Source organism: Oncorhynchus gorbuscha, linkage group LG19 (assembly GCF_021184085.1).
Source record: "Oncorhynchus gorbuscha isolate QuinsamMale2020 ecotype Even-year linkage group LG19, OgorEven_v1.0, whole genome shotgun sequence".
NCBI classification, from domain to species: Eukaryota; Metazoa; Chordata; class Actinopteri; order Salmoniformes; family Salmonidae; genus Oncorhynchus; species Oncorhynchus gorbuscha.
In genome coordinates, this window is record NC_060191.1 from 43,521,231 (window position 1) to 43,593,319 (window position 72,089).

General features: G+C 41.7%; 3 protein-coding genes across 3 annotated transcripts in view; 2 read left to right on the forward strand and 1 right to left on the reverse strand.

Annotated features, from left to right (window-relative positions):
* The window catches only part of LOC124004795 (ovostatin homolog), an 11,309-nt gene extending 9,113 nt beyond the window's left edge, over nt 1–2,196 (forward strand). Inside the window, exon 12 of the mRNA XM_046313592.1 lies at nt 1,936–2,196. Within this exon, the coding sequence (XP_046169548.1) occupies nt 1,936–2,044 (109 nt within the window). The 3' untranslated portion in view covers nt 2,045–2,196. The remainder of the gene's footprint in view (nt 1–1,935) is intronic.
* Nucleotides 2,197–4,750: 2,554 nt separating this feature from the next.
* On the reverse strand, nt 4,751–33,837 carry LOC124004784 (alpha-2-macroglobulin-like). Its single transcript, XM_046313578.1, has 36 exons — nt 33,645–33,837; nt 32,907–33,087; nt 32,432–32,588; nt 31,746–31,798; nt 30,788–30,808; nt 30,309–30,474; nt 30,106–30,190; nt 29,079–29,229; nt 28,838–28,958; nt 26,879–26,988; nt 26,562–26,732; nt 26,088–26,321; nt 25,818–25,884; nt 23,771–23,916; nt 23,004–23,153; nt 21,369–21,521; nt 21,072–21,159; nt 19,091–19,262; nt 16,782–17,007; nt 16,484–16,610; nt 16,234–16,355; nt 16,095–16,146; nt 15,932–16,015; nt 15,618–15,794; nt 14,625–14,700; nt 14,251–14,407; nt 14,018–14,092; nt 13,725–13,887; nt 10,402–10,592; nt 9,913–10,128; nt 9,598–9,722; nt 8,451–8,541; nt 8,243–8,311; nt 5,217–5,322; nt 5,058–5,111; nt 4,751–4,856 (listed from the first exon to the last, which is right to left on the reverse strand). Exons 1-35 carry the CDS (start codon nt 33,728–33,730, stop codon nt 5,071–5,073), a joined length of 4,410 nt encoding a protein of 1,469 aa, XP_046169534.1. The 5' UTR covers nt 33,731–33,837; the 3' UTR covers nt 4,751–4,856; nt 5,058–5,070.
* A 10,956-nt stretch (nt 33,838–44,793) lies between these two features.
* Nucleotides 44,794–46,697, forward strand: LOC124004893 (alpha-2-macroglobulin). Its single transcript, XM_046313715.1, has 4 exons — nt 44,794–44,969; nt 45,287–45,443; nt 45,916–45,968; nt 46,668–46,697. Exons 1-4 carry the CDS (start codon nt 44,796–44,798, stop codon nt 46,695–46,697), a joined length of 414 nt encoding a protein of 137 aa, XP_046169671.1. The 5' UTR covers nt 44,794–44,795.
* The last annotated feature ends 25,392 nt before the right edge of the window (nt 46,698–72,089 follow it).

Here is a 72,089-nt window from a genome sequence, read left to right on the forward strand (position 1 = left end):
CGTCTGAAGTTTGCTAGAGAGGATTTTGGATGATCCAGAAGAAGATTGGAAGAATGTCATATGGTCAGATGAAACCAAAATATAACTCTTTGGTGAAAACTCAACTCGTCATGTTTGGAGGACAAAGAATGCTGAGTTGCATCCAAAGAACACCATACCTATGTGAAGTATGGGGGTGGAAACATCATGCTTTGGGGCTGTTTTTCTGCAAAGGGACCAGGACGACTGATCCGTGTAAAGGAAAAAATGAATGGGGCCATGTATCGTGAGATTTTGAGTGAAACCTCCTTCCATCAGCAAGGGCATTGAAGATGAAACGTGGCTGGGTCTTTCAGCATGACAATGATCCCAAACACACCGCCCGGGAAACAATGGAATTTCAAGGTCCTGGAGTGGCCTAGCCAGTCTCCAGATCTCAACCCCATAGAAAATCTTTGGAGGGAGTTGAAAGTCCATGTTGCCCAGCAACAGCCCAAAACATCACTGATCTAAGAGGAGATCTGCATGGAGGAATGGGCCAAAATACCAGGAACAGTGTGTGAAAAACTTGTGAAGACTTACAGAAAATGTTTGACCTCTGTCATTGCCAACAAAGGGTATATAACAAATTATTCACTATGAGTCATCCATACATCAATTGTCTTAGTAATAAATAAATAATTTAACTAAGTAATTCACAGAAATGCATAAACAAACAGTAAATATGGTTACAAGAAATGATAGGAGAATGTGCCCTAGTGGGCTGAACCGGCATGGCAGCTTGTTAGACAAAGGGGCAATGGGGGGGTCGACTAAGAAGTCACTACAGAGTGATAATTATAACAATTGAAATGCTAATCCTTTGCACATGAACGCTCTCTTATTCGGGAACAATTGCAATCAATATATATATTTACGCTCAGTGTGTCGTCTAGGATCGCTGGGGAAAAGTTTGTTTCTGTAGGAGAGTTTTGTCCTCTGTCTGTCTTGGTTAGAGGGGATAGTTCAGAGTGACATTCATTCATTTGTTATAGAATGCATGTTTCGGCGGTTGTCGTTCTTCGCATTCAATAATACCGAATTCCTAGCTGCAGACTAGTAATTAATATCAAAGATTTGTTCTTATTCTGTCGGTATCGATAGTCTAAGAGTTTAACCACGTGGTATGGTTAAAAGATTCAGCAATGGTCTACAACCTTTGCCCTCTCCTATTGGAGAAAAACATGGTCTGGATGATAATTTCTCAAAGATGGGTTTTATTCGGAATTGCAGAAAAGGGCTGACCCAGGATGCCAGTGTAACGGATGTGAAACGCTAGCTTAGTTAGCGGTGGTTCGCGCTAAATAGTGTTTCAATCGGTGACGTCACTTGCTCTGAGACCTTGAAGTAGTAGTTCCCCTTGCTCTGCAAGGGCCGCGGCTTTTGTGGAGCGATGGGTAACGATGCTTCGAGGGTGACTGTTGATTTGTGCAGAGGGTCCCTGGTTTGCGCCCGGGTATGGGCGAAGGGACGGTCTAAAGTTATACTGTTACACCAGACCCTAACTGGGCTCAGGGGCGGTCCTCTGATTTAGTTCAAATCAAAAGGGAATTGTATTTTCCTTCATTAAACAGTCCAAAATCATATTACACAATTTTACAAACAGTATCATACTCACTCATTCATCTTATACAACAATTAGATGTAAACCTCATATCTGAGGCTATTATATAAACAGCGTTATGGTAATGTGGCCACACCGTCTCCCATGAGCTTCCCCAAGTTGTAACAAACAGACCAGTTCGTAGCTGGATTCTTCACCGATCTTTTATACTTTCTTCGGAACATGACATTTGTTCGTACCTCAAGTTCTGTGAGGTGGAAGAAATTCCTTTGTTCTCTATGAAAATTAGCTCTCTCTATACTGTGTGGCCATGAGGAGATCCTCAGGAATTTACGACGTCTCTCTGACCACAGCGGTCTGGCGGAGAGGTGCTGGGTACCGGTGGGGGACATTCTGGACCCTTCACTCCTGAGAGACTTCCACCGCCTCCACCGCCGTGGGTTATTCTGTCACGTTCGTTGAATGGAGGTGACCAAGGCGCAGCGTGATGTTACTTTTAATAAAGACGGACACTAAACAAACTATACAAAATAACAAAACGAACGTGAAGCTATCATACAAAAGTGCAGACACAGGCAACTAGACAGACAATAACCCACCAATTACCCAAAGAATATGGCAGCCTAAATATGGTTCCCAATCAGAGACAACGATAAACAGCTGCCTCTGATTGAGAACCAATCCAGGCAACATAGACATACAAAACACCTAGATAGTAAACAACCCCATAAACATACAAAACCCCTACAGTACAAAAACACATACATCACCCATGTCACACCCTGACCTAACCAAAATAATAAAGAAAACAAAGAATACTAAGGTCAAAGCGTGACACATCTCTCTCACTAACTTTAAGCATGAGCTGTCAGAGCAGCTTACCGATCATTTTACCGGTACACAGCCCATCTGTAAATAGCCCACCCAACTACCTCATCCCCATATTGTTATTTTTTTGTTGCTCTTTGCAACCCAGTATCTCTACTTGCTCATCATCTTCTGCACATCTATCACTCCAGTGTTAATGTTAAATTGAAATTATTTCACCAGTATGGCCTATTTATTGCCTTACCTCCCTAATCTTACTACATTTTACTTTTAGTTACTACAGATTTTTCTATTGTGTTTTTGACTCTACGTTAGTTTATCCCATGTGTAACTCTGTTGTTTGTGTCGCACTGCTTTGCTTTATCTTGGCCATGTTGCACTGGCCTACTTGGTTAAATAAAGGTGAATTAAAAAGTCTGTTTACTTTACTCACTCTTATCTCACATAGCCCTGAGCTATCCCACCCAGACCCAGCTACCTCACACACTCACACTTTAATATTTAAGCCCACACATACAAATGGTCTTACACAAACCAATACATACATATTTAAACTGAGTGTGTACTAGACAAATAATCACACACACACACATTTGTTTAGAATATACATATACAGTACATCAAACAACACTCACATTATTGAGTAAAGAAATATACTTTTCACCAAACGCATTCGCCTGCTCCTCTACCTCCACCGTACACGTGTACATATATATCTAGAACGTATATGTACGTACAGTTGAAGTCGGAAGTTTAAATGTATTTGGCTAAGGTGTATGTAAACTCAGTTTTTCACAATTCCTGACATTTAATCTTAGTAGAAATTCCCTGTCTTAGGTCAGTTAGGACCACTTTATTTTAAGAATGTGACATGTCAGAATAATAGTAGAGAGGATGATTTATTTCAGCTTTTATTTCTTTCATCACATTCCCACTGGGTCAGAATTTTACATACAGTGACACATGGACAGACAGTCATTAGGCCAATAGCTGCAAACAGTTTATATTGGACAAATTCAGGTATGTTTATCCCCTGTTTTGGTATGTTGATCCCAGTTTCGTTCCATTTGCTTTCGTTTAAAAAACGTTTTACAACAGAATCGGAGGAATGAATACACCCCTGGTCACGCGTGAACACAGTTTACATTCATAGCAGCCATGTTATATTCCTTCTTGCATCCTTGCGCTCTCCTCTCACCTTTTCCCTTAGTTTGTGGATTTCAATGCACAACACATTAGCTGTATGTGACCAGGTAAAAAACCTTTCCAAGCCAAACATTTACATTTACATTTAAGTCATTTAGCAGACAGCCTACATCGTTGTCCCCATATTAGCTAAAGTAACGTCATAGTCAACATAGCTAATAGAACTAATGTGTTCGTGAACCCGCTACAATCATGCAGTAACTTTACAGTGTATAGTCAGTTATCAGTTCAGTAGTTACAACTGTGCGCCCAGGTGGCAATAAATTCATAAAACCAAAAGCTTACCTCGACTTGGAAGAGTTCCAGTGTTGTGTTGGATAGTCATAGCCAGCTAGCTACCATAGCATCCCTCTGAGGGTGTTTTGAGTAGGCTATACTAGCTAGCTGCATTTACTTGCTAAGTAAGTGAAACCTACTTGCTTCTCCTTCATTTGATGAAGTTAATTTCTTCAAAACTGTTCAACTATTGTCTCTCTCTCTCTAAGTCTCTGATCCTTTGGTTGGGTCGACAACATGTCAGTTCCTGCTGCAAGAGCTCTGATAGGTTGGAGGACGTCCTCTGGAAGTTGTCATAATTACGGTGTAAGTCTATGGAAGGGGGTGAGAACAATGAGCCTCCAAGGTTTTGTATTGAAGTCAGTGTACCCAGAGGAGGACGGAAGCAAGCTGTCCTGTTGAGGCTACTGTGGACCTTCATTGCGGAACAGTGTTTTAATACCTTATTTGGTGACGTGAATATATTTCGTAATGTTTTATCTAAACAGGATAACTTTTGTAATGTTTTACCATTTTTATTTGTATGAAATTCCCCTTCCTCCTCTGGGGATTCTCCACTGGTGTACGTGACCTTTGACATCTAGGTCGTAAATCATGGTCATAAACCGTTCGTGTGTAGATTCTGTTACTACTACAGTGGTTCTAAACTTTTTTGTTTACTGTATCACCAATCACATATTGCACTGCCCGTGAATCTTCCCAAGTACCCCCTGTGGATAAGCCAGGTACCCCAGGATGAGACCCACTGTCTTACACAAAGCCTTTCACTATTCACCTTGTCTCCTGAGCCTGCACTTTGGAACTCATTGCTTGCCATAGTGTCACAAAACAGTCTGGAAAAAATGCTCAAGAATAGGGTTACAATGGAAAACTTTAATTCCAGTTACATATTTTACTTTAGATCTTGAAAGATATGTCAAGGTTTGCAGGTGTGACCTCTGTGAATGTCATGTTCTTCTTACATCTGCAGAGGAGTGAATATATACTGTACATGTAAGGAATGAATGCTTTAACAAACTGACCAACTTTTTGGTAGAAGGAATATCAACATAGTTAAACTAAATAATGTATAGTACATGTATACAGTATGCATGTATAGTATATGGATCAGTTATTTTAAATCTAATAATTCAACATCAATATTTTCACAATTAAAATAGCTCACCAGTTTGTAACCCCTACTTGCAAGGGAAGACATATTCTGTTTCTGCCTGGTCACCTGAATGAAACCATAAGACAGATAAGTCTCAGAAAATGAATACAAGTAACCAAATGTTAGTAAAAAGGAAAAATACATATTGGGGAAGGTTAGATTTAAACTTACTCGGCTGGTAGTAGTCGTAGATCTTGACCACCGCTGGCTTTAGATTCTGTACTGGGAGCTCCTGTATGATGTCCAGGGTGTGTTTGAAAGGCAATAGTGATGGTAACTGTCGGGAGATTCAATTATTTATTTTTTAAACACGAAAAAAAAACATTATTATTGAAATGCTCGAAGCAGAAGTTTCCGTTTCAGTAACACTCTACATGACACCCAGCGTGTTAATAGTATTACCCACAAAACCTACCATATATGGCAAAACATTCCATTACACTATAGCCTCCATGTCAACTGCATGTATATGTTATATACTTTTTAATTGACAGTATTATCGTAGTTGTAATTGCTCCGTTGCTGATAACTGGGATGAATGCAGGAGTAGGTTTCAAGAGCAAGTTATGTAAAATATGATGAAAGTGGCTGTAAAGAATTCATTACAACAACAAATGATTTAAGAAACAAACTTTAAAACGTAAGGGAACATCTTGGCAGGGAAAACACTAATGTGAATAAATGTGTAAATGTATTCAGACCCTTTACTTGTTGAAGCACCTTTGACAGCGACTACAGCCTTGAGTCTTCTTGGGTATGGCGCTACAAGCTCGGCACACCTGTATTTGGGGAGTTTCTCCCGTTCCTCTCTGCAGATCCTCTCAAGCTATGTCAGGTTGGATGGAGAGTGTGGCTGCACAGCTATTACCAAGTCTCTCCAGATATGTTTGATTGGATTCAAGTCCGGGCTCTGGCTGGGCAACTCAAGGACATTCAGAGACTTGTCCCAAAGCCACTTGTCATGACGTTGGCCTCTTTGGGAATAGCAACCCCATCCCCCTCTCCCTGCCTCCATCAACTAGGCTGCTGTGGTCAGAGGTCTTAAATTCCTGAGAGGATCTCCACATGGACACATAGTCGAGAGAGAGTAAACTTTCATAGAGGACGAAGGAAATCCTTCCACCTCACAGAACTTGAGGTACGAACAAATGTCATGTTCCGGAGAAAGTATAAAAGATCGGTGAAGAATCCAGCTACAAACGGGTCCGTTTGTTACAACTTGGGAAGCTCATCGGAGACGGTGTGGCCACATTACCATAACGCTGTTTATATAATAGCCTCAGATATGCGGTTTATATCTAATTGTTCTATAAGATGAATGAGTGAGTATGATACTGTTTGTATAATTGTGTTGTATGATTTTGGACTGTTTAAATTAAGTAAAATACAGTTCCCTTTTGATTTGAACTAAATCAGAGGACCGCCCCTGAGCCCAGTTAGGGTCAGACATCCTGGGACAGTCTTTTCTGCCATTCCCAATAAAAACCCCACTCGGGTTTTCGATCAGCAGACCGAGCTTACCTCAGTTACGAGATGGCTAAAGGTTGCAGACCATGTTTTTCTCCATTAGGAGGACAAAGGTTGTAGACCATTGCTGAATATTTTAACCATACCACGTGGTTAAACTCTTAGACTATCGATACCAACAGAATAAGAACAAGTCTTTGATATGAATTACTAGTCTGCAGCTAGGAATTCGGTATCATTGAACGTGAAGAACGACAACCGCCGAAACATCCATTCTATAACGAATGTCACTCTGAACAATACCCTCTAACCACAAACAAGAGAGAGAGGGAGAGAGATGGACAATTCTACAAAATAAATGAACTTGTCACCAGCGATCAAGACGACACACGTAGCGTAAATATATATATTGATTGCAATTGTTCCCGAATGAGTGAGCATTCATGTACAAAGGATTAGCATTTCAATTGTTATATTTATCACTTTGTAGTGACTTCTTAGTTGACCCCCACTTCCCACTTCCCACCGACTTCCTAGTTAATTAGTTACGTGATTAATCAGTTGATCACGTAGTAACAAATTTCAGAGAATCTTTGATAAAAGCTATCAGTCGTCAGTTAATGATGGTAAAGACACGACACACTCTTGCGTTGTCTTGGCTGTGTGCTTAGTGTCATTGTCCTGTTGGAAGGTGAACCTTCAACCCGGTCTGAGGTCCTGAGCAGGTTTTCATCTTTGCTCCGTTCATCTTTCCCTCGATCCTGACTAGTCTCCCAGTTCCTGGCGCTTAAAAACATCCCCACAGCATGATGCTGTCACCACCATGCTCCACTGTAGGGATGGTGCCAGGTGGAGTGGTTCTCCCATCTCCACAGAGGAACTCTGGCGTTCTTTCAGAGTCACCATCGGTTTCTTGGTCACCTCCCTAACCAAGGCCCTACTCCCCCGATTGCTCAGTTTGGCCAGGCGGCCAATTAAGAATGATGGAGGCCACTGTGTTCTTGGGGACCTTCAATGCGGCAGACATTTTTTGGTACCCTTCCCCAGATCGGTGCGTCAACACAATCCTGTCTCGGAGCTCTATGGACAAGTCCTTTGACCTCATGGCTTGGTTTTTGCTCTGACATGCACTGTCAACTGCAGAACCTACTATAGACAAGTGTGTGCCTTTCCAAATCATGTCCAATCAATTGAATTTACCACAAGTGGACTCCAATCAAGTTGTAGAAACATCAAGGATAATCAATAGAAACAGGATGCACCTGAGCTCAATTTCGAGTCTGAGCAAAGGGTCTGAATACTTATGTTAAGGTATTTCAGTTTTTAATAAATTTAGCAACATTTTCTAAAAACTTTTTTTCACTTTGTCATTATAGGGTAGGAAAAAAAGGCTGTAATAAACTGCGGAAAAAGTCAATACTTTCCAAATGCACTGTATGTCACCACAAGTACATCAAAATATATATACAGTCACTAGTGAAAGTCTACACACTCCTTGCACATTTTGCTGCCTTAAATTAGATTTTTTCATATCCTTGACAAATTTTCCAAGAGAGGGAACACACACTAAAACAAAAACGAATACATTAAACTTTTTGTGCAGGTTTAACCTCTTTCTTGCTCTGTAGTTTCTTGCTTGAGAATCTGCTATTTTCTAAGAAGCAATTATTTTATGTTGCCCTAAGATTTGTGCAAAGTTGATAGACTGGATATTTTGGTTTTGGTCTCACCTCTGTCAAGTACAATAACACATGGTCATCTTCAGTATCAACACGATCCACTTGAAATGACCTCCTCAGCTGTGAAGACAAGCCATACATTTTATTAATCTTCATTGACAACAAAGTTCATTTTCTTGTGAAAGAGGCAAGAGCTACAATACATGGAAAAGGGCCACAGGTAACACCATAAAAGTATGTTATGACAAAAAAAACTGACCCTCTCCAAAGAGTCTGGGTCTGGAGCAAATCCAGACAGCATTTTCAAATCCACAATAATCATATTGGTGGTCAGCTCCTTTCCAGAATATCTGTGAAAGAAAAGAGGCCCCTGACATCAAAGTTTGATTTTGACAAGTGCTTTTAAAAATCAAATGAATGGATACTTTGATTATTTTACCAATAAAAATACCAGGTTTCCTGATATGTTTTCTTACTGTTAGGTACAAACTAGAAATTAAATAACCTATACATATAGTGTCCTCTAATTATTGGAACAGTGAAGCATTTTTTAAACAAACAATGACTATGAGGTTAAAGTGCAGACTGTCATCTTTAATTTCAGTGTATTTGCATCCATACCAGGTGAACCGTTTGGAAATCACAGCACTTTTTCTACATAGTCCCCCCCATTTTAGGGGACCAAATATCAGCTATTAGGAAAAAGTTACATATGTGTATTAAAGTAGTATAAAGTTAAGTATTTGGTCCCATATTCAGAGCATATAATGACTACATCAACCTTGTCACAACAAATGTGTTGGATTCATTTGCTGTTTGTTTTGGTTATGTTCCAGATTATTTTGTGCCCAATAGAAATGTAGTGTGTCATTTTGGAGTAACTTTAATTGCAAATATTTTTCTAAACACGTCCATATTACAGACACAAAAGTTACAGATGCTAAATATATCACCCCCCCCCCCTCCCCCCAACGTCCCCAGTTATTGTAATGGTGAGAGGTTAGCATGTCTTGGGGGTATGATATTTGTGCGTCTGTAACAGTCTCACTCATCATCATTCACAATTCATTCAGGATTATCTGTAATCATGGTAGCATCCATGGTAGCATCCACATGAACATACACGTTTTTAGAAACATATTCTATTCTTATTTAGAATAAAAGTGACTCCAAAATGACAATACATTATTTACCATTCATTTCCATTGGGCACAAAGTAATCTGAAACATGTTTTTTTAGTCGCAATAATTACGAATAATTACGAAGGGCACTGTAGGTATAAAAACACCAATAGAATTGGGTCAAAAACATTTTTAGACATGCTCTATAATAACACTTTGGAGTGTCATCAATGACCTGATTGAAATAATGCTTCAGTAAACGCAAATGTGTCATTCATTCTTACTGAGACTCGAGGTTCAGCGTGACTCTGGGTCTCAAAGAGTTGCTGTTGCAGTCCACCTCTGTCTTCACCTGGATGCTGAGCGTTGTGCTGTCAGTAGGAGTAGGGATGTTGTAGTGGAGCGCCACCTGGGAAAGAGGGAAGAAGTGGTCAGGGGAACAAGGTTGTCTAAAAATATACATTTTACAAGCTTGATTTTTTTCAAACTTTTCATAAACTAGATATCAAGCCAGACAAAGCTTCTTAAATGTTTGGACTTCACAGTAATATATAAATCAGATCTTGCAACATAGGATTGGGAGGAGTGTCTTCACTGACCTGCACTGAGGCACAAGCACTGCCCTTCACTTCCACCGTGTACTTCCCTTCTGTGTCCTGCAGCGCCCTCTCCTGGTAGAGAAGCTTGTTGTTTTGGTTCACATTGAAGAGGTGCTGTCCCCCACTGGGAGACTGTACTGTCACTGTGCTGGTGCCCTCTCTACTGAACACCCTGGTGGAGTAGAGAGCTAGGGCCTGGAGGGCCACCACTGTGTCCTAAACACAAACAACAGACAAATGTGTTCAAAATGATTGGAGCTATCCCATTTTACAGAAAGGTTCAATTAACATTAGTTCAGTTCAAGAGTGGCTATTTCTCATATCCATTCATTATCATTTATTGCCTCCATTTCAGCGGAAGTTAGTTTCACCTGGTTTGACATGACAAGAAGCACATACATGCCTGTGGTGAAATCAAGGTAATAATGCCTCACTACTAGTGCACAGTACAGATTGCCATTTCAGACCAAATGTGTTTTGGAAGTATACCTGTGTGGAAGAGAAGCCTCCGTAGGCGTTCTGCTGTCTCACCAGCCACCTGACGATGTGGGAGGCATAGCCCAGGTCAGTGGTAGACAGAGGGGAGGCACTGAGGGAAGCCAGCAGCACGTAGGAGCTGATCTCCACTGCCAGGGAGGCTGAGGTCTCTGAGGAGGTCTGAGTCCAGTGCAGGAGACCCCCTGAGGGATGAGGAACACACAGAGACAGAGTGAGACACAGAGCCTAGCTCATTCATCATTATACATAATATGACAGACACCTGAGTTCTTTGAAATACTAATTTAATTGAGACTAATGTGCCAGATTTGCGGATGGTTTGCACTTTTGTAATTACTCCATTGCCCAGGTAAGATCAATCAAGGCAAGACAGCACAAACCTCTCTGGATTACAACCAAATTATGTGTACTATATTACATATTTCATCCCTAAAAAAATACAACTTTTACATTACTGGGTAGTTTACCAATAAAATGGTCTGACGATGATGTGGAACTCATTCTTCAGATCAACCTCCAGTAACCACTAAAAAACATATACTCGGTATACATATCCAGAAAGAAAGAAATTCTCACTCCAATAAATGTTTATAGAAAGTTTGCAAAAATAGATCAGATCTTGCTACCATGGAAAGGAAAATGCCTGTCTATTTGTGGAAAAATAACCCTGATTAACTCTTCAGTCATATCCCAGTTAACCTATTTGCTTATGGTCTTGCCTATACCTAATGACCTGTCTTTAAAATTATTAGCAAAATAAATGCAATATTATTTGAAATGGCAAGCCAGACTTTGGCTTCGGAAAGTATTCAGACCCCTTGACTTTTTCCAAATGTTGTTACAACTACAGCAATCTACACAAAATACCCCATAATGACAAAGCGAAAACAGGTTTAGACATTTTTGCAAATCTATTAAAAATTAACAGAAATACCTTATGTATGTATTCAGACCCTTTTCTATGAGACTCGAAATTGAGCTCAGATGCATCCTGTTTCCATTGACCGTCCTTGAGATGTTTCTACAACTTGATTGTATTCCACCAGTGGTAAATTCAATTGATTGGACATGATTTGGAAAGGCACACACACTTGTCTATAATAGGTTCCGCAGTTAACAGTGCATGTCAGAGCAAAAACCAAGCCATGATGTCGAAGGAATTGTCTGTAGAGCTCCAAAACATGATTGTCTTGAGGCACCGATCTGAGGAAGCGTACCAAAAAAATGTCTGCAGCATTGAAGGTCCCCAAGAACACAGTGGCCTCCATCATTCTTAAATGGAAGAAGCTTGGAACCACCAAGACCCTTCCTAGAGCTAGCTGCCCGGCCAAACTGAGCAATCGGGGAAGAAGGGCCTTGGTCAGGGAGGTGACCAAGAAACCGATGGTCACTGAAAGAACGCCAGAGTTCCTCTGTAGAGATGGGAGAACCTTCTAGAAGGACAACCATCTGTGCAGCATTGAATGTCCCCAAGAACACAGTGGTCTCCAACAATATTAAATGGAATAAGTTTGGAACCACCAAGACTCTTCCTAGAGCTGGCCACCTTCCAGACGGACAACCATCTCTGCAGCACTCCACCAATCAGGTTTTTATGGTAGAGTGGCCAGACGGAAGCCACTCCTCAGTAAAAGTCACATGACAGCCCACATGAAGTTTGCCAAAAGGCACCTAAAGACTCTCAGACCATGAGAAACAAGATTCTCTGGTCTGATGAAACCAAGATTGAACTCTTTGGCCTGAATGCCAAGCGTCACGTCTGGAGGAAACCTGGCACCATCCATACGGTGAAGCATGGTAGTGGCAGCATCATGCTTTGGGGATGTTTTTCAGCGGCAGGGATTGTGAGACTAGTCAGGATCGAGGCAAAGATGAACGGAGCAAAGTACAGAGATCCTTAATGAAAACCTGCTCCAGAGTGCTCACGACCTCAGACTGGGGTGAAGTTTCCCCTTCCAACAGGACAATGACCCTAAGCACGCAGGAGTGGCATCTGGACAAGTCTCTGAATGTCCTTGAGTGACCCAGCCAGAGCCCGGACTTAAACCCGATCTAACATCTCTAGAGAGACCTGAAAATAGCCATCCACCCTGACAAAGCTTGAGAGGATCTGCAGAGAAGAATGTTAGAAACTCCCCAAATACAGGTGTGCCAAGATTGTAACGTCATACCCAAGAATACTCTTGCCTGTACTCGCTGCCAAACATGCTTCAACAAAGTACCGATTAAAGGGTTTGACTACTTATGTAAATGTGATATTTAATTAATTTATATTTCTAATTTCAGTAAAAATATTTAAAAATGTGTTTTTGCTTTTTCATTATGGGGTATTCTGTGTAGATTGATGTGGGTGGGAATGATTTAATCAATTTTAGAATAAGGCTGTAACCTAACAAACTGTGGAGAAAGTCAAGGGGTCTGAATACTTCCCGAAGGCACTGTATATAATGAATATGAATTCGGAGGGCAGAAATGATTAAATATCAAAGCATCAAACCTCTCACTAAAGGCGTGAGTCACACAAAAGTTGTACTTTGTTCCGAACTGGTTCTCTATCAGATTAGTAAGGATGTCTCACCCCATGTTCAATAATGGCCTATTCCCTTTATTCAGATTACAACCGCTCACTTTCGGTTATTTGAAAATTAAATAATCTCCAAAATATCACAATTTTTAAAACAAGCCATAGAAAGTTGTTTGCAATTTCAGTTTAAACCACAGGAATAGACAGAACATATAATACAACAAATGCTGTGGTTAAACTCAAATATACTAATTGATTAAAAAAAACTACACATGAAGGAAAGAAATTCCACAAATGTACTTTAACAAGGCACACCTGTTAATTGAAATACATTCCAGGTGATTACCTCATGAAGCTGGTTGAGAGAATGCCAAATGTGCAAAGCTGTCATGAAGGCAAAGGGTGGCTACTTTGAAGAATCTCAAATATAAAATAGATTTAGATTTGTTTAACACTTTTTTTGGTTACTACATGATTCCATACGTGTTATGTCATAGTTTTGATGTCTTCACTATTATTCTACATTCTACCAACACGATCCACTAGAAGTGAACTCCTCAGCTTTGAAGACGTCTTCACTATTATTGTACAATGTAGAAAATAACAACAAAAAAGAAAACCCCTTGAATGAGTAGGTGTGTCCAAACTTTTGACTGGTACATTATATATTTACAAAACAATATATGGGGGATTGGAAATAATGCAGACAATTACATTGATGGAAGCTACAATCTATCTGTAAGCTGATCTACACCCCCCCCCCCCCCCCCCAAAAAAAGGATTGGCTCACTCTCTCGTATTGCAACCGTGTCCAGGTGCTGCAGAAGCTGGGCCCGGGTCTCCATGTCCCCTGCCAGGGTAAAGGTGTAGGCCAGCAGAGCAGTAGTGTAGGTGTTGGACAAATCACTGGTGGAGTTCTTCAGGCAAGACAAACTGCCATACAAAACAGGATCCTGGAGCACAAAATAACAGAGCAGCACATTAAGAGACTGGTCTCAGATCTGCTAACGGTAACACCTATTCTTATGCTTATTTCTTTGGCTATTTCCAGATAAAAAAATATTTTGTGGAGATGCTACTTACCGACACTGACATGTTGAGCTCCAGCATTGAAGCAGTGATGTAGGCCGTCAGTGTGACTTCATCTGTCACCCCACCCTACAAAACAATGTCAAAATACTACAATGTGTATTAAACTATAATTCTGTTGAAAGCATCATTCACAACGTCATGGCTGGTCTGATGAGACACACAACTACATCTTCTTCCATCTTCCTTCAGTTTATTATCATTATACATTTGATATCAATAAGTACCTTCATTCTGTTATTAAAGAGTTTCCCCAATTTGACAAAACACCCATGTTTGCCTTGCTGACTTTCCAACCAACTCGTGGACTCTTTCATTTGCTCCGGGTCAATATAAATGAAGGACTGTGCTTTGCCAAAGGATCGCAAGACAAAAGCAGTCAGCCTGAGGAAAGAGAACTTGATTTGAATGTCCCGTCATAATACCCACAGAAGGTTGTCAATAACATGATTTAGAGCTTGACATTACATGCAATGACAGCTTATTTTAACTTATGTCACATTCATGGTCTGTCAGAGACAATGCTATTTGATTGGTCAATACTTAATTGAAACAAACAGTTATAATGCGTTTACCAGTAGTTGAAAAACACTATACTCACCAAGTATTCCCCGAGCCTTGTCCAAATGTGCTGTATGCACCATCAAAATGCTTGTAGTTCAGCTGCCTTTGGTAACCTGTCGGTGTGTTTTTAGAGTGAACAATAAAGTGACCAAATGTTTTTTATAGTCACTGAGTGTATGCCCTAAGTAGCAGTCTATTCCGTATATAGTACACTACTTTTGCCAGGAAAAATAAGTGCACTATGTAGGGAATAGGCAGGGTAGATTACTTTCTAAAAGGTAATTCGTTACAGTTACTAGTTACCTGTCCATAATTGTCATCAGTAACGTAAATTGTGGATTACCCAAACTCAGTAACGTAATCTGATTACTTTGTTACTTTTGGATGACTTTCCCCTTAAGAAGCATAGAAGATAAAGTATCCATCAAACACATTTGGTGACTTGTGGTCAGACATGCTCAGGTGGAACAAACTCAAACTTAAACAGCCTTTTCAATGCTGAATTGAATGTCATTGAGGAAACAGAAAGGTGTCCATGTGTTTTTCGGCAAACATTCTTTCTGAATTTAAATTGGCAATAATCTAGATTTTGAAAAGTATCTGTAATCTGATTACAATATTTTAGCTGGTAGCTGATTACAGTGGCTCTTATTTTTGGTCATCAGATTACATGGAACAGATTATAGATGTAATCAGTTACTCCCCAACTCTGGGTGTGCCATTTGGGATGCTTCCTCAATGTTCTCTGATCAAATTATTTCAGCGGGAAAACATCCCGAAGTCCCTACATGTGCTGGGTCAGTGATGCACTGTCGATAAGACACTGTGATGTCATCTCTGCTGGAGCTCTATCATTTACATGATAGCAGGGTCACAGTCATTAGGGCACACTGTGGTGAAACGTGAAGAAAAAAATGTTATTCAATGAAATGAAAAAAAGGTTCTGATTGGACAAATCAAGCCCTGTTTCAGTCAGTTTTCTTCCGTTTGGTGTCTAATCAATACGATCTATATGTTGAGTGACTCTTACCGCTAGTGAGGAACTTGTTAGCCTTGTCTCGAATTGCTGGAGTGAGCTGCTCTGTGTTCCTCAGGTACTCGAGTATGTAGATATTGGGGGCGAGGAGGGCCATATTCTGCTCTCCACACCCATACGGCATCTGCAGCAGTCCATCCAGGTTCTTGAGGGCCCGACCCAGGATGTCCCCTACAGAGAAACATGGGACTTCTGTAAGACTTACCTCTTTAGCAAACAGCAGCATTATCGCTGGAGAAGGGTTGCTTTTCCCACCGCTATGCCTCAAAAAACTCACTACACCTCTAAATGATACAATGGTATATTACCCAGGACTGAGAGAGAAATTCGATCAGACCCATCTACCACATTCTTGGGGAGTTGCAGTTCCACCTCCTCTGTCAGAGTTTCTCCTGTGGACAAAGATGATAAGATGAATGGAGATGATCAGTTCAATCCAAAGTGAACATTCAACATTCATGCATTACTGACCAGTTGGACACAGCAACCAGTTGTAGGTGTCGGTCTTCTCTGTTCCCTCTGCCTGAGAGGAGAGGAGATTGTTTTCAGTCAAAGGCACTAGATGGTATCTGTACATCAGTAAGTTCCATAACAGCAGTAGACTACATACCTTCACTAGCAGGCTCTTTGTAACTTTGTCGATGCGTCCTCTCTCTGGTACGCTCACAATCTCATTGTCACATGCAGTGTGGGACTGGACAGCCTCTGCACTAACGGACACATTCATAACCCCTACACACACATCGACAAACAGAGCACAACAGAGGTTACACAACATCCAATACGGTGACTGAGAGTACACAACTCAGGTTAACATCCATTCTGCTGTTTGAACAGTTGAATGGAGACTGGTGACTTACCCAGGACAGAGGGTGCCATTGTCCAACTGAAGGTCTTTCGTCCATTGGCACACAAGCATGATGAATACTGGACATCATTCAGGGGTGTGAGAGTGTAGTCTAAGGAAGGAGCCGGAGTCACAGAAACCTACCCAAGAGGAACACTTGTAAGATAACATGGAAAACCCAAGACTGATACACTGGGTGTAATAAAAATAAATAAACACTGACTAGGCAAACTGCAACAAAACACAACATTTTATACAACTCGAGAAACTCATGAAACAACTCAAGAAACGATTATGATGCAGTGCCGTACCATGATGCATTTGGACAGGTAGTTGAACACAGTGGCCTTCAGCTCAAAATGCTCTCCACGGATGATGGAGTAGGGCAGGGTGAGCTCTAGGAAGAAAGGCTGGAAGACAGTGATCTCCACGGGAGGAGCCAGACCGAAGCCGCCAGGGGCCAGGCAGAATGCCTCTGTCTCCCAGGTGGTGATGGTGTCTGGGACTGTAAGGGGAATGTCTAGTGTTCCAGATTCCCTGTAATAAAGAAGTCAAAGGTCAAACAGAAAGCCACTAATTGAAAATAGAAACATTTAGCTAAATGGGTCAATTGAGCCACACTTGTTTCTAGGAACCCATACACAAAATGTATAATTTGACCAAATATTTAGTAAGAGGTAATCATTTGATGGAGTCTGTAAAGGAAGAAACCACATGGAAAAAGTGCCAAGCATCTTATGTCCAAAAAACAGATTTTAATTTATTGTGTTTGAGGTTTCATGATCCTTGTATCTAAAGTAGATAATTAAGATTGTTCTATACATAATTTGGGGTCTCTACAAGCTACATCGAATAGATAGCACATTAGTTCCCAATTTGGAAATACTCACATTAATATATAAAATAATTCTGTATTAGATTAATGTTTTTAAACGTATTAAAATATCTGATGTTAGGAGTGAAAGTAATCCAAAAGTAATAAAAGGCAATCGGATTACGTTACTCATTCTGAGTAATCGATTACATTGCTGATGAATTTATTTCTCAAGTACTGTAACGGACTACATTTTTCAAGTAATCTGTCCAACCCTTAATGCAAGAGGTTATCGCTGGGATATGACGTAACAGCACTGGCCTGTGTTAAAAGTGTTGTTGTTTTTTAAAGTACAAAGCGTTTGTTAGGCTTTATACTTGTGTTAAAAAAAATGCTTAAACCGCTTAAAAGACAAAGCTGTTGTGTTTGTGTTGAATTGTGAAATTCATAGAGAGATATGAACCAAGTTACCATCCAACCGTTTTGCACGCATAAAGTACGTCGGATAAACATTTTTATGGCCTGATGGAAACAGATAATTTGTCTGTAAAAATGTTCAATCGTTGACCCCAATAAATATGCTAGACAAGGTGGGACCTTTTTGTGTCAGTAAAACAAATTATGCGAGAAACGGCGGTAGAAACGCTTTTATGCGCAAATATTGATATAATAACCATCATATCTAAGTAAAACTTGGAATCATGCGGTCCTCCCACTACGACTAGGGAAAGCATGCAGTATTAGGCTACAGATTAAATACATTATGAAGAACTTCATAAGATGGTGAAAGTGCAAGGTGATGAGGTTGATGCTCTTTTCCAATCAATATTGAGGGTTTTATTCTGGTGACATGATGATCGATGCTTGGCCGTCATTTGACAAATAAAAATAATGTCCATAATAATCTCATCATATAGTAAATTTGATGGAAACATCTCTGGTGGGCAAATATGCATGTTGTTTTTATGCAGATTTTTAAAAATATTTGCATGGAAATCTGTCCCCAATCGGATGGAAACCAAGCTATGGTTTTAAAACGGTAGTGGTAATATTTCATTCAGTACAGACATTTGTAGGCAGCTTACTTACCCTGTACTGTGGGGTAAATTGTGCCAAGAGACAATTTTTTGGGGACAAGCTATGTTTTCAATACTCTAATGTTTACATTAATTCTGATTATTTCCAGGGATACGCAACATCCTGAAATATATGAAGATATCTTTGATAGAAAGAATACTATATTTCCCTTTACGGAGTGATGTTGAATGTAAAAAATGTATACATTTACACCACGCACCCCTACTCTGTACTGCAGATTAATAAAGTACAGGTTCCTAATCTGGACCACTAATGGATGTTTTGATATAGGCGGGTTGGTTGTTTTGCAACAAAACCGACACGTAGGCAACTATGGGGCAAAGCAGACGGGGTTGGCTTAGATTGTTGACAACAAGTAAACTATATTTTGCCTCCAAATGTTTATTGAAAACGTAAATACATTTGTACAATGAGAATTTGTTGTATCTCAAATGCATCGTTACAGTTGTTAGTTAGCTAGCTAAAGAATTTTTGCCATATTAGCATAGAAATGACTCAAAACATGGTATCAATAACAAGATACAACGAGCTAAAACGAGCCATCGACTATTCCCCACATGGCAGCATCTTGTCATTGTTGCTAACTATCTGACCGTTCAGAATGATAACATCACACAGCCTTCTGCCTCAACGATGCACGAGCATTATTTTTGTGATGTCCTGCCATCCAATCTATAAGGCAACAGCCTCACTGTGCAGTGCTCTTACCCAACTTCCACAAGATCCCATATCCATGTCTCGGGGAAGAACGTACGGACTGTCTGTATGGGTGGTGGAGCTGGAGCGGCACTAAATCCGGCACCGGGTACTGCACCAAGTCCAACTGGACTCATTACAAGTCTGTTCACGGCTATAAAGTCGGAGTCTTCTCTGTAGTATACTACCAAAACAAAACAGTCATGCTCGTGTTAGAATCAGCCTGATCAAACCGGACTGAATGCCGCTTTCAACGGTGATGCGTGCAGTGTTAGTACTGGTTTAATCAGGTGATGGGTTCTGACTTCTAAACTTGAAAAAATGAAATATCCATATCACTGAGGGAGAGAGGGGAATGTTGAACATTTCCATTCTGTGAGAATATGTTATTGTTAGACATCAGGAATCCCATGGGAAGGAGAAGGGCCACAGTCTGGTACAAGTCAACAGGACAGCCGTGAGTTGGGGAGGAGTGAGGTATTTGGGCTGAGATCAGGTCAGATGAATTGAGTAAGAACAGATATCACTAAAGTTCTGTCTAGCAACTGGCTGTTCCGATGTGTAAGGAGAGACCCAGCATAGGAGGAAGGGTTAAATACCAATGCTTGTGGTGCCGAAGAGGATGTCTGACGTTTTACATGCCCTCAATCAGCCCGACTAACTGGTGTCTGTATGTAGCCTCGCTACAGTATATAGTCTCGATACTATTATTTTTCACTGTCTTTTTACTGTTGTTATTATTTCTTTACTTGCCTATTGTTCACCCAATACCTTTTTTGCACTATTGGTTAGAGCCTGTAAGTAAGCATTTCACTGTTCGGCGAACGTGACAAATAAACTTTGATTTGATTTGATTGTGCGATTTCGTTCGTTTTTTCGCGTTTGTAATTTATGCTTTAACTTATTTTGTACATGATGTTGCTGCTACCGTCTCTTATGACCAAAAATAACTTCTAGACATCAGAACTGGGATTACTCTCCACGGACTGGAAGAAGCTTTTTCCTTTAACGAGTCGAACGAGAAAGATATACTGCTCTCCTGGGAACAGACCCAGATCCCCGTCATTTGCGCGAAGAAAAGAAGGAGGAAAAGAGGACGCAGATCAGGTTGCCTTCTGAGAATCCGTAGGCGAGCGAGTAAACTCCCAATTCCATCAATTCTTCTTGCCAACATGTAATCTTTGGAAAATAAAAATGGATGACCTATGATTACGCTTATCCTACCAACGGGACAACTTCTCGGCATCTTCAGTACATCACTGGGGCCAAGCTTCCTGCAATCCAGGACCTATATAATAGGCGGTGTCAGAGGAAAGCCCATAAAATTGTCACAGACTCCAGTCACCCAAGTCATAGACTTTTCTCTGCTACGACACAGAAAGCGGTACCGGAGTGCCAAGTCTAGGACCAAAAGGCTCCTTAACAGCTTCTACCCCCAAGACATAATACTGCTGAACAATTAATCAATTGGCCACCGGACTATTACATTGACCCCCCCCCATCTGATTGGTACACTGCTGCTACTCGCTGCTTATTATCTATGCATAGTCACTTCACCCCTACCTACATGTACAAATCACCTCTAACCTGTACCCGCACACACTAACTTGGTACCGGTACCCTGTGTGTATAGCTCATCAACGTTATGTTATTGTGTTACTTTATAATTTTTTATTTTAGTTTATTTGCTAAATATTTTCTTAACTCTTCTTGAACTGCACTGTTGGTTAAGGGCTTGCAAGTAAGCATTTCACGGTAAGGTCTACACTTGTTGTATTCGGCGCATGTGATAAATAAAGTTTGATTTGATTTGTGTGACTATGTCTTTGTCTGTTCAGCTGTCTGACCCTATGGCTGAATAAACTTGGCTTGAGCTTTTCATAGCTGTCCGTTTTTCCTCTGTTGTTTAGAACCTTACACAAGCTATGTTAGAATAACAAAAACCATACATTTCCCAAGATTCACCAAAGATGTGGTAAGGAGGACATCTCACCATAGGAGTGATGGTACTCATTCCCCTTGTAACTTAGGCAGGAAGGTACTCTTATAACCAAGTTAGTTGCCAGCTTCAGTCCTAGGTTCTAGAAATATCAGAATCACAAACAAGAGATTTCAATATCAAATAATGTCTCCGTTTAATAATTCTATTCTATATGAATTTTATGCCTCAAAAAGGCTATTTTTGAAATGTATAATTTAAGAAGATGAATGCATGGTAACGGAATGGTAACTGATTCTTATGAGCGGTGAAAACAGGCTTCAAGTTAAAAGAAAACAAGGCAGAAGTTACCTGAAAAACTTGAAAAGGTTCATTTTTTCTGTCAGTTGTTCCACCTGGGTATGGTATTACATATCTCCTTGGTCTTACACGTAAACATGACACTGGATCTTCAAGCTCGTAGGGAATGTATGTTGTCTCCTTGACTGGTAACAAATCAAATATCTGGAATGAGATAATAAGGAGACGTGAAATGACCTTGTTCATTGGGCACCAAACAGAAGGCAGTGACTACTTGAACTTGTCTAATAAGAAATGCTCAATGTCAACAGTGAAAAGGCAACCCCCGGGCTGCTGGCCTTCTAGGCAGAGTTGCAAAGAAAAAGCCATATTTCAGACTGGCCAATAAAAATAAAATATTAAGATGGGCAAAAGAATACAGACACTGGACAGAGGAACTCTGAAGAAGACCATGCTGAAGAAGACCAGCATCCCGGAGTCTCCTCTTCACTGTTGACGTTGAGACTGGTGTTTTGCGGGTAATATTTAATGAAGCTGCCAGTTGAGGACTTGTGATGCGTCTGTTTCTCAAACTAGACACTAATGTACTTGTCCTCTTGCTGTGCACCGGGGCCTCCCACTCCTTTCTATTTTGGTTAGTGTCAGTTTGCGCTGTTCTGTGAAGGGAGTAGTACACAGCGTTGTACGAGATCTTCAGTTCCTTGGCAATTTCTCGCATGGAATAGCCTTCATTACTCAGAACAAGAATAGACTGATGAGTTTCAGAAGAAAGTCCTTTGTTTCTGGCCATTTTGAGCCTGTAATCAAACCCACAAATGCTGATGCTCCTGATTCTCAATCTCAACTAGTGTTATTGACTTGTATATTGTTTACTCCATGTGTAACTCTGTGTTGTTGTATGTTCACACTGCTCTGCTTTATCTTGGCCAGGTCGCATTTGTAAATGAGAACTTGTTCTCAACTAGCCTACCTGGTTAAATAAAGGTGAAATAAAAAAAATCAGCACAACAGATTTCAGCTGTGCAAATATAATTGCAAAAGGGTTTTCTAATGATCAATTAGCCTTTTAAAATGATAAACTTGGATTAGCTAACACAACGTGTCATTGGAACACAGGAGTGATGGTTGCTGATAATGGGCCTCTGTACGCCTATGTAGATATTCCATAAAAAGAATCTGCCATTTCCAGCTACAATAGTCATTTACAACATTAACAATGTCTACATTCTATTTCTGATCAATTTGATGTTATTTTAATGGACAAAAAAGTGATTCTGTCAAAACAAGGACATTTCTAAGTTACCCCAAACTTTTGAACGGTAGTGTATGCTGCTGACTCATGTGAGTATAGTGACTAGAGAATCATTGTACCATCTAAACCACTGTGAAATATTGGTGTTTCAGCTGTTTGAAGATGGTGTACAAAACCAAAATAGAAATAGCACACAGAACAGATATACTGCTTCTTAGACTTGCATTCACGTAGATCTATAACTCACATTTCCACTTTAAGTACCAATATGACTATGCTTTCCAGCACACCAAATGGCCCAATGTGAACAGACCCACTCCATATCTGCTGTAGTCACTTCTTATTCCCCTGAAGCTGGTTGTTGTGGCCAGCACCACAAAAGCTGTTTATATGGTGGTATGACTGTTGACATTCACTTCAGTGAGCTCTGTTACCTTGTCAGCATCCAGCCTCTTCCCTGGTTCCATGATGTGAACACTCTTGTCCACAGCACTGAGGCCACAGAGGGAGCCGGGCTGGGCGGAGAGCTGCAGGGTGGTCTCCTCCCCTGGGACTGCTTTTGAGGGTGCGAACTCCACAAACACCTGGCACACAGGACATACATAGGTGTACATGATACACCTTTAGTGTGTTGTAAATATGTACCATTTAGTGTGTTGTAAATATGTACCATTTGTGTTAAAGTGGTCGCTAGCTAGCTCGCATACTCCCTTTAGCGTCAGCATGAGCATTGTCAGGAATGCATTACTATTTAGCATGCTTATTAGCGATTAGCATGTGTTAGCTTTTGTCTGTGGTGCTAGGCAATTTTCGGTTGTAGGTCGCTCATGCTTATTATGTTTTATAATGTGTTGATCTTTCTACATTGCTCAATTGTTTATTTGTGCATCTAGCATGTGTTTGGGTCCAGTTTAGTTTGTTGACATGCAAATAGGCATATTCTTCCCATACAGTGCTATAGCCTAAGTTCTCCTATATTTTATTTTACAAAACCACAATTAACGTTAGTATCAGAGAGGGTGGTGTTGTATTTCTGTGTGTGGATCTTCCTTAAACCCAAGAACTACTGCTTCCTGCTCGTGTTCTGAACGGACACCTGTGGTGGTTGCTTCCAGCCTAAAATCCAGCACCTACGTTGTTTTATTGGTTCTTCGAATTCATAAACAACCCATATTTTTCACATACATACACACACACATACCTTGTGTCTGAAGCATTTCTCAGTGGGGAAGTTCCTGCTGTGGGCGATTATAGCCTCGCTGGGTAGCATACTGTACACCAGGACCTGTACCAACGGCGTCATCTCTGGAACCACAGCCAACTTCAAGGTGACTTCACCCTCAGTTACTGCAAAGCAAGAGCATATCAAACTGAGTACGTTTACATGCACCGTAATAATTCAATATTAAACGGATTGTGGCTGAAAACAGATTATGCAATAGTCACCTTACTCTTTATCTTAATCGGTGTAAAGCCAAACTCAAAGAAAGCATACACCGATTAAAACACCAGGGGCATATAAAACCTTGGGTATACACAAAATATGCCCCTAAACATGCATGCCCAGTTTTCACTCAAAAGTTGGTATTTATAAAAACTGAACTTGAATTGGGAATGTGTCTGTAAACTTCAGAACATGCGTACGCACAGTTTCTAGTGGTCGAAGTACTGCATTGCAAGATGGCAAAAGTAGCCTCTTGCAGGAATATATGACACTCTTATTCATAACAAAAAACAGGTAGCTAAATATAATACTACTAATAATAATAATAATTTTCCCTTAGCGAGAAGAGCGAAAATCGATGTATTTTATATTTGCGTTCTAAAATATGCCTATTTCTAATGATTAATTTCATTACCATGATCATTGCAGAATAAATCCTCGCCTTTTCTGGCTGTGATGGTTTCATAGGCTACCCACGAAATAGCCCATAGGCCTAGGATAGGCTACTTGAATTACTCAAACATAATACAATAATCATGCAGAATAAATTCCTCACATTTTCTGGCCATAATGAGTTCATATTCCCGAAGTAGCCACACAAGAAATGACCATGTGCATCGCACATGTAATTGGGCTTATTAGATAGGTGGGCTTATTAGATAGGCTATTATACTGTAATTTCACGGTTTTTTACTTTTCGCAGGTGAACAGCAGTTGATTGTTTGTATTGAAGTGTGTAGGCTACCACTAAGTAGGCCTACTGTTTTCACTTTAGACAATGTTTCAGAATTCGTGGGCAGTGCAGCATATTTATGTTTAAGGAAAAAAAATATGCAAAACATTATTGCATTCAAACGATATATTTTTATTTAAACATGTATGCCAGTTGAGAACAAGTTCTCATTTACAACTGCGACCTGTGATCTATTTAGAGGTCCACAACAATTTTCAATTGGTTTTGTCTTTCAGAAACAGCCTGGTAGATTACAGAAAATGTCACTGCAAAATAAATAATTCTGTCAACACCTCCAAAGACATTTGATCAAGTTCAACATGACTATTTCCTGTAGCTACTGTCTTGGCCTAATTCCAATACCATAAAAGATAAACGATGAGTGTTTCCTAGGAGGAGTTATAATGCTCATTGATGCGCGCACAGTTTTATAACAGGTCTGATGTATAATCAGAAACATGCTTATGTATGGCATGCACCAAGTTTATGTATCTCAATATTTGTGTGTATGTGCAGTCTTTTCAGAAATGGTGCACGCAGATATTTAGTGTTAAATTTACGCAACGGTTATGAGGCCCCTGGTTTTCTGTACAATCATTCAAATGATTAGTATTTATAAATACCTTATTCGGTGATGCAAACACATTAATGGTCTTCAAGCAGTGTATTTGATCTGCTCATTTGCTAGAACCAGCCGAGCGATCTGCCTTCTTTAGCGCAAGGGAAGTGAGTTTGAATGTATGTGTTTTATAAGTCCTTTTCACATACACACTTTAAATGTCCGAACTCAGAATCAAATATGCTCCCGAAAAATAGCATGGTGGCTGACGTAAAAAGTTTTTTGAACTTGGCTAAACGTTTATTTATCAGTAGCTTGATTTCAGACTTCCATGTTAACAGGATTATTAGGGAAAGTGTTATTCTTGCAAAGCATGTAAACGTTTTAATCTAAGTGTTATATTAATCTGCCTAGCCACAATAATCGCATTATTGTGCGCATGTAACCTTACACACGGTCATTGTCATCAAGCACCTCAGTAGGTCCATAGTTACTTAATAAATCATCCTCACCAGGACTCCCCTGCTGTACAGTAACCTTCATATGTCCATGCTGAAGTATCTCCCCTCTGGATAAGGCCTGGAGGAGGGAAAAACAGTTTTCCCATCAAGTCAGGAATAAGGAGATGATGAGGAGTATTGGTGTTGTATAGGGACATCCTTCCTTTAAAGGTGAGAGGCTGGGACATGTCTGAAATGACCCTGTTCAAAATACTGCACTATGGAATAGGGTGCCATTTCGGATGCATCCTGGGTTTGCAACTTGTTTCTGGTTCTACTCACCAGGTAGATGACATCCACGGAGCCCTTTGGGACGGTCTCCCCTACGATAGCATACTGGATGGTGATTAAAACTTCCTCCCCACATGCCAGTGGTTTCTCAGTCTTCTGAATATCCAGAGAGCTGGATGTTTTACTGTGAGGGGCAGTGGGCTGGATCAGTGAGAGTACGTGGTGCCCCCTGTTGAAATAGGGGACCCTGTATCTAGTGCTCTCTGCTTCTGGTGTGTTGCTAACCTGGAAATCAACAGAGGGAAAAGGGAGTATAACGAAAGGCCCAATTGACCCTTAGAGCTCCACCTCACCCTCTGATAGGATAGGTGGAAGTTTCACCATATTGCTTATTATACCAATGGAATCTTCTCAGATCTCCACAAGAGCATGATAGACCTCAGGGTGTAGGGTCAATGGGGTGATTTGGGATTGAGCATAAAGAGTCTCAGCATCTTTCAAAACCTTAGAAGGAATTATACTTACTATGAAGTTAATATCCTCTTTGGGCATAGCGGTTGTGTTGAGGGAGAAACTGGCAATACCATGACTGTCCGTGGTTAGGTTCTGGAGAAGATGTGAGGACCAGCCTTTCTTCTCCAACAGGTAGATTAACATGTCAGAGATAGGTGTGTTGTTGAAGTGAACAACGTTTATCTGAGGAAAAAATGAGTAATGTCATGCTACATCTGTTTGTCACTGTTACCTACCATTAGTAGTTAAGTAAACAGGAATGTCAAAGAACAAATGGCATCCACAATTCAACAAAGTACAAGGAACAATAACACTGGATCTGGACTTACCTTGCCCTCGATAATTGATCCATGCTCATAGATTTTGGGCGTGTCGACAAACGTGAGTTTTCCAATCACATAGGAGAGCGCTATGTGTTTTTCCTCTGACCGTGTAATACCTGTCAAAGGAAAACAAATGAGAATAGGATGGTTTATTTAACAAGAATACATGCCACCATGATGCACAATGACCGTTCACAATGCAGAAGTCAATTGCAGTGCAGTTTACACAATATTTTAAAACAAAAAATATTTAGTCAGCCACCAATTGTGCAAGTTCTCCCACTTAAAATGTTGAGAGGCCTGTAATTTATCGTAGGTAGACTTCAACTGTCAGACAAAATGAGAAGAAAAAAATCCAGAAAATCACATCACCATGCAAATTATGGTGGAAAATAAGTATTGTCAATAACAAAAGTTTCTCAATACTTTGTTATATACCCTTTTATGGCAATGACAGAGGTCAAACGTTTTCTGTAAGTCTTCACAAGGTTTTCACACACTGTTGCTGGTTTTTGGCCCATTCCTCTATGCAGATCTCCTCTAGAGCAGTGATGTTTTGGGGCTGTTGCTGGGCAACACGGACTTTCAACTCCCTCCAAAGATTTTCTATGGGGTTGGTGGCTAGGCCACTCCAGGACCTTGAAATGCTTCTTACGAAGCCATTCATTCGTTGTCCGGGGGTGTGTTTGGGATCATTGTCATGCTGAAAGACCCAGCCACGTTTCATCTTCAATGCCCTTGCTGATGGAAGGAGGTTTTCACTCAAAATCTCACGATACATGGCCCCATTCATTCTTACCTTTACACGGATCAGTCGTCCTGGTCCCTTTGCAGAAAAACAGCCCCAAAGCATGATTTTTCCACCCCCATGCTTCACAGTAGGTATGGTGTTCTTTGGATGCAACTCAGCATTCTTTGTCCTCCAAACACGACGAGTTGAGTTTTTACCAAAAAGTTATATTTTGGTTTCATCTGACCAAATTACATTCTCCCAATCTTCTTCTGGATCATCCAAATGCTCTCATGTACTCTCTAGCAAACTTCAGACGGGCCTGGACATGTACTGGCTTAAGCAGGGGGACACATCTGGCACTGCAGGATTTGAGTCCCTGGCGGCGTAGTATGTTACTGATGGTTGGCTTTGTTACTTTGGTCCCAGCTCTCTGCAGGTCATTCACTAGGTCCCCCCGTGTGGTTCTGAGATTTTTGCTCACCGTTCTTGTGATCATTTTGACCACACGGGGTGAGATCTTGTGTCAAGCCCCAGATCAAGGGAGATTATCAGTGGTCTTGTATGTCTTCCATTTCCTAATAATTGCTCCCACAGTTGATTTATTAAAACCAAGCTGCTTACCTATTGCAGATTCAGTCTTCCCAGCCTGGTGCAGTTCTACAATTTTGTTTCTGGTGTCCTTTGACAGCTCTTTGGTCTTGGTCATAGTGGAGTTTGGAGTGTGACTGTTTGAGGTTGTGGACAGGTGTCTTTTATACTGATAACAAGTTCAAACAGGTGCCATTAATACAGGTAACGAGTGGAGGACAGAGGAGCCTCTTAAAGAAGAGGTATACAGGTCTGTGAGAGCCAGAAATCTTGCTTGTTTGTAGGTGACCAAATACTTATTTTCCACCGTAATTTGCAAATAAATTCATTAAAAATCCTACAATGTGATTTCTGGATTTCTTTTTTTTCTCATTTTGTTTGTCATAGTTGAAGTGTACCTATGATGAAAATTACAGGCCCCTCACATCTCTTGCACAATTGGTGGTTGACTAAATACTTTTTTGCCCCACTGTAAATAACATTATGGTGTAGCACCGAAGGTCAAACACAGTTCTCAACAATCTAATTACACATATTGACATCATGCCTTTCACTCTCAATTTAAAAAATGTGTTTTCAATTGATTGCAGGCAAATGTTGTCATCACTTTTCCCAACTCCAAATTCTTGTGATAAATGACTTGCCTGTCCCCTCCTCCTCTACTTTTGTATTAAAACTAAACCTGTCTATGAGAATTTTCTCTCCAGCATTCTTTGTGAAAATGGACATGTTGAAGACATGAGAAGCACAGCCAGTTTGGTCCATCTGGGAAAAGCAAGCAAAACCACAGACATTAAGAACTAATTTAACCACATCACATTCAAATGTAATATGTTGGTAAAGACAATTATACTGATGATAGTTTCTTCAGGAAAGCATACAGACCTCTATTGACTCTTTGTGGCAGGGGGCTGTATAATCAGGAACTCCTTGTTGAGTTTCCACATCAAATCTCATTGATATCAATACATCGTTCCTTAAAGGTCGGCACAACTCTACCTCTGCTTTTCCAGGTACAGGCTGTCCATACGTGTATCTGATTTTATTTCATAATGAAAAGCATCAAAAACATCATAGATTTCCTACTTAGAGAGACATAGTATATTATAAACCTCATATGAGACATTACAAAGGCTCATACATGCTGCTTACAACAAGTTAAAATGCATTATACCTGTAGGTTTTCTTTAAGTCAAGTACTTTCAACATTGTCGATGCATCTAGACCTGTATTGATAAAGCCTCTCAGTGTATGAGTGTTGATCTAGGATCAGTGTAATCGTTTGTGTCACATGTATAGGGGGAGACCTGATCCTAGATCAGCAATCCTACTCTGAGATGCTTTATGACTAAGGGCCCAGCTGTTCATGTAAATGCCACTGTCTCAAACTTTTAAATTATTAGAAGCAATTTATAACTTTGAGCAGTAGTAGCATTGTAGGTCTTCATTTAGTTTTTGTCATTAGTACAGATCTGGGTTCAAATACATGCATATTTATAGTTTATTTTAAAAATATTATCCCTTTTTCTCCCCAATTTCGTGGTATCCAATTGTTAGTAGCTACTATCTTGTCTCATCGCTACAACTCCCGTAAGGGCTCAGGAGAGACGAAGGCCGAAAGCCATGCGTCCTCTGAAACACAACCCAACCAAGCCGCACTGCTTCTTAACACAGCGCGCATCCAACCAGGAAGCCAGTCGCACCAATGTGTCGGAGGAAACACCGTGCTTAGACCACTGCGCCACTCAGTAGATACTTACTTTAAGATGTATGCAAAAGTAATTAAAATAATTCAATTAGTATTTGACTCAAAGTCTGCATTTGCGCAATGCGATTAATTAGACAGTGACATTAGTGGAGTTACACATAACAACAGTGCATTCATTGCAAAACGGCGATAGTGTAGACTCACGTTGCACACACTTCTACTTTATACTCCTCTTGAACAATGCTGATCTCATCGGTGAGGTTCATTTTGATCTCAAACTTTGGCAAAACTAGATATAATAGAACAGCAGTTAACTCATGAATGTTCCTGGATTGTGATTTCATGATTCATCCGCCAGATCCATAATATTACCGAGCATGAAAGGTAAATAAAGAAGCTCAACTTACCATATTTTTCTACCTTGAAGTGATGGTATATTTTCTTATCACCAATCCACACTACAATCGCATAGGATCCTACGGGTGCTTCAGAGTTCAGGGGGTGAGAAAGCTGCAGAATGTTGCCGCTAGATGATGTATTGACCCACTGGCCAATCCTGTTCTGATGAATATCCTGTTTATTCATAGAACAAAGGACACATTTAGCAGGGCACAAGACTGTGGAACGTTCAGATACAAACATGTTATGTAAGCCAAACATGCCTGTCTGACATGTAGAATAAGGAGTCACGTCAGTTCTATTCATGACATTTCTATCTGCAATGTTCTGAAGTTTGCTTACTGAAGGTGGCCCAGATGTGTTCACATAAAGCTGATATGGAAGCTTCTGGTAACTGCCATGTGGAAATGAATGATGACCTACCTAGCTGGTGGAGTCATCGTCTTATCGTGTTGTAGTATTTTTGACAGACTAATAAGGGTCTTACCTCAAGTTCCACAACATTGTACTGTGAAGGGAAAAGACAAAAGGTTGGTTAATGTTTTATGAATAACTAAAATTCCCCCAAAATGAACTGAGGAGCAAAGCTGTGTGCAACTATAGGAATCGGGCAGGTGCTTGGGTTTGTCTCCTCAACTAAATATCACAAGTAGTATTTGCATTGGGACTTTAAAATAAATTCAGTAGATTAATTCAATCTCAGGACAAAAATCCCATACATTCCAATCTGACCTACAGTAAACTAATTGAAAATCCCATGTCCTGTGGTGAATGTTTGAGGACCCTAAAATACACACACGTAGGTTTATTTAGAGAACCTCTGCAGAACCTTTGCACTGAGTGCTATGGGTCTCAAATGTTTGTGTAGCCTTATCAAACAGACATGGCCTAAAGATTTGGAATTTGCCCCATAGTTGTTCAAAACATTTCCCATTTCCAAAGTTTTATTGTTCATGGAGTACTAACGAGATGTGTATAACATGTTGTGGCTAGTTGATTACTGAATTAAAATAACCATTTACAGTGTATTGTCCATCATAAGCCTTGTCCCTGTCCATAAGGCAGGAGCCTATGTCCTGTTTCTGTAGAGTGAAGGAGCCTGGACAGGATGCTAGTCTATTGCTTGGCATTAACCTCAATCCATCTCCTTAATGTTCAGTGTCAAGTAGAGAGGCATCTGATCCCGTTCTTTGGTAAGGCTCGACACCCTAAATCTTCCATTCTCAAGGAGGACACTAACCACAAGGCCGCAGAGTTGAGTTGGTTGGACAATGTTGTACATAGTGTTACATAATACCTGATTGCTACATCTATCAGACAGTAATGTGAAGCAATCCTTGAGATTCTTCTCTATTTGTCTTTTTTTTAAGTGGTTGAGATACTGATCTAAATGAAGATGAAATAGATGTCCTTGTTTTCAATATTCAATCATTTTCAAGACTCACCAGCTGATTGACAGGGCTAAAATTGGTATCCAAGGCGATCACTCTAAACTGCACTGTAAAAAGACAATGAAAAGACAAAGACAAGCACTCAATGAGAAATTTAGAAGCATAATTTAGCTAACTTTCCCAGATTTTCCAGAAATCCCTGTTGAAGGATTCCCAGATTCCAAGAATCTTTCAACCAGGATTTCTGTAAAACCTTGGATTTTTGGGAAAGTTACCAGAATTTTGCAAGACAAACTTTGACAGCTACTCTGGATAGTATTTTACACTGTTGGTACTAAGGCCCCAATTCAATCAATTGCAGTTAAAGGAAAACTGCACTGAGTTCGCTGAAAATATTTACACTATCAATATAAGTTGACTGAGAACACATTCTCATTGACCGCAACGACCTGGGGAATAGTTACAGGGGAGAGTAGGAGTGATGAATGAGCCAATTGGAATCAACGGATAATGTCCAGGAGAAGAACAGTTTGTAACATGTGATATGTTGGCTCAAATGCCAGTGTACATATTCTGAGTGAACCCACAGCGGATTTGTTCTTTATCTGCACCTGATGGTGCTGTTTCAAGTGTCTCTGGGATGACAGGGCAAACCATCATAGAAACATGCTCCCACCTAATTGTCCTGTTTCTTAGCAAGGAGACTAATTGTGTAAGTCACTGGCTCTGTGTAAAATTACCTGTTTGTCCTGGGTTGTAGATTGGTTTATCCGTTTGGATGAATGTCATCGGACTGTAGGGTTTGATCATGACCTTTCTCTCCTCTGTCGATAGAAACGTTTCACCTCGAACCTCCACCTTAAAGTTTTGCACTTGGTCACTCTCCACCTGAGGGGCCTGTCAGTGAGACAATGAACCAATGACATATGATCCAGTGTGGCTTAGTTGGTAAGAACGTGCTGCAACAATGTCAAGGTTGTGAAGATTCAATCACTTCTCCTTTCATCAGTGTGTTTTAAAAATGCTTTTTCTTTAGTACTTAACGTCATCTTTTTTTACGTCAAATTTCAGCCAGAATTCCAGAAAAGCCACCACATTGACATTTCCCATCAAATAAGATAGCATTGCACTAAAATGAAGAGATGCATCACAAAGCTAAGAAGTACTGTATACTCTTATTGGAATGGTTCTGGATGTCGACCAGTGCTGGCTGACCTGAAACTGGAAACAGCGGTGAAACTCTTGGTCAGAACTCTCTTGGAGAATAATTTTGCTCTGCTCATCAACAATCAGAGATATGGTCATGACCAGGGTCTCGTTGGGCTGCAGAAGACTGGCACAAAGCTTGGCCTCTGAGCCTGCCTGGATCACTGCAGGAATGGTTACCATGTAAACCCTAGAGAGAACATATGCATGCACAACAGCAAACATACAGGAAAATCAGTACAAAATGAGAGTGCACCTCTAAACAAGAAACTACAGATGTAGGATCTTAATTTCACAAGTATTGTTATAGCAAAATAATCCTGCAGCAACACTATTTGAATGTTATGTCCATAACGTTGCTTGATATGTGATTCCGCAATTATCTGGACAAAAGTAGGCTACAGGTTGCATGAAAAGTGCAATACTGTTAATATAACCATGTGTTAGTGCAGGTTTTCAATTAATTTATGTCAAACACAATGCTCATCTGCATTTCCTGCAATGTTCTATGTAACAACAAAATAAAAACTTTATTTTGTCCTCTAAAGAGGAGGGGTGGGCCAAAAAATTAAAAATAATAATTAAGATAAAAAAATAAAGATTCCTTTTTAAAATCCTATACTTATAGGTGAAACACACAGAATAAATATCTGCAGAAAGGGTAGATGAAAAACTGTTCTAAATTTGCTCAGGACGAGACGCCACATCTGATTACTAAATTCTAACTGACTGTGCAGATTTACTTACGGTCTTGGAGTTTCTTCACAGAAACAAAGCCAGTGAAAGCAGGCAAAGAATATCCATCTACAAACGTGAAGCCCAGAAGGAACCATGACTCAATGAGAGAAATAAAAAACACCAAGTCAGCCTATGTCCCAGTATTCCTACTGGCAAGACTTCCCTACTGCACTGTGTAGAGTACAAGCAGGGGAACTGGTGTAGCCAGGTTGAATGATTGAAGTTAAAGCCTTGTGAATGTTTGACCAATTTGTGTCAACAACAGTGATTTTCAGTGATTGGCAGATTCTCTGGCATGGAGACTACACATGCACCATCAATATACATACAGTACAGTGCAGGACATTGGCTTGCACTATGACCTGATTACATCTCAATAGTTTGCATGCAATGCCTGTTTTATACTTTGTCCATATTAAAAAATATATATATATTTAACTTGGCAAGTCAGTTGAGAACATCTTATTTACAATGATGGCCTACCAGGGAACAGTGGTTTAACTGTCTTGTTCAAGGGAAGAATGACAGATTTGTACCTTATCAGCTCGGGGATTCCATCCTGCTACCTTTCGGTTACTGACCCAACGCTCTATCCACTAGGCTACCTGCCGCCCCTTTATAATATACAGTGGGTTCAAAAATTATTGGATCCCTTGATAAAGATGAGCAAAAAAGACTATAAATACAAATAATATAAATAAATATTACAAACATTGAGCTACAGTGGCAAGGACAAGTATGTGAACCCTTTGGAATTACCTGTATTTCTGCCTAAATCGGTCATAACATTTGATCTGATCTTCATCTAAGTCACAACACTAGACAGACAGTCTTTTTAAACTAACAACACACAAACAACTATACGTTTTCATGTCTTTATTGAACACACTGTGTAAACATTCACAGTTTAGGGTGGGAAAAGTATGTGAATCCTTGGATTTAAAAACTGGTTGACCCTGCTTTGGCAGCAATAAACAAAACCAGACGTTTTCTGTAGTTGCGGATCAGACCTGCACAACGGTCAGGAGAAATGTTGGACGATCCATCTTTACAAAACTGTTTCAGTTCAGCAGCATTCTTAGGATGTCTGGTGTGAACTACTCTTGAGGTCAGGCCACAGCATTTTAAATCGGGTTGAGGTCAGGACTCTGACTGGGCTACTCCTGAAGGTGTATTTTCTTCTGTTGAAGCCATTCTGTTGTTGATTTACTTCTGTGTTCTGGGTCGTTGTCCTGTTGCATCACCCAACTTCTGTTGAGCTTCAACTGGCGGACATACAGCCTTACATTCTCCTGCAAAATTTCTTGCTAAACTTGGGAATTCATTTTTCCGTCGATGATAGCAAGGTGTTCAGGCCCTGAGGCAGCAAAGCAGCCCCAAACCATGATGCTCCCTCCACCATACTTTACAATTGGGATGAGGTTTTGATGTTGGAGTGCAGTGTCTTTTTTCTCCACACATGGTGTTGTGTGTTCCTTCCAAACAACACAACTGTAGGTTCATCTGTCCACATAATATTTTGCCAGAAGCACAGTTGAACATCCAGGTGCTCTTTTGCAAAATTCAGACGTGCAGCCATGGGTTTTTTTGGACAGCAGTGGCTTCTTCGGTGGTGTCCTCCCATGAACACCATTCTTGTATAGTGTTTTACGTATCGTAGACTCGTCAACAGAGATGTTAGCATGTTCAAGAATTTTCTGTGTTTTTAGCTGACACTCTAGGATTCTTCTTAACCTCATTGATCATTCTGCCCTTTGCTCTTGCAGTCATCTTTGCAGGACAGCCACTCCTAGGGAGAGTAGCAACAGTGCTGAACGTTCTCCATTTATAGACAATTTGTCTTACCGTGGACTGATGAACATCAAGGCTTTTAGAGATCATTTTGTAACCCTTTCCAGCTTTATGCAAGTCAACAATTCTTCTGGGATCTCTTTTGTTCGAGGCATGGTTCACATCAGGCAATGCTTCTTGTGAATAGAAAACTCAAATTTTGTGAGTATTTTTTTATAGCACAGGGCAGCTCTAACCAACATCTCCAATCTCTTCTCATTGATAGGACTCACATACTTTTTTCCAACCTACACTGTGAATGTTTAAATGATGTACTCAATATAGACAAGAAAAATACAATAATTTGTGTGTTATTAGTTTAAACACACTGTGTTTGTCTACTGTTGTGACTAAGATGAAGATCAGATCAAATTGTATGACTAATTTATGCAGAAATCCAGGTCATTCCAAGGGGTTCCCATACTTTTATTGCAACTGTATATGGTAAGCATTTTTTTTGAACAATTATATTATTTTATACTAATACAATTGTTCAGAGAAATATATTTTGTTTAACAAGTAATACCAATCATCTCAAAAAGATAAGGGTAAAAAGGATTGGATTCCCTGTTTTCAATCATCCAGCACCCTCCCCTTATGAGATTGGAGAACACATTGGGAGGTATTTTAGACCATTCCTCCATACAGAATGTTTCCCGATTTTTGATATCCTTCATCTGCGCTTATGGACTTTCCTTATCAATTGAAACCACAGATTTCTGGAGACTGAGATGGCCATTGCAAAATGTAGATTTTGTGGTCAATTAACCCTTTTCGGGGGATTTTGATTTGTACTTAGGGATATTGTCTTGCTGGAAGATTCACTTGAGGTTGTACCATGTGAGTTCATATGTGTACCAGTGACCTTTTTTTACCTCAGGGAACAACACTGTACCCAGAGCCGACTCTACAAGGTGGCAAAGCCGGGCATGGACCCCCCAGATAGAATTTGTGCCTCCTCAGTTTTGTTTCCCCATAAACATAACAAATGTTATATGAATTACAGTGCACCTGATGACCTGTTGGACTTTGTTACATCTGCTCCTGCCACGCCCTCTACTTCTCATCCGGTGTCTCCCTAACTCCTGTAGGGTAGGGGGCACTATTTTCATCCTGTGTCTCCCCTAGTGCTCTCTCCCTCTCTCCCTCTGTGTGGGTGTATGCGATTGCCACTTCCACGCTGCCAGACCGTAGCCTCTGGCTCAGTCAGTCTGCGGTTCAAGCCGTTTGTTCCTGCATAGATCATGTTATCCTCTTGTGCCTGTTTCCCTAGCCTGACGCTGCTTTTCTCTCCACAACAGTTCCGTCTGCTCTGACTCTGGTCTCTGTCTCCAGTCCCTCGTCTCGTCAGTCCAGCTTCCCAGCCCCCACTCTACTGCTTCCTGCTCCAGACCTACTCCTCTTGCCCCAGCCTCAGTTCCTGGTTCCCTGCTACCCGCCCGAGCTTCCCCTGGCCTGCAACCGTATCTTACGGCAAAAAGAAGATCTTCTGGATATCAGGACAGAGATCACTCACCTCGGATTAAACAAAGATTCTTTCTTCAACAAGCAGGAAGCACAGGACATTCTCCAAACATCTGACATCATGCCCTCGTGAGGACCCACAGGAGGCGAGTGGGAAAGCTGCCGTTACCGTCAATATTACTCGCCAACGTGAAATCATTGGACAATAAATTAGACGAGGTACGATCACGAATGTCCTACCAACGGGACATCATAAACTGTAATATCCTATGTTTCACGGAATCGTGGCTGAATGACGACATGGATATTCAAGTAGCGGGATATACGCTGCACCGGCAAGATAGAACAGCACACTCCGTAAGATGAGAGGGGTGGCGGTTTGTGCATATTTGTAAACAACAGCTGGTGCACGAAATCTAAGGAAGTCTCTAGATTTTGCTTGCCTGAAGTAGAGTATATTGTGATAAATTGCAGGCCACACTACCTGCCTAGAGAGTTTACAGCTACACTTTTCGTGGCTATTTATTTACCACCACAGACAGATACTGGCACTAAGACCGCACTCAGCCAGCTGTATAAGGAAATAAGCAAACATGAAACCCCTCACCCAGAGGAGGTGCTCCTAGTAGCCGGAGACTTTAATGCAGGGAAACTTGGATATAGGGGGCGCTCTTTTAATTTATGGATAAAAAAAACGTTCCCGTTTTAAGCAAGATATTTTGTCACGAAAAGATGCTTGACTATGCATATAATTGACAGCTTTGGAAAGAAAACACTCTGAGGTTTCCAAATCTGCAAATATATTATCTGTGAGTGCCACAGAACTGATGCTACAGGCGAAACCAAGATGAAATTTCAAACAGGAAATGCCCCAGATTTTGAATACGCTTTGTTCCAATGTCTCCTTATATGGCTGTGAATGCGCAAGGAATGAGTCTACACTTTCTGTCGTTTCCCCAAGGTATCTGCAGCATTGTGACGTATTTGTAGGCATATCATCGGAAGATTGACCATAAGAGACTACATTTACCAGGTGCTCCAGTTGGTGTCCTCCGTTGCAAGTATTGCGTAATCTCCAGCTGCGTGTATTTTACCATTTGCTTCAGAGGAGAAACCAAACTGCCACGAATGACTTATCATCGAATAGATACTGTATGTGAAAAACACCTTGAGGATTGATTCTAAACAATGTTTGCCCTGTTTCTGTCAATATTATTGAGTTAATTTGGAAAAAAGTTCAGCGTTGTAATGACTGAATTTTCAGGGTTTTTTCTTAGCCAAACGTGATGAACAGAACGGAGCGATTTCCCCTACACAAATAATCTTTTTGAAAAACTGAACATTTGCTATCTAACTGAGAGTCTCCTCATTGAAAACATCCAAAGCTCTTCAAAGGTAAATGATTTTATTTGAATGCTTTTCTTGTTTTTGTGAAAATGTTGCCTGCTGAATGCTAGGCTTAATGCTATGCTATCTATCAATACTCTTACACAAATGCTTGTGTAGCTATGGTTGAAAAGCATATTTTGAAAATCTGAGATGACATTGTTGTTAACAAAAGGCTAAGCTTGTGAGCCAATATATTTATTTCATTTCATTTGCGATTTTCATGAGTAGTTAACGTTGCGTTATGGTAATGAGCTTGAGGCTATAATTACGCTCCCGGATACGGGATTGCTCGACGCAACAGGTTAAATCAGTTCTACCAAATTTCTATCAACATGTTAAATGTGCAACCAGAGGGAAAACAATTCTAGATCACCTGTCGACGACATCCGATCCTCGTTTGCTAAGTCAAACGACACCGCTGGTTCTGCTCACACTGCCCTACCCTGTGCTCTGACCTCTTTCTCCCCTCTCTCTCCAGATGAAATCTCGCGTCTTGTGACGGCCGGCCTCCCAACAACCTGCCCGCTCCTCTCTTCTCCAGACCATTTCCGGAGACCTTCTCCCTTACCTCACCTCGCTCATCAACTCATCCCTGACTGCTGGCTACGTCCCTTCCGTCTTCAAGAGAGCGAGAGTTGCACCCCTTCTGAAAAAACCTACACTCGATCCCTCCGATGTCAACAACTACAGACCAGTATCCCTTCTTTCTTTTCTCTCCAAAACTCTTGAACGTGCCGTCCTTGGCCAGCTCTCCCGCTATCTCTCTCAGAATGACCTTCTTGATCCAAATCAGTCAGGTTTCAAGACTAGTCATTCAACTGAGACTGCTCTTCTCTGTATCACGGAGGCGCTCCGCACTGCTAAAGCTAACTCTCTCTCCTCTGCTCTCATCCTTCTAGACCTATCGGCTGCCTTCGATACTGTGAACCATCAGATCCTCCTCTCCACCCACTCCGAGTTGGGCATCTCCGGCGCGGCCCACGCTTGGATTGCGTCCTACCTGACAGGTCGCTCCTACCAGGTGGCGTGGCGAGAATCTGTCTCCTCACCACGCGCTCTCACCACTGGTGTCCCCCAGGGCTCTGTTCTAGGCCCTCTCCTATTCTCGCTATATACCAAGTCACTTGGCTCTGTCATAACCTCACATGGTCTCTCCTATCATTGCTATGCAGACGACACACAATTAATCTTCTCCTTTCCCCCTTCTGATGACCAGGTGGCAAATCGCATCTCTGCATGTCTGGCAGACATATCAGTGTGGATGACGGATCACCACCTCAAGCTGAACCTCGGCAAGACAGAGCTGCTCTTCCTCCCGGGGAAGGACTGCTCGTTCCATGATCTCGCCATCACGGTTGACAACTCCATTGTGTCCTCCTCCCAGAGCGCTAAGGACCTTGGCGTGATCCTGGACAACACCCTGTCATTCTCAACTAACATCAAGGCGGTGGCCCGTTCCTGTAGGTTCATGCTCTACAACATCCGCAGAGTACAACCCTGCCTCACACAGGAAGCGGCGCAGGTCCTAATCCAGGCACTTGTCATCTCCCGTCTGGATTACTGCAACTCGCTGTTGGCTGGGCTCCCTGCCTGTGCCATTAAACCCCTACAACTCATCCAGAACGCCGCAGCCCGTCTGGTGTTCAACCTTCCCAAGTTCTCTCACGTCACCCCGCTCCTCCGCTCTCTCCACTGGCTTCCAGTTGAAGCTCGCATCCGCTACAAGACCATTGTTCTTGCCTACGGAGCTGTGAGGGGAACGGCACCTCAGTACCTCCAGGCTCTGATCAGGCCCTACACCCAAACAAGGGCACTACGTTCATCCACCTCTGGCCTGCTCGCCTCCCTACCACTGAGGAAGTACAGTTCCCGCTCAACCCAGTCAAAACTGTTCGCTGCTCTGGCCCCCCAATGGTGGAACAAACTCCCTCACGACGCCAGGACAGCGGAGTCAATCACCACCTTCCGGAGACACCTGAAACCCCACCTCTTTAAGGAATACCTAGGATAGGATAAAGTAATCCTCCCCCCCTTAAAAGATTTATATGCACTATTGTAAAGTGGCAGTTCCACTGGATGTCATAAGGTGAATGCACCAATTTGTAAGTCACTCTGGATAAGAGCGTCTGCTAAATGACTTAAATGTAAATGTAAATGTACTCCACACACAGAGACACGTACAAAGCTCTCCCTCGCCCTCCACTTGGTAAATCCGACCACAAATATATCCTCCTGATTCCTGCTTACAAGCAAAACTTAAAGCAGGAAGCACCAGTGACTCGGTCAATAAAAAAGTGGTCAGATGAAGCAGATGCTAAACTACAGGACTGTTTTGCTTTCACAGACTGGAACATGTTCCGGGATTATTCCGATGGCGTTGAGGAGTACACCACATCAGTCACTGGCTTTATGAATAAGTGCATCGAGGACGTTGTCCCCACAGTGACTGTAATTTATTTATTTATTTATTTAATTTATTTAACCTTTATTTAACCAGGTAGGCTAGTTGAGAACAAGTTCTCATTTGCAACTGCGACCTGGCCAAGATAAAGCAAAGCAGTGTGAACAGACAACACAGAGTTACACATGGAGTAAACAATTAACAAGTCAATAACACAGTAGAAAAAAAAGAGAGTCTATATACATTGTTTGCAAAAGGCATGAGGAGGTAGGCGAATAATTAAAATTTAGCAGATTAACACTGGAGTAATAAATGATCAGATGGTCATGTACAGGTAGAGATATTTGTGTGCAAAAGAGCAGAAAAGTAAATAAATAAAAACTGTATGGGGATGAGGTAGGTAAAATTAGGTGGGCTATTTGCCGATAGACTATGTACAGCTGCAGCGATCGGTTAGCTGCTCAGATAGCAGATGTTTGAAATTGGTGAGGGAGATAAAAAGTCTCCAACTTCAGCGATTTTTGCAATTCGTTCCAGTCACAGGCAGCAGAGAACTGGAACGAAAGACGGCCAAATGAGGTGTTGGCTTTAGGGATGATCAGTGAGATACACCTGCTGGAGCGTGTGCCAAGGGTGGGTGTTGCCATCGTGACCAGTGAACTGAGATAAGGCGGAGCTTTACCTAGCATGGACTTGTAGATGACCTGGAGCCAGTGGGTCTGGCGACGAATATGCAGCAGGGGCCAGCCGAATAGAGCATACAGGTCGCAGTGGTGGGTGGTATAAGGTGCTTTAGTAAAAAAACGGATGGCACTGTGATAAACTGCATCCAGTTTGCTGAGTAGAGTGTTGGAAGCTATTTTGTAGATGACATTGCCGAAGTCGAGGATCGGTAAGATAGTCAGTTTTACTAGGGTAAGTTTGGCGGCGTGAGTGAAGGAGGCTTTGTTGCAGAATAGAAAGCCGACTCTAGATTTGATTTTAGATTGGAGATGTAATATGAGTCTGGAAGGAGAGTTTACAGTTAGATAGCACAGTGTCCAAGGACGGGCCAGAGTGTATACAGAATGGTGTCGTCTGAGTAGAGGTGGATCAGGGAATCGCCCGCAGCAAGAGCAACATCATTGATATATACAGAGAAAAGAGTCGGCCCGAGAATTGAACCCTGTGGCACCCCCATAGAGACTGCCAGAGGACCGGACAGCATGCCCTCCGATTTGACACACTGAACTCTGTCTGCAAAGTAGTTGATGAACCAGGCAAGGCAGTCATCAGAAAATCCGAGGCTACTGAGTCTGCCGAGAAGAATATGGTGATTGGCAGAGTCGAAAGCATTGGCAAGATCGATGAAGATGGCTGCACAGTATTGTCTTTTATCGATGGCGGTTATGATATCGTTTATTACCTTGAGCGTGGCTGAGGTGCACCCGTGACCGGCTCGGAAACCAGATTGCACAGCGGAGAAGGTACGGTGGGATTCGAGATGGTCAGTGACCTGTTTGTTGACTTGGCATTCAAAGACCTTAGATAGGCAGGACAGGATGGATATAGGTCTGTAACAGTTTGGGTCCAGGGTGTCTCCCCCTTTGAAGAGGGGGATGACTGCGGCAGCTTTACAATCCTTGGGGATCTCAGACGATATGAAAGATAGGTTGAACAGGCTGGTAATAGGGGTTGCGACAATGGCAGCGGATGGTTTCAGAAATAGAGGGTCCAGATTGTCAAGCCCAGCTGATTTGTACGGGTCCAGGTTTTGCTGCGTTTTGGTCCGCCTCTACTTCACCACAGGAAAACCCTTACAGACGTTGTCCCCACAGCGACTGTAAGTGCATACCCCGACCAGAAGCCATGGATTACAGGCAACAATCACACTGAGCTAAAGGGTAGAGTTTCCGCTTTCAAGGTACGGGACTCTAACCTGGAAGCTTGCAAGAAATCCTGCTATGCCCTGCGACAAACCATCAAACAGGCAAAGCGTCAATACAGGGCTAAGATTGAATCATACTACACCAGCTCCGACGCTCGTCTTATGTGGCAGGGCTTGCAAACTATTACAGACCATAAAGGGAAGCACAGCCATGAGCTGCCCAGTGACACGACCCTACCAGAACAGCTAAATCACTTCTATACTCGCTTCGAGGCAAGCAACACTGAGGCATGCATGAGAGCATCAGCTGTTCTGGACGACTGTGTGATCACGCTCTCTGTAGCCGACGTGAGTAAGACCTTTAAACAGGTCAATTTACACAAGGCTGTGGGGCCAGACTGATTACCAGGATGTGTGTTCCGGGCATGTGCTGACTGGCAGGTGTCTTCACAGACATTTTCAACATGTCCCTGATTGAGTCTGTAAAACCAACATGTTTCAAGCAGACCACCAGTCCCTGTGCCCAAGAACACAAAGCCAACCTGCCTAAATGACTACAGACCCGTAGCACTCACGTCCATAGCCATGAAGTGCTTTGAAAGGCTGGTAATGGCTCACATCAACACCATTATCCCAGAAACCATAGACCCACTCCAATTTGCATACTGCGCCAAAAAGATCCACAGATGATGCAATCTCGATTGCACTCCACACTGCCCTTTCCCACCTGGACAAAAGGAACACGTCGTTGATCAGATGTAGGCCTGATAGGGAGGAGGTCAGAGACCTGGCCATGTGGTGCCAGGACAACAACCTTTTCCTCAACGTGATCACGACAAAGGAGATGATTGTGGACTACAGGAAAAAGAGGACCAAGCACGCCCCCATTCTTATCGACGGGGCTGCAGTGGAGCAGGTTGAGAGCTTCAGGTTCCTTGGTGTCCAAACCACCAACAAACTAACATGATCCAAGCATACCAAGACAGTCGTGAAGAGGGCACGACAAACCTATTCCCCCTCAGGAGACTGAAAATATTTGGCATGGGTCCTCAGATCCTCAAAAGGTTCTTCAGCTGCACCATCGAATCACTGCCTGGTATGGCAACTGCTCGGCCTCTGACCTCAAGGCACTACAGGGGGTAGTGTGAACGGCCCAGTACATCACTGGGGTCAAGATTCCTGCCATCCAGGACCTCTATAGCAGGCGGTGTCAGAGGAAGGTCCTAAAAATTGTCAAAGACTCCAGCCACCCTAGTCATAGATTGTTCTCTCTGCTACCGCACGGCAAACGGTACCGGAGCGCAAAGTCTAGGTCCATGAGGCTTCTAAACAGCTTCTACCCCCAAGCAATAAGACTCCTGAACATCTAGTCAAATGGCCATCCAGACTATTTGCAGTGTCCCCCCCTCACACACACCCTCTTTACACCACTGCTACTCTCTGTTGTCTTCTATGCATAGTCACTTTAATAACTCTACCTACATGTACATACTACCTCAACTAACCGGTGCACCCGCACATTGACTCTGTATCGGTACCCCCCTGTACATAGTCTCGCTATTGTTATTTCACTGCTGCTCTTTAATTACTTGTTACTTTTAGCTCTTATTCTTATCTGTATTTTTTACACTGCATTGTTGGTTAGGGGCTCGTAAGTAAGAATTTCGCTCTCACCTGTTGTATTTGGCGCATGTGACTAATAGCATTTGATTTGATTGGAACTAGACAAAAACATCAAGAGGACCATGACATAACGTTCTAAGAACGTCCTAAAAACATTCTTGGGAACGTCCCTGGAACAATCCTGGAACAGCAGAAAAGTTGCAGTGGACCATGACTGTTTAAATTGAATTAATGTAAATTATGCATTTTAAATTAAAGTATTCTCATTGATGTGATCACGTGAATTCCATGTTTTTTTTCTTCTCGTAACGGAACCACAGATCAAGCAACATTATGGACTAAACGGTCAAATCCTGTTGCTACAGGATAATTTTTCTATGACAATACTGGATCCTACAATACATCTGTAGTTTCTTGTTTAGAGGTGCCCTATCATTTTGTACAGATTTTGTACAGATTTTGTACAGATACTTGTGAAATTAAGATCCTACATCTGTAGTTTCTTGTTTAGAGGTGCACTCTCATTTTGTACTGATTTTCCTGTATGTTTGCTGTTGTGCATGCATATGTTCTCTCTAGGGTTTACATGGTAACCATTCCTGCAGTGATCCAGGCAGGCTCAGAGGCCAAGCTTTGTGCCAGTCTTCTGCAGCCCAACGAGACCCTGGTCATGACCATATCTCTGATTGTTGATGAGCAGAGCAAAATTCTTCTCCAAGAGAGTTCTGACCAAGAGTTTCGCCGCTGCTTCCAGTTTCAGGTCAGCCAGCACTGGTCGACATCCAGAACCATTCCAATAAGAGTATACAGTACTTCTTAGCTTTGTGATGCATCTCTTCATTTTAGTGCAATGCTATCTTATTTGATGGGAAATGTCAATGTGGTGGCTTTTCTGGAATTCTGGCTGAAATTTGACGTAAAAAAGATGACGTTAAGTACTAAAGAAAAAGCATTTTTAAAACACACTGATGAAAGGAGAAGTGATTGAATCTTCACAACCTTGACATTGTTGCAGCACGTTCTTACCAACTAAGCCACACTGGATCATATGTCATTGGTTCATTGTCTCACTGACAGGCCCCTCAGGTGGAGAGTGACCAAGTGCAAAACTTTAAGGTGGAGGTTCGAGGTGAAACGTTTCTATCGACAGAGGAGAGAAAGGTCATGATCAAACCCTACAGTCCGATGACATTCATCCAAACGGATAAACCAATCTACAACCCAGGACAAACAGGTAATTTTACACAGAGCCAGTACACAGTCTGCTGGACATGTTGCTCCTAAAAGACATTTGAAACAGGACAGTAAAGGTGCAGATAACAAAGAAATCCACTGCAGGTTCACTCAGAATATGTACACTGGAGTTTGTACCAACATACCCCATGTTACAAGCTGTTCCTCTCCTGGACATTATCATTGGATATTGATAGTGTAAATATTTTCAGAAAAAATGCAGTGCAGTTTTCTTTTATCTGAATTGGGGTCTTAGTACCAAAGGTGAAAAATATTATCCAGAGTAGCTGTCGTAAGTTTGTCTTGCAAAATTCTGGTAACTTTCCCGAAAATCCCAGGTTTTCCAGAAATCCCGGTTGAAAGATTCCTGGAGTCTGGAAATCCTTCAATGGGGATTTCTGGAAAAACAATTAAAGTTAGCAAAATGATGTTTCTAAAACTGTCATTGAGTGCTTGTCTTTGTGTTTTTACAGTGCAGTTTAGAGTGATCACCTTGGATTCCAGTTTTAGCCTTGTCAATCAGCTGGTGGGTGTTGAGAATTTGAAATATAGAAAACATTGATTTATTTGGTCTTCCTTTAGAACAGTATCTCCACTATTTCGAACAAAAAGAGAGACAAGGATCACAACATCATAATACTGTGCGATAGACATGGCAATCAGCTATTATGTAAAATTACGTACAGTGTTGTTCAACTAAATGGTTACAGTGCCCCCCTTATGGTTAAAGTGTCCACCCGGAGAATGGAAGTGTGGGGGTTCTTATACATCCCATTTGTACTACATGAACAATAAGGCTTCGGGAATGGGAAATGTTTTGAACAACTATTGGACAAAATCCAAATCTTTAGCTCATGTTATCTGTTTGATAAGGCTACACAAACAGTTGAGACATAGCACTCAATGCAAACATACTCTGCATGTCTGCAGAGGTAAGTAAACCTGTATGGGCTGATTTGAAGGTCCTCAAAAATTTACCACAGGACATGGGGTTTTTCATTCATACAGGTCAGATTGGAATGTATGAGAATGTTTTTCCTGAGATTGAGTTAATCTACTGAATTGACTTTAAATTCCAAAGTGCTACTTGTGATGTTGAAGAGACAAAGACAATCACCTGCCTAGTTCTTAAAGTTGAATACATTTGCTAAATGCGGAATACACATTTCGGTTGAAGGCATTCAGTTGTACAACTGACTAGGTGTCCCCCTTTCCCTTTCTGTAGATTTTTGGGAATATGAGAGTTATTCATTAAACATTAGCCAATCTTTTGTCTTGCCCATCACAGTACAACATTGTGTAACTTGAGGTAAGACCCTTATTAGTCTGTCAATTTATGATGATTGTCACTAAATAATACAACACGATAAGACGATGACTCCACCAGCTAGGTAGGTCATCATTCATTTCCACATGGCAGTTACCAGAAGCTTCCATATCAGCTTTATGTGAACACATCTGGGCCACCTTCAGTAAGCAAACTTCAGAACATTGCAGATAGAAATGTCATGAATAGAACTGACGTGACTCCTTATTCTACATGTGAGACAGGCATGTTTGGCCTACATAACATGTTTGTATCTGAACAGTCCACAAGGTTGTGCCCTGCTCAATGTGTCTCTTGTTCTATGAATAAACAGAATGTTCATCAGAACAGGATTGGACAGTGGGTCAGTACTTAATCCAGTGGCATCATTCTGCAGCTTTCGAGTAAAGATGACCACACCCATGGAAAACATCACCAAACTTGTCAGTTCCCGTCCTCCTTGGTCATGACTGCCCACTCTTCCATGGGTTGTGGACCAATACGGAGAAGCATGAGAGGGGCCGACAAGAGAAGAGGAGCTCACAGCACCGCATGGGCCTGGCACATAACCTGGTTTCCCGCCATAAAGTCCGGAGGAAAAAGTAAACTAGACGGTCTACTAGGAGAACAGGAAGCAGGATGAGGAGTCCACATGATTGCTGCGGCGGGTCTTCGAAGAGATGTCCAGTGATGAGACATGCCACGGAATCGAGAGCCAAGGGGAAGAGGGATCCAGCCAGGCAGACGAGGATAGGAGGAAAGAGAACTGCTTTGACAGATCTTCCCAGAGCCCACACCAGAGGAGTCCTGGCCGGGGTTTGGCATGGAGACCAACGACCCCCACCCTGTCCGACAGTTTCCCTTACCAAAGACCTTATGAGTCAGGTTGGCACGGCCCAACAGCGAGATCCGGAGGTGCAAAGGCTTGTGGACAAAGTGGCAGTTATTGATGGGAAGAGGCTACAGGATGAGGGTGAGTTACGTTTCCCATATTTTGCCATACATAACGGCCTATTATATTGGGTATGTAGGAGAAGGGAGGGGGAGATTGAACTATTGGTAGTACGGAGGTCATATCAAGACACTGTGCTGCACTTGGCCCTCTCCCATGTCTTGGGGGACATTTAGGATGGGAGAAAACGGCTGAGCGGGGACTCACCCTGTTCTACTGGCCGGGGGTGACCAGAGACTTAGCCAAATATTGCAGGTCATGCGACAGGTGTCAATGTACGGCCCCCAGGGCCCATTTTCGCAATGCCCTGGTATCTCTTCCCATTATAGAAACCCCATTCAAAACTATTGCCATGGACCTATTGGGGCCACTGCCACGGTCAGCCAGAGGACACAATACATCGTCGTAGTAGTGGACTACGCGACCAAATATCCCGAGGCTATTCCATTACGCACCATGGCGACAAAAAGGCATAGCCAAGGAGCTGGTTATGTTTTTGCGAGTAGGATTACCCTCAACTATTTTCACAGATCAAGGCACTCTCTTCATGTCCCGGCTCATGAAAGACCTACAGTTGAAGTCAGAAGTTTATATACACTGAGCCAAATGCATTTAAACTCAGTTTCTCAAAATTCCTGACATTTAATCCATGTAAAAATTCCCTGTCAGTTAGGATCACCACTTTATTTTAAGAATGTGAAATGTCAGAATAATGGTAGAGAGAATAATTTATTTCAGCTTTTATTTCTTTCATCACATTCCCATCACATTTTAGGCCTCCTTGCTCACACATGCTTTTTCAGTTCTGCCCACACATTTTCTATAAGATTGAGGTCAGGGCTTTGTGATAGCAACTCCAATACCTTGACTTTGTTGTCCTTAAGCCATTTTGCCACAACTTTGGAAGTATGCTTGGGGTCATTGTCCATTTGGAAGACCCATTTGCGACCAAGCTTTAACTTCCTGACTGATGTCTTGAGGTGTTGCATCAATATATCCACATAATTGTCATTCCTCATGTTGCCATCTATTTTGTGAAGTGCACCAGTCCGTCCTGTAGCAAAGCACCCCCAAAACATGATGCTGCCACGCCTGTGCTTCTCGGTTGGGATGGTGTTCTTTGGCTTGCAAGCCTCCCCCTTTTTCCTCCAAACATAACAATGGTCATTATGGCCAAACAGTTATATTTTCGTTTATTCAGACCAGAGGACATTTCTCCAAAAAGTACAATATTTGTCCCCATGTGCAGTTCCAAACCTTAGTCTGGCTTTATTATGGCTGTTTTGGACCAGTGGCTTCTTCCTTGCTGAGTGGCCTTTCAGGTTATGTCGATATACCAATAGTGGATATAGATAGTGGATATAGATACTTTTGTACCAGTTTCCTCCAGCATCTTCACAAGGTCCTTTACTGTTGTTCTGGGATTGATTTGCACTTTTCGCACCATAGTATGTTCATTTCTAGGAGACAGAACGAGTTTCCTTCCTGAGCAGTAAGACGGTCCCATGGTGTTTATACTTGCGTACTATTGTTTGTACAGATGACCGTCGTACCTTCAGGCGTTTGGAAATTGCTCCCAAGGAAGAACCAGACTTGTGGAGGTCTACAATCTGTTTTCGGGGGTCTTGGCTGATTTATTTTTATTTCCCCATGATGTCAAGCAAAGAGACATTGAGTTTGAAGGTAGGCCTTGAAATACATCCACAGGTACACCTCCAATTGACTCAAATGTTGTCAATTAGCCTATCAGAAGCTTCTAAAGCCATGACATCATTTTCTGGAATTTTCCAAGCTGTTTAAAGGCACTGTCAACTTAGTGTATGTAGACTTTTGACCCACTGGAATTGTGATACAGTGAATTAGAAGTGAAATAATCTGTCTGTGAACATTTGTTGGAAAAATTACTTGTGTCATGCACAAAGTAGATGTCCTAACCAACTTGCCAAAACTATAGTTTGTTGACAAGAAATTCGTGGAGTGGTTGAAAAACGAGTTTTAATGACTCCAACCTAAGTGTATGTAAACTTCTGACTTCAACTGTTTGTAAGCTATACAGTGTATAGCAGATTAGAACGAGTGTTTATCACCCCCAGACAGACGGACTGTGCGAGAGCTGAATAAAACCATCATGAGCATGTTACGATGTGTTGTGGATAAGGATGGGAAAAATTGGGACATGCATGTTTGCCCTGCGCCAAGTTCCTCAAGCCTCTACCAGGTTCTCCCCCTTCGAGTTGTTGTACGGGCGACCATGCAGAGGCATTTTGGATTTAGCGAAAGAAGCCTGGGAGAACCAACCAATTCCCTACCGCTTGTTCATTGAGCACGTTGTCCTAATGTAGAATAGGGTAGTATTATATGTAGTAAATGTATTATGTAGTAAATACTACAGTAATGTCCACAAAAACACAACAGTTTTTATACCACATAATTTAATTAGCATTTACCCTGCTCATTCCCCTCCCCCATATCACATTTGTGCCACCCTTAAGTGAGAAACCTACCATATATCTTACTCTGTAAGAAGGGAGGGGTGGCGGTTTGTGCATATTTGTAAATAACAGCTGGTGCACGAAATCTAAGGAAGTCTCTAGATTTTGCTTGCCTGAAGTAGAGTATATTGTGATAAATTGCAGGCCACACTACCTGCCTAGAGAGTTTTCAGCTACACTTTTCGTGGCTGTTTATTTACCACCACAGACAGATGCTGGCACTAAGTCCGCACTCAGCCAGCTGTATAAGGAAATAAGCAAACAGGAAACTACTCATCCAGAGGAGGCGCTCCTAGTAGCTGGAGACTTTAATGCAGGGTAACTTAAATCAGTTCTACCAAATTTCTATCAACATGTTAAATGTGCAACCAGAGGGAAAACAATTCTAGATCACCTGTACTCCACACACAGAGACACGTACAAAGTTCTCCCTCGCCCTCCATTTGGTAAATCCGACCACAAATATATCCTCCTGATTCCTGCTTACAAGCAAAACTTAAAGCAGGAAGCACCAGTGACTTGGTCAATAAAAAAGTGGTCAGATGAAGCAGATGCTAAACTACAGGACTGTTTTGCTTTCACAGACTGGAACATGTTCCGGGATTATTCCGATGGCATTGAGGAGTACACCACATCAGTCAATGGCTTTATCAATAAGTGCATCAAGGACATTGTCACGTTCTGACCTTTATTTCCTTTGTTTTGTATTTATTTAGTATGGTCAGAGTGTGAGCAGTCTATGTTTGTTTTTCTAGGTTTTGGGTATTTCTATGACTGGCCTGATATGGTTCTCAATCAGAGGCAGGTGTTAGTCATTGTCTCTGATTGGGAACCATATTTAGGTAGCCTGGGTTTCACTGTGTGTTTGTGGGTGATTGTTCCTGTGTCTTGCACCAGATATGGCTGTTTTTGGTTTTCCACGTTTATTGTTTTGTAGTGTTCATGTTTATGTTTATCTGCTTTTATTAAACATGAATCAATATAACCACGCTGCGTTTTGGTCTGCCTCTACTTCACCACAGGAAAACCCTTACAGACGTTGTCCCCACAGCGACTTTAAGTGCATACCCCGACCAGAAGCCATGGATTACAGTCAACATTCACACTGAGCTAAAGGGTAGAGCTGCCGCTTTCAAGGTATGGGACTCTAACCTGGAAGCCCACAAGAAATCCTGCTATGCCCTGCGACAAACCAACTGTCAATCATCATGGACCCCCTGTAGTTCATCTTTTTTTCTTCCTCCATCTGTAATCATCATGGACCTCCTGTAGTTCTCATCTTTTTCCTTCCTCCATCTGCAATCATCATGGACCCCCTGTAGTTCTCATCTTTTTTCTTCCTCCATCTGTAATCATCATGGACCCCCTGTAGTTCTCATCTTTTTTTCTTCCTCCATCTGTAATCATCATGGACCCCCTGTAGTTCTCATCTTTTTCTTCCTCCATCTGTAATCATCATGGACCCCCTGTAGTTCTCATCTTTTTTTTCCTCCATCTGTAATCATCATGGACCCCCTGTAGTTCTCATCTTTTTCCTTCCTCCATCTGTAATCATCATGGACCCCCTGTAGTTCTCATCTTTTTTCTTCCTCCATCTGTAATCATCATGGACCCCCTGTAGTTCTCATCTTTTTTTCTTCCTCCATCTGTAATCATCATGGACCCCCTGTAGTTCTCATCTTTTTTCTTCCTCCATCTGTAATCATCATGGACCCCCTGTAGTTCTCATCTTTTTCTTCCTCCATCTGTTATCATCATGGACCCCTGTAGTAATAATAAAGGCGTGGTTCTCTTTTATTTCTCATCAGGGAATGGGATCCAGGAAATCCACTCACTCTAAATTCCATCAACAAGGGGATGTGTCCTGTACTGATCAAACCCATAATGAGTCCTGGCTATAATCTCCATTATGAATTTCTCCTAATAATTTATTGAGCTAATGGTGTGGACAAGGCATGGAAAGATGTAGTCGAAAACACAAATCCATTTAGAGAAAGAGTAACAGAACAATCGAGAACACAAGCATATACACCCACAAAACAGATATTATAGAGCCCTGTTGTTGACACCACAGCTCACGAAACATATCAAAACTTATACTGAGAATTATGGACATATGAGTACGCTGTGGAAAACAATACCTTTGAAGAGCAGCAAGACTCTTCATGACCTAACAATGGGGAAATTAAAAACGTCCTTGTTATGGGTTAGCAAGTGTACCTGCTGAGCTGATATCAAAAAAGAGTATTCAATCACACTCCACTTTAGATGTCAATACAATACATCCTGTTTTTTGCTCAGAGAAGATGCAACTCATGCCCTCTTGATTGGACAGTAGCTCTTTAAACCCCCCTTCCCCCCTCCCAACTCCTCTTATTTTTCCTCCTGCTCTCTTCATTTGTGCCCTGCCCAGCCTACAACAGTGATTCTCAGATTTCTGTGCTCTTATATTGCCATTGCTGAAGCAACATCGAAGACAACCCTGAAATACCGTCAACAGTGACATCGGTAAGATAAGACATTTCCCTCTTGAAATATTGCATGGAAATAAACCTGTTGAATGGAGGAACTATCTTGGAATCACTCCAGCCATATTCTACACAATACAAAATGTTGGCATGTACTCTTTGGGATCATAATACTATGGAAAACATGCTTTTCAGAGATGCTGTACAAGTAATAAATACAACCCATGGATATCTATATCTATTTCAATTTTAAAATACTCAAATGGGCAAAGACATGGAGATGGTAACAAGCTTCCCTGTTAACAAGCTTCCCAGCTCTGGTCATTTTTTTAACAACATATTTTACAGTTTCTAGTGCCTTTTGACTTCGTGTCTATTTAATCCTGATTAGATTAACAATGGCAGGAATTATTGAATGATTTGAAGACCAATGGATAAGAATATCACACCCAATTCAGTGGTTACTGTTTTTAAGGGTAAAAGGAAATCAACTGTATTCTAACCAAAAGTTATTTTTGGAACAATGATTTTGATTTTCAATAGAAAGGAACACTGTTGCCTCTTGCAAAACAATACGTGTGTTTTCAAAACATAGTTCCCTTCTCAAAACACAAATACATTAATCAAAGTTATTATACCGTCAAAATTGCTAATACATTCATCAAGAGAACACAACTGCCTGCAAAAAGATGAATGCAACCATACTTATCTCGGCGCAGACAAAACAGAAAGTTAGTCTGTCTTTAAAGATCCATGTAGATCAATATATTTTCTTGGCAGTCACTAAATCATGATGATCAAAAATTGGGACTTAAACTATCCAAAAGTTCAGAATTATGGGCAGTTACTCTCCTTTTATGCATATTTCACCAAACAATTTCAGGACTAGTAACCGAAAGGTTGCAAGATCAAATCCCTGAGCTGACAAGGTAAAAATCTGTCGTTCTGCCCCTGAACAAGGCAGTTAACCCACCGTTCTTAGGCTGTCATTAAAAATAAGAATTTGTTCTTAACTGACATGTCTAGTTAAATAAAGCTGAAATAAAAAAAGCTCATATTATTCCTGATTAATAAAAATAAGCACATTGTGTGCAGGATTCATTCATTGGTATCATCACAATACAATTCCATGTATTCAGTACATAGCCTGGTTTGTTCATAGCTTTGTACACTTTCAATTTGCGCACAAAAACACAATCCACAAAAGAAATAGGAAAGGTGAATCCCAGTAGATTGGTGGCACCTTAATTGGGGAGGACGGTCTTGTGGTCATGGCTGGAGTGGAGTCAAATATGTCAAACACATGGTTTGATATCATTTCATCTGCGCCGTTGCAGCCATTATTATGAGCTGTTCTCTCCTCAGTAGCCTCCACTAAGGTGAATACAATGGAGAAACGTATATGCCTCAATCTACACTCAAATAATGGAAGGTCACAATGTTGGAGAGTATAACCTAGGAGTAACCAAAAGTTATGCAGAAGTAACCCAACTTCATTCTCTGCATGTCCGCAATATTGTAAAATATCATACATTGCTGTTCTGCTAGAGATACATTTCAACAGAGATCCAAAAATGATTTGTACGCGATTGAGAAGATTTGTAAGACTAGGACAGCTGTAGTCAATATTGGATACGGTAATGCATTGTTGACCCAACCACCATGTAGGCTCATGGGGGATACTCAATCACCTGTGGACTACCTGTCTGGTCTACTGCAACTCGCTGTTGGCTGGGTTCCCCTCTTGTGCCATCAAACCAATGCAACAACCTTCCCAAGTTCTCTCATGTCACCCCGCTCCTCTGCACACTCCACTGGATTCAAGTCAGTGAATCACATCCATTACAAGACCATGGTGCTTACCTATGAAACAGAAAGAGAAACTGTCCCTTCCTTCAGGCTATGCTCAAACCCTACATTCCAACCCAAGCACTCCGTTCTGCCACCTCAGGTATCTTGGCCCTCCCACCCCTAAAGGAGGGCAGATCCCGCTCAGCCCAGTCCAAGCTCTTCTCTGTCCTGTCACCCCGATGTTGGAACCAGCTTCCCCCTGAAGCTAGGACAGCAGAGTCTCTGCCCATCTTTCAAAAACATCTGAAACCCTACCTCTTCAAACAGTATCTTAAATAATTCTCCTCACCCCACCCCTCCCCCTTCTAGTTCTAACTCTACTGATAGCTACTTTATTGAGGAAAAATGTACTTTCTATGCCTGTGATTTGTTGTTGTCCCACCTAGCTATCTTAAGATGAATGCACTGTAAGTCACTATGGATAATAGCGTCTGCTAAATGACTAAAATGTAAACGATAGATATTCATAGTTATTCATTATTGTCAGGATTATGGGGATAGCTTTAATTTGTTTTCAACGTTGTGATGGGTGGAAATGTTCAGACCTATTCAATTGTTTCAGAGTTCAGATCTACAGGGAGTTCCTAGAGGTGAGGCTCGAGTTGTAATTCAGAACCCGTGTGTTTTATCTCCCACAGAGCAACACTGGGGCGTCGGGAACATGTTCCTCTTTTCCACAACACTTCTCTTCCTGTTTCTGGGTGGGTAAGCTAGGAAGCTGCAGACCAGTGCTGCACGCACAACAAGCTCATAAATCAGGAGAATCACTGTAATCAAATCTGTCTGCTGATTGAATTACCTCGCTAGATGCATGTTGGACTTTGTCATGCTTTTCTTTTCTCTCCACTTGTTAAATTCATATAAAGACATTATTTCATAGAAAGATACATACGTTCTCTTTGCATCACATTTATACCTGTGTGGGGGCTATTAGAAATGTCAGGCTTATGCACACTATAACAAGTCATGTGGTGAAGCACTGTTTATGTTACATTCTCTTAAAGGGACATTACACGTTCAAATCAAAGTTTGTCAGACGTTTTCAGACCTCCAAAGTAGTCTAATGTCAAGACGAAACCATTTCCCACAACATTGGCTGAGTGTTGATCCACCTATATGCCTCCACCCTAAGTGAGTGGAAAAGATAGGCACTGAATAAAACCAGAGAATTAGATGGTGCTTATCTTTTCCATTCATTTGGGATTGAGGCATTTAGCTGGATCTACACAACAGATGGTCTAGGTTGTTGACGTGGAGTACCAGTCAAACGTTTGGATTTGTTTTTACAGATTTTTTAAAACAATTTTCTACATTACAATAATAGTGAAAACGTCTTCAAAGCTAAGGAGTTCACTTATAGTGGATTGTGTTGATACTAAAGATGACCATGTTTTAACGTACTTGACAGGGGTGAGACCAAAACCACCCGTCAGTTTGAAACAGTGTACATAGTACTCGCAATGGAATTAATTTGAAATAATATATACAGTACCAGTCAAAGGTTTGGACACACCTACTCATTCCAGGGTGTTTCTTTATTTTGACATCTTCTACATTGTAGAATAGTAGTGAAGACGACATCAAAACTAAACTGTCCCTTTTTCAGGACCCTTTCTTTCAAAGCTAATTCGTAAAAATCCAAATAACTTCACAGATCTTCATTGTAAAGGGTTTGAACACTGTTTACCATGCGTGTTCAATGAACCATAAACAATTAATGAACTGTCACAGCCGATGCTGGAAGAAGACCAAGGTGCAGCGTGGTGAGTGTACATTTTCCTTTAAAAAAAAATGTCACCAACAAAACAAAAAACTAAAGAAACAACCGTGAAGTTTACAGTGCTATAGTGCCACTAACAAAGATAACTTCCCACACTGAAAGGAGGGAAAGGGCTACCTAAGTATGGTTCCCAATCAGAGACAACGATAGACAGCTGTCCCTGATTGAGAACCATACCCGGCCAAAACAACAAGAAACATAGAAAACAAAACGTAGAATGCCCACCCCAAATCACACACGGACCAAACCAAATAGAGACATAAAAAGGCTCTCTAAGGTCAGGGCGTGACAGTACCCCCACTCCCCCTCAAAGATGCGGACTCCGGCCGCAAAACCTGAACCTATAGGGGAGGGTCTGGGTGGGCATCTAGCCGCGGTGGCGGCTCAGGTCTGGCTCACCCCACTTTGGTGGCACCTCTGGTGCGGGGACCCTCGTCGCCGACCCCGGACTGGGGACCCTCGTTGCGGGCCCCGGACTGGAGACCGTCGCTGGAGACTCCGGACTGGAGACCGTCGCTGGAGACTCCGGACTGGGGACCGTCGCTGGAGGCTCCGGACTGGGGACCGTCGCTGCAGGCTCCGGACTGGAGACCGTCGCTGGAGGCTCCGGACTGGAGACCGTCGCTGGAGGCTCCGGACTGGAGACCGTCGCTGGAGGCTCCGGACTGGAGTCCGTCGCTGGAGGCTCCGGACTGGAGTCCGTCGCTGGAGGCTTCTTGCCATGAATCATCATTGGAGGCTTCGTGCCATGGATCATCACTGGAGGCTTCGTGCCATGGATCATCACTGGAGGCTTCGTGCCATGGATCATCACTGGAGGCTTCGTGCCATGGATCATCACTGGAGGCTTCGTGCCATGGATCATCACTGGAGGCTTCGTGCCATGGATCATCACTGGAGGCTTAGTGCCATGGATCTTCACTGGAGGCTTCGTGCCATGGATCATCACTGGAGGCTTCGGACTGGAGGGACACACAGAAGGCCTGGCTCTGGGAGCAGGCACAGGACTCACCAGGTTAGGAAGACATACAGGATGCCTGATTCTGGGAGTGGGCACAGGATACACTGGGCCGTGTAGGCGCACTAGAGGTCTCGAGTGTAGAGCCTGCACAACCCGTCCTGGCTGGATGGTTACTTTGGCCCGGCATGTGCAGGGCGCAGGCACAGGACACACTGGAGACACAGTGCACAGAGCCGGTGCAGGATATCCTGGGCCGTAGAGACGTACTGGCGGCCAGATGCGCTGAGCCGACACCCTCCGACCTGGCTGGATGCCCACTCTAGCCCGGCCGATTCGGGGAGCTGGAAGGAAGCGCACTGGGCTGTGAACGCGCACTGGAGACACCGTGTGCTCCACCGCATAACAGGGTCCCTGCTCATCTGCGTGAACGTGCCTTAGGCATGCTGCAAGGAGGCATGAGGACTGCAGATGTAGCCAGGGCAATAAATTGCAATGTCCGTGCTGTGAGATGCCTAGGACAGCGCTACAGGGAGACAGAATGGACAGCTGATCGTCCTCGCAGTGGCAAACCACGTGTAACAACACCTGCACAGGATTGGTACATCCGAACATCACACATGCGGGACAGGTACAGGATGGCAAAAACAACTGCCCGAGTTACACCAGGAACGCACAATCCCTCCATCAGTGCTCAGACTGTCTGCAACAGGCTGAGAGAGGCTGGACTGAGGGCTTGGGGGGAAAGGTCGGATTTGCGTTTATTGTCGAAGGAATGAGCATTACACCGAGGCCTGTACTCTTGAGTGGGATTGATTTGGAGGTGGAGGGTCCGTCATGGTCTGAGGCGGTGTGTCACAGCATCATCGGACTGAGCTTGTTGTCACTGCAGGCAATCTCAATGCTGTGTGTTACAGGGAAGACATCATCCTCCCTCATGTGGCATGACCCTCTCTCATCCTGACATGACCCTCCAGCATGACAATGCCACGAGCCATACTGCTCGTTCTGTGCATGATTTCCTGCAAGACAGGAATGTCAGTGTTCTGCCATGGCCAGTGAAGAGCCCGGATCTCAATCCCATTGAGCACGTCTGGGAACTGTTGGATCGGAGGGTGAGGGCTAGGGCCATTCCCCCCCAGAAATGTCCAGGAACTTGCAGGTGCCTGGTTGGAAGAGTGGGGTAACATCTCACAGCAAGAAGTGGCAAATCTGGTGTAGTCCATGAGAAGGAGATGCACTGCAGTACTTAATGCAGCTGGTGGCCACACAAAATACTGACTGTTACTTTTGATTTTGATCCCCCCGTTGTTCAGGGACATATTATTCTATTTCTATTTCAGTTTGTCTCAGTTGTTGAATCTTGTTATGTTCATATCAATATTTACATGTTAAGTTTGCTGAAAATAAACGCAGTTGACAGTGAGAGGACGTTTCTTTTTTACTGAGTTTGTGAAATAATAAATATGGAATCATGTAATAACAAAAAAAGTATTAACCAAATCAAAATATATTTTAGATTATTCATTGTAGCAAGGAAAGAATTTCCAGAAATTAACATTGAACAAGGCACACCTGTTAATTGAAATGCATTCCAGGTGACTACCTCGCAAAGCTGGTTAAGAGCATGCCAAGAGTGTGCAAAGCTGTCATCAAGGCAAAGGGTGGCTACTTTCAAAGTGTTTAACACTTTTTTGCTTACTCCATGATTCCATATGTGTTATTTCATAGTTTTGATGTCTTCACTATTATTCTACAATGTATAAAATAGTAAAAATAAAGAAAAAACATTGAAAGAGTAGGTGTGTCCAAACTTTTTACTGGTACTGTATGTATCTCAACATTAGTCTACTTTTGAGGTCTAAAAACATTGGACAAACTTTCCTTTATGAGTGAAATGTCCCTTTAACCTTTTACTGTATCAATACATGGAGTTGTTATTAAAACCAAAAGCAGTATTGTAAGTATTTGTATGTCTTGTACTTTCAGTCACCTGTTCACCAGAGAAGAAAGGCGATTTTGGAAAACTTAATGCCTGTATCACTGAAAACAACAGCCTCATGTTGGAATGCGAGTACCCACCATGTCCAGAGTCACCGTCCTTTGATTGTGACTTCTTCACCACAGAGGACGGGGTCCTGTTGGGGAGCTCTTACAAAAACTTTCAGATGACAAATTACTCAACCTTTCACATTACAGCAAAAGGTCGGTGTCAGCTTATTCTCATTGGCCATGCCCTAACTCATTCCAACAAGACAAAGAGTTATAACTGTACTTTGATACGGAGAGGTAGAGAAGAGAGGAAGAACATCACTATAAACTACATGAACCCCCACAAAAAACGTGAGTATCAATCAAAAGAATAGACATATACAGGTGAAATTACTTATTGACCTACAGGTAACCGCCAAAATAATGGAAACACTTGAGTAAATGAGTGATACAAAGTATATTGAAAGCAGGTGCTTCCAAACAGGTGTGGTTTCTGAGTTAATTAAGCAATTATCATCCCATCATGCTTAGGGTCATGTATAAACTTTCTGCACAGGACATTATTTTGGCTACCATGGCTATGGGATAGCAATGCCCCCATCCACAGGGTATGAGTGGTCATTGAATGGTTTGATGAGCATGAAAACGATGTAAGCAATATGCCATGGCCGTCCGAGTCATCAGCTCTCAACCCAATTGTACACCTATGGGAGATTCTGGAGTGGCGCCTGAGACAGCGTTTTCCACCACCACCAACAAAATACCAAATTATGGAATTTCTTATGGAAGAATGGTGTCACATCCCTCCAATAGAGTTCCAAACACTTACAGAATCTATGCCAAGGTGCATTAAATCTGTTCTGGCTCGTGATGGCCGAATGCCCTCAAGACACTAATAGGTTGGTGTTTCCTTTATTTTGGCAGTTACCTGTATATGCCTTTTGAAGCAATGCCAGCTACGTTATGACATTGTATAATAAGACAAAAATGTATGTCAGTGGATTAAATAAAAACACTGTTCTAGTCTTATGGACAAAGTTCATAAGATCTCTATTTCAAATATATTTCTGAAATCTAGCATGACCTGCATGCATTCCTATGTATTGTCAAAAGGCACATATGACTGAGGAAAGTTGCAATGCAGCCCTAAAAGCTTGATGAAATTGGTTGGATAAAAACAAACGAGTGGAAAAAACACAAATGTCCACTATATAACACGAACACAGATGAGGCCCGCTGCTGAAGAGAGAACTCATCCTGACAATATTCATCAAGTGGATGACTTTGTACATGTTAATGAACACAATAACCTTCCTCTCCCCAGAACACATCAAACCCTGCTCTACCATGGGGTGGATGTTGCATCAAGCTCCCACCCTGCTATGGCCTGTGGTATTCATGTCACTATGGAAGATCCTCTCCTGAATGCACAACCTACCCTGACAAGCTGAAGCTCAACTCTGTCTGAATTAGGCTACTCTGTACAATTCATGACAAATAAAAATGAAATATAAATATTTAGCCTTCCTGTGGCCTAATTTAAAATAAAACAATCTAATTTGCACGTCACATCAATGATATTATGTCACCGTGTGGGACTGTGGGTTAATTAACCTTGTCGGAGTGGGTGCCCTGATTATAGTTTATGAGCTAGGCAGGCTACTGCCTGGGAAGGTCTCCCACTCAGAAGTACAAGATGGGGAGGGGGGGTAGGTTGACCTCAGGTCTCCCCACTGGAAGCCCGAGGTAGGGGGAGCGGGGGAATCTATCAAATAGCGCACCTCTAACTTTGTACAGTACTAATGCAATTAGTAAAATCACTCACACTACGAAATGCTACCAAATAAACCACAATTCATTCATAATACTGTGAATATATAGATTCACAGACATATTGCTGCATTTTTTTCTGGTTTGTGCGAAATGGTTAAGAATAATATTAAACCAGTCTGCACACCACCAAGGTGAACTGGTTTAGTCTTGACTCTTGGTTGACAGTGTTGGTGGATGGGTAATGTAGTCTTGACTCTTGGTTGACAGTGTTGGGGGAAGGGTAATGTATTGATGCTCAAGTGCCAAATCAACACAAATTCGTTTCTATTTGTCTTTGTTTCTTCTTTTTTTACATTTATGAGTCCTATTTATATATTTTTATATTTATATAGTTTTAAATGTTATGATTATTTATTTGTGTTGTTTCAAATGTTTGAATAAAAATTACAGTTAGTGCAGAGGGGTTGTTCGCCCAGGGAGCCATACAAGCTAGAACTGCCACTGATAATATACACACGAGACAACAATCCACAACAAGCATTATGAAGAAATGTATGGAGTAACATACATTTTATAAAATAGATTACGTTCTATAGTTCAAAGAATAATATTTTATTTTCTGAGTCACATTTTTGCTGTCCATTTTTAAACATGGATTAGCATATACAGTGGGGAGAACAAGTATTTGATACACTGCCGATTTTGCAGGTTTTCCTACTTACAAAGCATGTAGAGGTCTGTATTTTTTTATCATAGGTACCCTTCAACTGTGAGAGATGGAATCTAAAACAAAAATCCAGAAAATCACATTGTATGATTTTTAAGTAATTCTTTTGCATTTTATTGCATGACACAAGTATATAATCACCTACCAACCAGTAAGAATTCTGGCTCTCACAGACCTGTTAGTTTTTCTTTAAAGAAGCCCTCCTGTTCTCCACTCATTACCTGTATTAACTGCACCTGTTTGGACTCGTTACCTGTATAAAAGACACCTGTCCACACACTCAATCAAACAGACTCCAACCTCTCCACAATGGCCAAGACCAGAGAGTTGTGTAAGGACATCAGGGATAAAATTGTATACCTGCACAAGGCTGGGATGGGCTACAGGACAATAGTCAAACAACTTGGTGAGAAGGCAACAACTGTTGGCGCAATTATTAGAAAATGGAAGAAGTTCAAGATGACGGTCAATCACCCTTGGTCTGGGGCTCCATGCAAGATCTCACCTCGTGGGGCATCAATGATGATGATGAGGAAGGTGAGGGATCAGCCCAGAACTGCACGGCAGGACCTGGTCAATGACCTGGAGAGAGCTGGGACCACAGTCTCAAAGAAAACCATTAGTAACACATTACGCCGTCATGGATTAAATTCCTGCAGCGCACGCAAGGTCCCCCTGCTAAAGCCAGTGCATGTCCAGGCCCGTCTGAAGTATCCCAATGACTATCTGGATGATCCAGAGGAGAAATGTGAGAAGGTCATGTGGTCTGAGACAAAAATAGAGCACTGGCCGTGTTTGGAGGAAGAAGATGGATGAGTACAACCTCAAGAACACCATCGCAACCGTGAAGCATGGAGGGGAAACATCATTCTTTGGGGATGCTATTCTGCAAAGGGGACAGGACAACTGCACCGTATTGAGGGGAGGATGGATGGGGCCATGTATCGCGAGATCTTGGCCAACAACCTCCTTCCCTCAGTAAGAGCATTGAAGATGGGTTGTGGCTGGGTCTTCCAGCATGACAACGACCCGAAACACACAGCCAGGGCAACTAAGGAGTGGCTCCGTAAGAAGCATCTCAAGGTCCTGGAGTGGCCTAGCCAGTCTCCAGACCTGAACCCAGTAGAAAATCTTTGGAGGGAGCTGAAAGTCTGTATTGCCCAGCGACAGCCCCGAAACCTGAAGGATCTGGAGAAGGTTTGTATGGAGGAGTGGGCCAAAATCCCTGCTGCAGTGTGTGCAAACCTGGTCAAGACCTACAGGAAACGTATGATCTCTGGAATTGCAAACAAAGGTTTCTGTAGCAAATATTAAGTTCTGCTTTTCTGATGTATCAAATACTTATGTCATGCAATAAAATGCTAATTAATTACTTAATCATGCAATGTGATTTTCTGGAATTTTGTTTTAGATTCCGCTTCACACATAAAAAATTACAGACCTCTACATCCTTTGTTAGTAGGAAAACCTGCAAAATCGGCAGTGTTTCAAATACTTGCTCTCCCCAATCAAATCAAATCAAATCAAATCAAATCAAATCAAATTTATTTATATAGCCCTTCGTACATCAGCTGATATCTCAAAGTGCTGTACAGAAACCCAGCCTAAAACCCCAAACAGCAAACAATGCAGGTGTAAAAGCACGGTGGCTAGGAAAAACTCCCTAGAAAGGCCAAAACCTAGGAAGAAACCTAGAGAGGAACCGGGCTATGTGGGGTGGCCAGTCCTCTTCTGGCTGTGCCGGGTAGAGATTATAACAGAAAATGACCAAGATGTTCAAATGTTCATAAATGACCAGCATGGTCAAATAATAATAAGGCAGAACAGTTGAAACTGGAGCAGCAGCACAGTCAGGTGGACTGGGGACAGCAAGGAGCCATCATGTCAGGTAGTCCTGGGGCACGGTCCTAGGGCTCAGGTCCTCCGAGAGAGAGAAAGAAAGAGAGAATTAGAGAGAGCATATGTGGGGTGGCCAGTCCTCTTCTGGCTGTACAATGTATTGAAACAGGATGTTGACGACATCACGGTTTATGTATAATACACGCATTTACCATATAACATACTGCGCTGGTGTAGCTCACTGGTTACTTTGAAGACTTTCTCTATCAGAAACTATTTCTACCTCTGCAAAGGGGTTCGAACCATGTGCGCTTTCCAGCATTTTGCCAGTCAATGTGTCATCACTGTAGCGAACCTTTGATAATTTTGACTGGGAAAATAAAGACTAAAACAAGACAGAGTTACGGTGCATGAAGGCATCATTCGTTTGGGAATTTAGATTAACTTTCGCATTATTGTCTATGACACAAAATTGTGAAACAGTGAACCCCTTTGGCCAAAATAACTTCTAATGTAGGCTACTTGCCCACCGTCCCAGATTCAGGATCGGTTATATATTGTGTCTCTTTCTGATTTATACCAGGGGTGTGGTTAGAATGCTGATCCAAGATCTACATGTGTATAGGGTGTATCAAATACTTGTTCTCCAAACTGTACAATGTATTGAAACACAATCGAGAGCATCCTGGCGGGCTGTATCACCGCCTGGTACGGCAACTGCTCAGCCCACAACCGTAAGGCTCTCCAGAGGGTAGTGAGGTCTGCACAACTCATCACCGGGGGCAAACTACCTGCCCTCCAGGACACCTACACCACCCGATGTTACAGGAAGGCCATAAAGATCATAAAGGGCAACAACCACCCGAGCCACTGCCTGTTCACCCCGCTATCATCCAGAAGGCGAGGTCAGTACAGGTAAATCAAAGCTGGGACCGAGAGACTGAAAAACAGCTTCTATCTCAAGGCCATCAGACTGTTAAACAGCCACCACTATGTACCATCACTCATTCATATATCTTTATGTACATATTCTTTATCCCCTTACACTGTGTATAAGACAGTAGTTTTGGAATTGTTAGTTAGATTACTTGTTGGTTATTACTGCATTGTCGGAACTAGAAGCACAAGCATTTCACTACACTCGCATTAACATCTGCTAACCATGCGTATGTGACAAATAAAATTTGATTGGATTTGATTTGGTTTGGATGTTGACGACATCGCGGTTTATGTATAATACACGCATTTACCATATAACATACTGCGCTGGTGTAGCTCAGTGGTTACTTCAAAAACTTTCTCTGTCAGAAATGTTCTGTACCTCTGCAAAGGGGTTCGAACCACGGGCGCTGTCCAGTGTTTTGCCAGTCACTTTTTCATTACTGAGGCGAACCTTTGATAATTTTGAGTCGGAAAATAAAGACTACAACAAAACAAGACAGAGTTACGGTGCATGCAGGAGTCATTTGTTTGGGAATTTAGATTAACCTTCACATAATTGTCTATGATACAAACTTGAAACAGTGAACCCCTTTCCCCAAAATAACTTCTAATGTAGGCTACTTGCCCACCGTCCCACAATCGGTTATATATTTTGTCTCCTTCTAATTCATACCAGGGGTGTGGTTAGAATGCTGACCCAAGATCTGTATGTGTATCGGGTGTATTAAATACTTGTTCTCACCACTGTACAATGTATTGAAACAGGATGTTGACGACATCACGGTTTATGTATAATACACGCATTTACCATATAACATACTGCGCTGGTGTAGCTCAGTGGTTACTTCGAAAACTTTCTCAATCCGAAATGATCTGTACCTCTGCAAAGGGGTTCGAACCATGGGTGCTGTCCAGTGTTTTGCCAGTCACTTTTTCATTACTGTAGCGAACCTTTGATAATTTTGAGTGGGAAAATAAAGACTACAACAAAACAAGACAGAGTTACGGTGCATGCAGGAGTAATTTGTTTGGGAATTTAGATTAACATTCACATAACTGTGTTTGATACAAAATTGTGAAACAGTGAACCCCTTTGGCCAAAATAACTTCTAATGTAGGCTACTTGCCGACCGTCCCAGATTCAGGATCGGTTATATATTGTGTCTCCTTCTGATTTATACCAGGGGTGTGGTTAGAAAGCTGATCCAAGATCTGCATGTATATCAAGTGTATCAAATACTTGTTCTCACCACTGTACAATGTATTGAAACAGGATGTTGAAGACATCGTGGTTTATGTATAATACACACATTTACCATATAACATACTGCGCTGGTGTAGCTCAGTGGTTATTTCGAAAACTTTCTCTATCAGAAATGTTCTGTACCTCTGCAAAGGGGTTCGAACCACGGGTGCTGTCCAGTGTTTTGCCAGTCACCTTTTCATTACTGTAGCAAACCTTTGATAATTTTGAGTGGGAAAATAAAGACTACAAAAAAACCAGACAGAGTTACGGTGCCTGCAGGAGTCATTTGTTTGGTAATTTAGACTAACTTTCACATAATCGTCTGTGATACAAACTTGAAACATTGAACCCCTTTCCCCAAAATAACTTCTAATGTAGGTTACTTGCCCACCGTCCCAGATTCAGGATCAGTTATATATTGTGTCTTCTTCTGATTTATACCAGGGGTGTGGTTAGAATGCTGATCCAAGATCTGCATGTGTATCAAGTGTATCAAATACTTGTTCTCACCACTGTACAATGTATTGAAACAGAATGTTGACGACATCACGGTTTATGTATAATACACGCATTTACCATATAACATACTGCGCTGGTGTAGCTCAGTGGTTACTTCGAAAACTTTCTCTATCAGAAATGTTCTGTACCTCTGCAAAGGGGTTCGAACCATGGGCGCTGTCCAGTGTTTTGCCAGTCACTTTTTCATTACTGTAGCGAACCTTTGATAATTTTGAGTGGGAAAATAAAGACTACAACAAAACAAGACAGAGTTACGGTGCATGCAGGAGTCATTTGTTTGGGAATTTAGATTAACCTTCACATAATTGTCTATGATACAAACTTGAAACAGTGAACCCCTTTCCCCAAAATAACTTCTAATGTAGGTTACTTGCCCACCGTCCCAGATTCAGGATCGGTTATATATTGTGTCTCCTTCTGATTTATACCAGGGGTGTGGTTAGAATGCTGATCCAAGATCTGCATGTGTATTGGGTGTAATCAAATTCTTGTTCTCACCACTGTACAATGTATTGAAACAGGATGTTGACGACATTTCGGTTTATGTATAATACAAGCATTTACCATATAACATACTGCGCTGATGTAGCTCAGTGGTTACTTTGAAAACTTTCTCTATCAGAAATGTTCTGTACCTCTGCAAAGGGGTTCGAACCACGGGTGCTGTCCAGTGTTTTGCCAGTCACCTTTTCATTACTATAGCAAACCTTTGATAATTTTGAGTGGGAAAATAAAGACTACAACAAAACCAGACAGAGTTACGGTGCATGCAGGAGTCATTTGTTTGGTAATTTAGATTAACTTTCACATAATCGTCTGTGATACAAACTTGAAACATTGAACCCCTTTCCCCAAAATAACTTCTAATGTAGGTTCCTTGCCCACCGTCCCAGATCCAGGATCAGTTATATATTGTGTCTCCTTCTGATTTATACCAGGGGTGTGGTTAGAATGCTGATCCAAGATCTGCATGTATATCAAGTGTATCAAATACTTGTTCTCACCACTGTACAATGTATTGAAACAGGATGTTGAAGACATCACGGTTTATGTATAATACACGCATTTACCATATAACATACTGCGCTGGTGTAGCTCAGTGGTTACTTCGAAAACTTTCTCAATCAGAAATGTTCTGTACCTCTGCAAAGGGGTTCGAACCACGGGCGCTGTTCAGTGTTTTGCCAGTCACTTTTTCATTACTGTAGCGAACCTTTGATAATTTTGAGTGGGAAAATAAAGACTACAACAAAACAAGACAGAGTTACGGTGCATGCAGGAGTCATTTGTTTGGGAATTTAGATTAACTTTCACATAATTGTCTATGATACAAACTTGAAACAGTGAACCCCTTTCCCCAAAATAACTTCTAATGTAGGCTACTTGCCCACCGTCCCAGATTCAGGATCGGTTATATATTGTGTCTCCTTCTGATTTATACCAGGGGTGTGGTTAGAATGCTGATCCAAGATCTGCATGTGTATCAATTGTATCAAATACTTGTTCTCCCCACTGTACAATGTATTGAAACAAGATGTTGACGACATCGCGGTTTATGTATAATACACACATTTACCATACAACATACTGCGCTGGTGTAACTCAGTGGTTACTTTGAAAACTTTCTCTATCAGAAATGTTCTGTACCTTTGCAAAGCGGTTCGAACCACGGGCGCTGTCCAGTGTTTTGCCAGTCACTTTTTCATTACTGTAGCGAACCTTTGATAATTTTGAGTGGCAAAATAAAGACTACAACAAAACAAGACAGAATTACGGTGCATGCAGGAGTCATTTGTTTGGGAATTTAGATTAACTTTCACATAATTGTCCATGATACAAACTTGAAACAGTGAACCCCTTTCCCCAAAATAACTTCTAATGTAGGCTACTTGCCCACCGTCCCAGATTCAGGATCGGTTATATATTGTGTCTCCTTCTGATTTATACCAGGGGTGTGGTTAGAATGCTGATCCAAGATCTGCATGTGCATCAAGTGTATCAAATACTTGTTCTCCCCACTGTACAATGTATTGAAACAAGATGTTGACGACATCGCGGTTTATGTATAATACACACATTTACCATACAACATACTGCGCTGGTGTAGCTCAGTGGTTACTTTGAAAACTTTCTCTATCAGAAATGTTCTGTACCTCTGCAAAGGGGTTCGAACCACGGGCGCTGTCCAGTGTTTTGCCAGTCACTTTTTCATTACTGTAGCGAACCTTTGATAATTTTGAGTGGGAAAATAAAGACTACAACAAAACAAGACAGAGTTACGGTGCATGCAGGAGTCTTTTGTTTGGGAATTTAGATTAACTTTCACATAATTGTCTATGATACAAACTTGAAACAGTGAACCCCTTTCCCCAAAATAACTTCTAATGTAGGTTACTTGCCCACCGTCCCAGATTCAGGATCAGTTATATATTGTGTCTCCTTCTGATTTATACCAGGGGTGTGGTTAGAATGCTGATCCAAGATCTGCATGTGTATCAGGTGTATCAAATTCTTGTTCTCCCCACTGTACAATGTATTGAAACAGGATGTTGACGACATTGCGGTTTATGTATAATACAAGCATTTACCATATAACATACTGCGCTGATGTAGCTCAGTGGTTACTTTGAAAACTTTCTCTATCAGAAATGTTCTGTACCTCTGCAAAGGGGTTTGAACCACGGGTGCTGTCCAGTGTTTTGCCAGTCACCTTTTCATTACTGTAGTGAACCTTTGATAATTTTGAGTGGGAAAATAAAGACTACAACAAAACAAGACAGAGTTACGGTGCATGCAGGAGTCATTTGTTTGGGAATTTAGATTAACTTTCACATAATTGTCTATGATACAAACTTGAAACAGTGAACCCCTTTCCCCAAAATAACTTCTAATGTAGGCTACTTGCCCACCGTCCCAGATTCAGGATCGGTTATATATTGTGTCTCCTTCTGATTTATACCAGGGGTGTGGTTAGAATGCTGATCCAAGATCTGCATGTGTATCAATTGTATCAAATACTTGTTCTCCCCACTGTACAATGTATTGAAACAAGATGTTGACGACATCGCGGTTTATGTATAATACACACATTTACCATACAACATACTGCGCTGGTGTAACTCAGTGGTTACTTTGAAAACTTTCTCTATCAGAAATGTTCTGTACCTTTGCAAAGCGGTTCGAACCACGGGCGCTGTCCAGTGTTTTGCCAGTCACTTTTTCATTACTGTAGCGAACCTTTGATAATTTTGAGTGGGAAAATAAAGACTACAACAAAACAAGGCAGAGTTACGGTGCATGCAGGAGTCATTTGTTTGGTAATTTAGATTAACATTCACATAACTGTCCATGATACAAACTTGAAACAGTGAACCCCTTTCCCAAAATAACTTCTAATGTAGGCTACTTGCCCACCGTCCCAGATTCAGGATCGGTTATATATTGTGTCTCCTTCTGATTTATACCAGGGGTGTGGTTAGAATGCTGATCCAAGATCTGCATGTATATCAAGTGTATCAAATACTTGTTCTCCCAACTGTACAATGTATTGAAACAGGATGTTGACGACATCGCGGTTTATGTATAATACACGCATTTACCATATAACATACTGCGCTGGTGTAGCTCAGTGGTTACTTTGAAAACTTTCTCTATCAGAAATGTTCTGTACCTCTGCAAAGGGGTTCGAACCACGGGCGCTGTCCAGTGTTTTGCCAGTCACTTTTTCATTACTGTAGCGAACCTTTGATAATTTTGAGTGGGAAAATAAAGACTACAACAAAACAAGACAGAGTTACGGTGCATGCAGGAGTCATTTGTTTGGGAATTTAGATTAACTTTCACATAATTGTCTGTGATACAAACTTGAAACAGTGAACCCCTTTCCCCAAAATAACTTCTAATGTAGGTTACTTGCCCACCGTCCCAGATTCAGGATCAGTTATATATTGTGTCTCCTTTGATTTATACCAGGGGTGTGGTTAGAATGCTGATCCAAGATCTGCATGTGTATCAAGTGTATCAAATACTTGTTCTCACCACTGTACAATGTATTGAAACAGGATGTTGACGACATCACGGTTTATGTATAATACACGCATTTACCATATAACATACTGCGCTGGTGTAGCTCAGTGGTTACTTTGAAAACTTTCTCTATCAGAAATGTTCTGTACCTCTTCAAAGGGGTTCGAACCACGGGCGCTGTCCAGTGTTTTGCCAGTCACTTTTTCATTACTGTAGCGAACCTTTGATAATTTTGAGTGGCAAAATGAAGATTACAACAAAACAAGACAGAGTTACGGTGCATGCAGGAGTCATTTGTTTGGGAATTTAGATTAACTTTCACATAATTGTCTATGACACAAAGTTGAAACAGTGAACCCCTTTCCCCAAAATAACTTCTAATGTAGGCTACTTGCCCACCGTCCCAGATTCAGGATCGGTTATATATTGTGTCTCCTTCTGATTTATACCAGGGGTGTGGTTAGAATGCTGATCCAAGATCTGCATGTATATCAAGTGTATCAAATACTTGTTCTCCCCACTGTACAATGTATTGAAACAGGATGTTGATGACATCGCGGTTTATGTATAATACACGCATTTACCATATAACATACTGCGCTGGTGTAGCTCAGTGGTTACTTTGAAAACTTTCTCTATCAGAAATGTTCTGTACCTCTGCAAAGGTGTTCGAACCGCGGGTGCTGTCCATTGTTTTGCCAGTCACCTTTTCATTACTGTAGCAAACCTTTGATAATTTTGAGTGGGAAAATAAAGACTACAACAAAACAAGACAGAGTTACGGTGCATGCAGGAGTCATTTGTTTGGTAATTTAGATTAACTTTCACATAATTGTCTATGATTCAAAGTTGAAACAGTGAACCCCTTTCCCCAAAATAACTTCTAATGTAGGCTACTTGCCCACCGTCCCAGATTCAGGATCGGTTATATATTGTGTCTCCTTCTGATTTATACCAGGGGTGTGGTTAGAATGCTGATCCAAGATCTGCAAGTATATCAAGTGTATCAAATACTTGTTCTCACCACTGTACAATGTATTGAAACAGGATGTTGACGACATCGCGGTTTATGTATAATACACGCATTTACCATATAACATACTGCGCTGGTGTAGCTCAGTGGTTACTTCAGAAACTTTCTCTATCAGAAATGTTCTGTACCTCTGCAAAGGGGTTCGAACCACGGGCGCTGTCCAGTGTTTTGCCAGTCACTTTTTCATTACTGTAGCAAACCTTTGATAATTTTGAGTGGGAAAATAAAGACTACAACAAAACAAGACAGAGTTACGGTGCATGCAGGAGTCATTTGTTTGGTAATTTAGATTAACTTTCACATAATTGTCTATGATACAAACTTGAAACAGTGAACCCCTTTCCCCAAAATAACTTCTAATGTAGGCTACTTGCCCACCGTCCCAGATTCAGGATCGGTTATATATTGTGTCTCCTTCTGATTTATACCAGGGGTGTGGTTAGAATGCTGATCCAAGATCTGCAAGTATATCAAGTGTATCAAATACTTGTTCTCACCACTGTACAATGTATTGAAACAGGATGTTGACGACATCGCGATTTATGTATAATACACGCATTTACCATATAACATACTGTGCTGGTGTAGCTCAGTGGTTACTTCGAAAACTTTCTCTATCAGAAATGGTCTGTACCTCTTCAAAGGGGTTCGAACCACGGGCGTTGTCCAGTGTTTTGCCAGTCACTTTTTCATTACTGTAGCGAACCTTTGATAATTTTAAGTGGGAAAATAAAGACTACAAC

What these genes read in the sequence shown, in the direction of transcription:
- LOC124004784 (XM_046313578.1), bottom strand. Translation starts at nt 33,730, where the DNA reads ATGGTTCCTTCTGGGCTTCACGTTTGTAGATGGATATTCTTTGCCTGC. An exon ending in AATTTCTCTCTCAGTCCTGG is followed by an intron (nt 15,795 to 15,931) that starts GTAATATACCAT and finishes GTTTCTCTGTAG; the next exon opens with GGGACATCCTGGGTCGGGCC. An exon ending in ACGCTGAACCTCGAGTCTCA is followed by an intron (nt 8,542 to 9,597) that starts GTAAGAATGAAT and finishes TTTCTTTCACAG; the next exon opens with ATATTCTGGAAAGGAGCTGA.
- LOC124004893 (XM_046313715.1), top strand. Translation starts at nt 44,796, where the DNA reads ATGGTAACCATTCCTGCAGTGATCCAGGCAGGCTCAGAGGCCAAGCTT. An exon ending in CTACAACCCAGGACAAACAG is followed by an intron (nt 45,444 to 45,915) that starts GTAATTTTACAC and finishes GTGTTTTTACAG; the next exon opens with TGCAGTTTAGAGTGATCACC. An exon ending in TTAGCCTTGTCAATCAGCTG is followed by an intron (nt 45,969 to 46,667) that starts GTGGGTGTTGAG and finishes CCCTTTCTGTAG; the next exon opens with ATTTTTGGGAATATGAGAGT.